Raw genomic sequence first — 72,089 nt, forward strand, 5'->3', positions numbered from 1 at the left:
GGTAGATGAGGTTGTTGGTAGGTGATAAAAGATGGGTTGGACCATGAGATAAAAGGATAAAGAGATAAACTTGTTTTAGATCTAGGTGTATGGGTCAGATCAAGAGGTAAATTTTAGATCCGATAATATGGATCAGATCAAGAGGTTAGTTTTAGATCCGAGAGTATGGATCAGATCAAGATGTTAGTTTTAGATCTGGGAGTACGGATTATGTATTTTTGAACTACGTGTTCATTCAATAAGGTATCATGTGTATAGTCCCTTTTAGGAACGTGATTTTAATACGAGTATTGATTAAAGTATGAAATATAAACATGTATGTGAAGTATTTGTTATTGTCCGAAATACGTGTTAGATATATTTGATGATATACAACGTTCAAATCAGATATGGTTCAATTATATATGTTAAGATGTGTATATATGATATTATTACTTAAAACCTTGTGTTAAGTATACACTAGTTAGCATTACCTAAACGGAGATAGTATCAAAAAATTGATTATAGGCATTGTAGGCTTGTCTAGTGATGGGTTAAGACTTAAATAGGGATGTTTAGTTCAATTAAGATTGGACTTTGGGTAGTCTCTTATTAAGAGTACGTGTAGGGTGAGATTGATGATCGGTGGAGTACGTCCTACGTACAGAAGTACATTTTATGTACGAAGTCCTTTTCAAAGCTTTGTGTCTTGGGTGCTGCTTGTGCCAGGGTACTATTATGTTCTCGGGTACGAGTCTTTCGCATACCAGAGTACTATAATGTGCCAGAAGTACTAGCATGTACAAAGTCTTTTTGACAATTTTGTGTGTCGGTTATGGGAGCGTACGGGAGTACCCTAATAGTATTTCCCCATACTTATATTTTGAGAGAGCCTTGGAGTTAGCGTTTCTTTTATGAAGTGATCGACCGAGCTTCATATGTCAGCGTTTTCTTTCACGGAGTAACTAAGGGAACTTTGTAGACTGCCTAATAAAGTGTGTCGGTAATAGACCACTACAAGGTATGTCTAGTGTTATATTGTTGGATAGGGTGCGTCTGCGGGCGAAATACCTCATGTATTCAGGCCACTTCTAGGCAAAGTTCGATGCTGGGATAGGTAGAGTCGGACCACACCTAGGCATTGTTATCTAGATAACTACCCCTGATTTAATTGTCTTGTGGTTCTTTCTTTTATGAATGAAGGTTCGTGGTGAAACTTATTCCATTCCCCTCAATTGATGTCTTTATTGATCCTCGTTTGTCGTCAGGGAATTTCCGAAGCAGATTCGTCGGTTGTTGTTCATATTGATTCCTTAGGCTAGATCTCGTAAGATCATTGTATAGGGTAAGTATGTGGGGATCGACGGGATGTGATAGATTGTTATAGAGATATGATTTATATGTGTTAATAATATTAGTGGTTTTGCAGGATCGAGATATACATTATTATCACCTTGTTTGAACTAAGAGCTTTCGTACTTTGTGTTCCTTAGGTGATTGATTTCACCAGGGATATTTGAACTAAGTGTTCACTAGATGTTTCGAACTATGTGTTCGCCAGGGATATTTGAACTAAGTGTTCATTAGGTGTTTTTGAACTAAAGGTTCATTAGGTGTTTTTGAACTAGGTTATTCATTAGGTATTATTGAACGGAGTGTGTTCAATGGGTGTTCTTGAACTAGGCGTTCATTAATAATTTTGAATTGCGTGTTCACTAGAGGTAATCTAAGAACCATGGCAGCACTAGACTTTGTGCCAATTCATTAGGGCAATTCTTAGGAATGAATGGGAGAAGGGTAATCGATTCTTAGGGTAAATCTTTATTAAATAAAGGAAGATAATGGGGGTGGGTAATTGAATTGATTGTTCGATAATTAAAATTAATAAATATATTATTGTTGGTTGAAAACCTTATATGCTCACCAGGCTCCCAAGCCTGACCCTCTCAGTTTTCTTTATATTACAGGTTATGGCATGAGAACATAAGTTGGATGACATAATGAGGGATTTTGGATTATAGGCCAGTAGTTATGAATAACTGTTGTAAGGTCTATTTTGTTCTGTTTATGCTTTTGGTCTGTATTGAAAATGACATCCCGAGATTTTTTTATATAATGAAAATACATTTCTTTAAAGAAATGCTTTGATAAATTCTTATCATATTTTGTTTTGAGAACAAATTCCGCAACTGTTTTCTGTAAAGCATAAACAAATCGGTCTTTTTTGGCCGTGAAATTGGGGATGTCACACTCTTTCACTAGACTTCCAGTTTCATGAAGTTTGCATTAGTTGTTTCTATGTGTTTTCTCTGTTATTTGGTGGTGTGTGGGTACTTATATAGTCTTTTTCTGCCTCTGTAAAATCACTCCCAAGTTTTACAAATGTGTTTATCTGCATAAATTTAATAAAAAGTTGTTGGATTTCTCAAAAAATCTCATTACAATGAGTCTTTTACTGCCTCTAAAAAAGATTAATTTAAGCAAGTAACTATAAGCATTACTGCATTACAACCTGTACATAGAAGATCACAGAATACCCTATTATACATATTCATGAGTACTCTTGGGTGGTGTGCCTCATTATAAACTGTTATGTTAAGTCTCATTCTTATCCACCTTCCTTACACCACCATATATTGTTTGATTTAGCTGATATGATTGGTTTAAGCATAACATTATTTCATATTTCATTTTCTTGGGGATTTTGAAAGAATGACTGGTTTATACATTTGGGCTTGAAATAACAATATAAGTGCAACAAACTACCATCCGCTAGGGAACTGAACAAGCTGTTCATATTTCATTTTCTTGGGGATTTGGATAGTATGACTATATGAAAATAACTTGTAACACCGTAAAATTTGAACAATTTTTCATTTTTGAAAAACCATAAAATATCATTCACAGTCATTTTAAAAACATTGTATCAACATTGTATCAGCACAAAATCCCAAGATCAAAATATATATAAACTCCAATGTGCGTGTGTACAAATCATGTCGGCGCCTTCCCGCGCACATCACTGGTACCTGAAACACATAACACAACAACTGTAAGCATAAATTAAATGCTTAGTGAGTTCCCCAAAATAATGCATACAACACATACGCCACTCGGGGCTATAATACGACCCTCCGGTCGATGTGTCTAAGTGGGACCCTCCAGTCCCGTAGCTCGTTGGACCCTCTGGTCCGGTCATAGCTCGTTGGGCCCTCCGGCCCGGTCTGTATCGTTGGACTCTTCGGTCCGGTCTATAACATCATACAACATACATATAACACATAGCACATAATCTCATTCATAACACATAAGACCCTCTGGTCCACACATAATACCACTCTAGGTAACGTATAGTGAGAATACTCACCTCAGGTGTCTCGGTAAGTCTCTGACTCGGTAGAAATGTGATCTATCCTCCGCCTAATCACACAAAGTAAATTGTGACAACCCAAAATTTCCATTCTGTACAAACTATATCACTTCAATAGAAGTTATAGCAGTCACAGTTAAGTTTCAAACTTTTTAGTGTAAGTTTGAGTAATTCAGGGTTTACACTTCAGGAAATATCAGGAGGGTGGGTGCACTAGGGTTTTGTGCAACACTGTTATTCCAACACTCTATTATATTAGAGATCATTTCGGGAATAAAAATATTTTCTGCCAAAAGTATCTCAGGACTATAAATAGAATTCTAAACCAAATTCATTCATTATTTGCATTTCCAACTAGAGAAAAGCCATTTTCTCTCTCACGGATCTTCGGGTTTTTATACCAAAACGTGAGTACCTCTTTCTAGTAGTGTTAGAAAGCTTTATATGTGTTAATAACATGATTTAGAAGGCTAAATCACTAGATTTAGGAGTTTACTCCCCAAGGTGTTCTTGGGCGGTAAACTCCCGAAACAAAGCCGAGACCGACCCTTGTGTTATGCTACTGCCTTAGACTCATTTATATGTGTATTAGGGACATGAAATCAAGCAAAGATCACCCAAGTTTGGGAGTTTACGGCCCAAGAATATCTTAGGCCGTGAACTCCAAATTCAAGCTCAAAATGGTGCTTTTAAGGCACCTAAAGCCTTAGACTTCTAACTAGGCTTGTTCCCATCTAATCTAAGGCCTTAATCACATCAATATCACATTTAAAGATGAGTTTACGGCCATGACATGGTTCATGGGCCGTAAACATGAAAGAAGGGCACCAAAGTGTGCCTAATGCCTTCATATGCTTTAGGTAAAAGTCTAGAACCTATCCTACATATGCAAAAGACTTGAAAGCAACAAAAACACCATTCCAAGGGAGTTTACGGCTGTAAACTCCAAAGGAAATGGCCCTGGGGCCGTAAACTCCTCTAAGGAGTGTTTCTAGGCCTTAAACCCTTCCAAGAATTTAACCACCAAGTTGGAATAATTCTAGGAATCATTTGGAACTTCAAAACACACAAAACACCCATGGTTGGGAGTTTACGGTCGTAAACTCAAGAGTTTACAACCGTAAACTCCATGTGTCTTGGTATATGAGGAGTAAACTCATATATGGGGTCCTTTGGTACCCTAAACACAAGTGCCTTGTCCCACAATAGCTTAGATGCAATCCTTAGGGCTTAAAACACTTATATAAAGTGTTTATCATGTCTAGGATGTCTTAACATTAGCAATTAGTAATTTGAGACTAATTGAATCCATATATGTGTGATTATATGTTCATTAGGATCGTAGTGTGTGTACAAGTCCTCGCTTGACACCTAGCAATCCTACACCGTCTAGTTCATCCGAACCACCAACTACAGGTGAGCTCATACCCCTTAATCAATGTTTTAAATGATTTTAAATGCTTTAATGGGGGGGAATACAAGTAGAAAATAGTATGTTATTAAATCAATCTTATGTATTTTATAACTGTGTTTTCACTCAGTAGAACATATTTAGTTATAAAATTCATGCATTATCTTAATACTTTATGTTGTTTCTGTCTCATTTAATGAACAAAAGGTGCTTAATTAGCTTAAATATTTCATTTTCAGTAACAAAGACATGCTCGGGTGGAAAAGGAAGCGGAACTAGCGATTGGAGGCTTGGATCTTGGATTTTGAAGAAAGAAGGATGTTGCTGGACAGCTTGACCCATCGTCAGTGTTTTGGCCATATGTCATGAACCGTAACTCCGATTGATGAGATTCAAAATATTCTGAAAACTAGAAACAATTTCAGACGACTTTCGTGTTTTTATAAAATGCTGATTCCAAACGGAATCGACGAGTAGGCCATAAACTCGACGAGTCACTTCGAACTTTCGCGATTCTAGATGCGCTGACTTGCTGTACACGGGTTTTCAGTGACGGACTCGCCGAGTAGGTCACTGGACTCGTCGAGTAGCCCCTGTTTTGTGAAAATCTATATAAAGGGAATTTCAGATCGATACCCTAGCATATAGATGAACCCTTGGAGGCCAATTGTCGACTAAAGGTGCTGCTGGAGCGTGGGAAGCAAGGGAATCAACCCTACATTCAATTTTAAGGAGAATCAAGGCAAAATCAAGTTTACTCTTACCTAATCTCTTGTTTGAACTATGTTTTTACCAATTGATTTTGTTTTCGAGCTTGTTTTTGTTGTAATCATGAGCTAAAACTCATAACTTCTGTTTAGGTAGATGAATTTGTGAACATGGATTGATTATTTGATTAGGATTAATTTTAATTGGTGATTATGTTTTATTAAGCTTGTTAAAGAACCTTATGTGTTAACAATAACTATTCTTCCGTTAATAAATCAGTAATTAAGTTGTATGAACATCTCTTAGTTATTAATTTCATATGATTTATTGTGACCACATAGTTGTATGTCTAGGAATAGCGAATGTGAAACTAGAATTAACTAGAAGATAGGTAAGTTAATGTGTGAGCTTGTTTGATGAACATCAGCAAGAGGTTAATTGAAGGGCCAATTTAATTAACCATTACAAGTCTTATTTAACTCGAATCAATAACTAGGAAATCCGTTAATTTAGACAATTGGCCACTGCTTGAGTTAATTTGTTTCCTAAGGATTAGTAATAGCGAACGTGAAACTAATCATCTTAGTCGGTAGCCAATGAAGAATTAATCTGATACATTGAAATCATCCATGGGAACAAATGATTCGAACCTAAACAGAAGTCCTCTTTATTATTGAATTTAGTTGATTTTTATTTGCTTAGCTCTTAGTTTCTTAATTTAAGTTTTAGTTAATTGTTTAAGTTTCTAGTCTTGCAAAACTAGAGAAACCCCCTTTCTATTACTTGTTTTATTTAGATAACATTAGCATTTCTTTTAATTGTTTACCGCTCCCTGTGTTCGATACCCTACTTACCTGAACTAAACTGCTAATCGATAGGTACACTGTCTTTCGTGTGTTCGTCTTTGTGTTTAAGTTAGTAGGATTAAAACTAGTTCGTTTCACACACATCATCCCCAAACATCTCAGGAATCTCAGCCCGGATGGCAGCAGCCACCTCCTCGTGAATCAATCGACGGATCTCCTCGTCGCTGACACCACTGCTCTCAGGTGTGTGTCGAGTCCCAACCATGATGCCTCTGAAATATAATAAAATTATCAGAGACTCGACCGAGCATACTCATACTTGATGATTCAACCCTACTCGTCCTCCTTTGTCCAAAAGATTCTTACTTGGAATGCCCACTGATCCGCTGTCTTCAGTAGTACGGGCCCAATACTACTGACCACACCGCATCAGCATTCACTCCAAGTCCTCCTCCTTGGATCTTGGATTACAACTACTCTATTCTCGTGAGCTCCTAACTGCTATCTACTCGCTCTCAAAGCATCTCCACAACAGAAATCTCCTAGGCTAAGGCATCACAAATCAGGCCACTATAGTCCTAATATGTATAGCTAGCATACTCTAGCATGCATAATGTAACATAACATATCTCATAACATATAATGTAAGGGTACTTTTGGGGATTCACCGTTCGGGCGCTGACTGATCGTACACACGACTCTGCTCTGTTTATCTCAAAACTCTTTTTTACTCTTTTCAAAAAATTTTAGTTCATTATCAAAAATTTCCTCAAATCCTCAGTTTGAGTTCAGATACGCCCGAAGATGCATCTGAATCCCTCAAACCAAGGCTATGATACCAACTTGTAACACCGTAAAATTTGAACAATTTTTCACTTTTGAAAAACCATAAAATATCATTCACAATCATTTTAAATACATTGTATCAGTACAACATCCCAAGATCAGAATATATATAAACTCCAATGTGCGTGTGTATGAATCATGTCGGCGCCTTCCCGCACTCATCACTGGTACCTGAAACACATAACACAACAACTGTAAGCATAAATGCTTAGTGAGTTCCCCAAAATACCGCATACAACACATACGCCACTCGGGGCTATAATACGACCCTCCGGTCGATGTGTCTTAGTGGGACCCTCCAGTCCCGTAGCTCGTTGGACCCTCTGGTCCGGTCATAGCTCGTTGGGCCCTCCGGCCCGGTCTGTATCGTTGGACTCTTCGGTCCGGTTTATAACATCATACAACATACATATAACACATAGCACATAATCTCATTCATAACACATAAGACCCTCTGGTCCACACATAATACCACTCTAGGTAACGTATAGTGAGAAGACTCACCTCAGGTGTCTCGGTAAGTCTCTGACTCAGTAGAAATGTGATCTATCCTCCGCCTAATCACACAAAGTAAATACTCTCATAAATACCAGTATACTCAACCCTAAAAGTCAACAAAAGTCAACGGTCAAACTTTGACCCGACTCGTCGAGTGCACTTGGGCGACTCGCGAGTCTACACGTGTCCACTAACTCTCTTAGTCCCTCTCTTGGCACGTCGAGTACTTCCCCTGACTCGACGAGTCACACCTGGCATGAATCGCAGGGCCACCCCGACTCAACTCGCCGAGTCTCAAGAACAACTCGGCAAGTTTGGCCTTGAACTCCAGTCCCCCTAACTCTCCCCGAATCACCGAGTTATTCCCCAACTCGGCAAGTCTACTCACTGAGTGATTTACGGGAAACCCTAATCCTACTCGCCGAGTCTGTTCTTCGGACTCGGCGAATTCATGCCATGCACAAACTCCATAGGCCTCCTGAGGTCAGATCTGTTCCATACATTCATAGATCTAGCCTTCCCAAGCATGATAATCACGTAAAGTTCAGACCTTGATACTCATATAACATCTAAATGGTCTAACTTGGCGATTTAGCCCCAAAAAAGGACATCCCAAGCTCATGGATCCCAAAATGACACATAAAGCTCCAAGGTTTAAGGTCTTTGGACCTCTTTGGGTCCAGATCCAAGACATAGACTCGAGAAGGGACTAAATGCTCCACTTATCCAACCTCTAAAAGGGTTAAAAAAACCCTAACACTAAGAATCAACACCAAAACTAAAGAAGGTCCGAGAAAAATACCTCAATATGGTCTCTAAGAACTCAGAAATCACCAAAATCGCACCTCCTTCAGCCTCCTCTTGCATTTGTCGCCTCCCTCTCGCAAAAACACCAACAAAAGGATCAAGAATGGCCTCTCCTTCCTCACAAACGCTCTAGATCTCTTAGGGTTTCTCTATGGGGTTTGGTGGCCGCAAATGACGGTCCTAAGGGCCTTTAAATAGGTCTCAAACCATGGAAATTAGGGTTTCATTAAACAGCGTGGACTCGCCGAGTCCACTCATGAACTTGCCGAGTCCAACTGTGAACTCGGATGCGAATCCGCGACCATACTCGGCGAGTTTAAACACCAACTCGCCGAGTCTCCTCACAACTTCCAAAAATAAAGAATAAAATATAATACCTAAAATTCTGGATGTTACAAAGTCTGATCACAAAACTAACTATGAGCAAAACAAACAATGAGCAACAATAGCATTGCTACTAAAAAATATGAGGTTTTATCGAATTACAATTTACATATTTTTTTTAGTATAATCTTATTTGGGTTTTAAAAATCCTTCATTAGATGTACATCAATTTTATCACTAAAGATTTTCATAAGTAAAATCAATCTATTTTTCCTTTTCCTTTTCCTTTTTCAAATTCTAGTTTCCATCCTTATAACGTTTAATCTATTTTTCCTTTTCATTTTTCCGATTCTAGTTTCCATCCTTATAACGTTTAATAATTACAAAAATTCAAAAAAAATAAGACAAAATAGTATGTGGGTTGACCTACATGAACACAAACCTTATTAGAAGTTTATTTTCATTTATGATTATTTATTTGATTCTTTAGTTGGTTTAGTTTGAAGAAGTAAGTATATTTGTTTTGGGAATTATAATGATACTTTACAGCTTCAATGCAACCACACCTAATATGAAATGGATATTCATGTTACCCAAATTGTTAACAAATGATGTGACCACAAATCCACATATAACACAAGTATTACAGTTTAATAATTTTCATAAAATAGGTAACAATTTTGATGGATAGTGAGCTACAAACACCCGCTCAATTTCTTAGAGTCGGGCAAAGGCAAGCAGTTCATATGCTTTTCTTGTTGATGGCCATTCTGACACATCGTGCCCTTGCCAACACAAACCGTCCCAAATTACCTTCTAGGAAACTTATTTTAAAACGGCAACGTATACGTGAACAGTTGCTACACGACCTTTCAAATGATGGTTAATGACGTGAACTTATTTGTATGAGTAAGCAGCCTTTTAAGAAATTGTGCGCTATCTTACAACAAGTTGGTGGTCTTCAAGCTACTCAACGCATGTCCGTTGAAGAGCATGTTGCAAGATTTGCACATTGTCGGCAATGATTTTAGAAATCGATTTGTCTCTTGGCTATACCGTCGATCTATATCTACTACAAGTAGGTGCTTCCATAGAGCTCTTCGGGCAATTATATCACTGGAGAGTTATTATATTTAACAACCAATAAGTGATGTTGTCCAAAAAGAAATTCAAGAGAAAAACGATTTTATCCTTACTTCAAGAATTGTATAGGTGCAATTGACGGGACACGTGTTCGTGTCAAAGTACCTAACAAAGATGCCCCTAGATATCGTGGTCGCAAGGGATACCCTACGATAAATGTCTTAGCTGCTTGTACATTTGATTTAAAGTTTACGTACATTTTAAGTGGCTGGGAGGGTACAACATCAGACTCGAGGATACTAAAGAATGCACTCAATAGAGAAGATAAACTAGTAATTACAAAGGGTATATTTTAAATGCCAAAAGTACTCTTATGTGTAATCCAATTATTAATACATAACTAATTACAACTTATTTGTAGGTCAATACTATTTGATAGATGCTGGTTTGCCTCATACAACTACACTAATGACACCATATCACGGTGTCAGATATCATTTGAAAGAGTATTCTGCTCAGGCCCCTGAGAATGCAAAAGAGTTGTTTAATCTCTGTCATGCTTCATTACGTAACGCTATAGAACGGGCATTTGGTGTTCTAAAGAGAAGGTTTCCTATCATTAGAAGAACACAAGAACCTTTTTATTCTTGTGAAACGCAATCAGACATTTTCTTGGCATGTTGTATTTTACATAACTTTTTGTTAGAAGAAGATCGAGACAAAAATCTTGAAAATGAGGTCCTACAGGAGAAGTTAAATGAACCAAGAGAGGAAATGCGCAATAATATAAGGAAGACAAGTTAGGGTAATGCTGTGGCAGAGCAAATGAGGAACTTAATTGCAAATCAAATGTGGACTGATTACTTGCCAAATCGAAACCAAGAGATAGATATGTCAATGGAGCTACTAGTTTTTATTATAGCATTCAATTTGATTTTGTATGGATCTTTTGTGTTTGACTTGATTTTGTATGAATCGTTACTATTTTGACTTTATTTGTGTTATTTATCTTTTGGACATGTTATTTACTCATTATTTGTACATCCTCTAAGTATGTATTTTTTATGTTATCAATGCTTGGTTTGTTTATTTATGATGTTATGCAGGTCAAAATGATGAAGGAAGAAAAAGTTACTAAGAAAAAACATATAAAATGGAAAGATTGGATGGATTATTGTTTTATTCAATCTATGATGACCCAAGATGAGAAAGGATTAAGGATTAGTGGGAGTTTCATCCCACAAGCGTACTCTAACATGGTGGAGGAGCTTAATCAAAAGTTTGGGAAGAGTTTAACAAAAAGTCATTTAAAAAATCGTTTGAAACCTTTAAAATCAGGTTTCTCGCAATGGTATGACATGTTCCGCGGAACTTCATTGAGTGGGTTCGGTTGGAATTCTGAAACACAACTAATTGAAGCGGACGAGGAAGTGTGGGCCAACCTAATTAATGTAAGTTTCTTTTATTGCATGTTACTTAGTTTGTATATATTTATGTTATTTTTCTTAACAATAATTATATTTGGGATTGTGTGTTACAATCAAAGCCAAATTAAACAAGACTGAGGATATCAAAGTAGAAACAATTGAAGAAGTGGATCAGTTACTAGCAAGCAATGACATAACACTTGAGAAACAAAAAAAAAATAATGATCATGATGATGATGGTCTTGATGATATTTAAGTGTTATTTCCTACATGCTTTTCACCGATGCAAAATTCAAGTTCTAAGAAGTACAAAACTAAAAAAAGGAAACATGAAATTGAAGATGAAGATGAACCTGAAGTTGAACCTGATGAAGGAATAGGCTTTGGAATCGTGTGCTTTGATTTCATTATGCTCTGAATAAATACAATTACAGAGTGCCTTTATATTAGGCAATATAATCTACAATATCTTTACAATATATAAAATATTCTACAAGATATACATGTTGAAATACAACGATATCTAATACGCCCCCGCAGTCATAGCCGGAGGAGATCGAAGGTTAAGACTGGATCTAAAATCCTCGAACAGAACACGTGGCAGCCCCTTCGTAAAGATATCAACGATTTGGAACAGAGAGGGAACGTGAAGAACTCGAACTTGGCCTTGGCAGACTTTCTCCCGAACAAAATGAATGTCAATTTCAACATGTTTGGTCCGATGGTGTTGAATTGGGTTGCTGGACAAATAAATAGCGCTAACGGTGTCACAGTAAACAATAGAGGCTTTAAGCGGAGGGTGATGGAGTTCGAGAAGTAGATTACGAACCCAACACAACTCGGAGACAATGTTAGCTACCCCCCAGTACTCGGCTTCCGCACTAGACCTGGAAATGGTGGTTTGCCTTTTGGATGACCAAGATATGAGGTTATCTCCAAAGTATAGACAATAGCCTGATGTGGATCTTCGTGTGTCTGGACAACCAGCCCAATCGGCGTCCGTGTAGCCAATGAGAGACAGGTTGCTAGGTTTTGTCATGTAAAGACCAAAGGAGATGGTGCCTTGGATGTAGCGAAGGATTCTCTTCAATGCATTGAAGTGGGGAATGTGAGGTGCATGCATGAACATGCAAACCTGTTGAACAGCATAGGTTATGTCTGGCCGGGTAAAGGTTAAGTATTGGAGGGCCCCTGCCAGGCTACGATATAATGTAGGGTTGTCCATGAGTTCTCCATCGTTTTCACTCAGTTTACCATTAACATCAACAGGAGTGAGAGTTGGCTTGCATGACAAAAGGACGGCTCGTTCAAGGATATCTGAAGCGTATTTTTGTTGAGAGAGAAATAGGCCGGTTGGAGTGTGAGTGACGGAGATGCTGAGAAAATGACTCAAGCGACCAAGATCTTTCATTGCAAATTCATCGGATAGTTGTTGCATGATGGTTGAACGAAGAATCTCGGATGATGTGATGAGGAGGATGTCATCAACGTATAGAAGAATGAAAGCCATGTCATCGCCTTTGCGGTAAATAAATAATGAGTGATCACATTGGCTATGATTGAAACCCATCGAAGACACAAAGTCAGTAAAGCGTTGATACCATGCCCGAGGGGATTGTTTCAGACCATATAGAGACTTTCGTAGGCGACACACATGAGTCGGATAGGACGGATCCCGAAAACCATAAGGTTGATGCATGTAAACGGTTTCTGCGAGTGTGCCATGAAGAAAGGCGTTTTGGACGTCTAGTTGATGGATAGACCAAGAATGAGCCAAGGCTAAAGTGAGTACAATCCGTATAGTAGCCGGTTTAACGACCGGACTAAAAGTGTCGCCACAGTCAATGCCAACCTGTTGAGACCTGCCATCACAAACAAGACGGGCCTTGTACCGCTCAAGGTGACCGTCAGAAGTTAATTTGTGCTTAAAAACCCACATACATCTGATCACATTCATATTAGGCTGACGAGGTACAAGTTCCCAAGTCTCGTTAGCAATAATTGCATTAAATTCATCACGCATGGCTTTGTTCCAGGATGGGCTAGAGAGGGCAGCAACAGGAGTTTTTGGAATGGGTTCGGGATAAGTGTTGGTGTGAAGGTTGAGTGGATGGCTCGGTTTAGTGATGTCGGACATGGAACGGGTATGAATGGTTCGAGTAGGAGGTGGGGGAGGTGGGTTGGGGGCTGTTTCAGTGAAGGGAGGAATATACGAGACAGGAGGCCGTTGATCAGCAGTTTGAGGGGCTTGAGTGGTGAGTTTTGGGCGACGAGAGTAAGTATGAAGCAAGGGAGGAAGAGAGGTGGCAACCTGATCTGTTTTGGCTGATGGAGGGGTGGTATTAGGGGTTGTTGGGGCAGCGGAGGACCATAAAAATGGGTGTGGGTCGGTTTGAAGAAAAGAGTAGGACGGGGTGGGAGTAAAGGATAATTTAAAAGGAAAAACAGTTTCGTCAAACACAACGTGTCGGGAAATTATCATTTTATGAGTGGCGAGATTGTAGCATTTGTACCCCCGGTGGTTTGAAGGGTAACCAAGGAATACACATGGGGAGGACCGATTTTCGAGTTTATGAATGGACGAAGATGGGTTGAGCGGGAAACAAAGACATCCAAAAGTACGTAAGTGGGTGTAGGATGGGTGTTTAGCATATAAGATGGAGGTAGGAGTTAAGTATTGTTTGGTTTTGGTGGGAAGTATGTTAAGAAGATAGGTAGCCATTTGTATGGCATGATGCCAAAACGAGGGAGGGACGGACGAGTGGGATAGTAGGGTTCGAATGATGTTGTTAATAGATCGAATTTTTCTTTCCGCTTTCCCGTTTTGAGGAGATATATGAGGACAAGAAAAACGAAACATCATTCCATTTTGTTTGAAAAAATTGTGAAACTGAACGTTGTTGTATTCGGTTCCATTATCACATTGAAAAGTTTTGATTTTGCATTCAAATTGAGTTGAGATATAAGTGGAAAATTGGGTAAAGATGTTGTATACATCAGACTTGCGGATTAGGGGGTAAGTCCACAAAAAATTAGTGTAATCATCTAATAATAGCATGTAATATTTATGTCCTCCACTAGATGATATGGGTGATGTCCATAAATCACTGTGAATGATGTCAAATGGTAAATTAGTAGATGACATAGAATCATAAAAGGGCATTTTTATTTGTTTGCCAAAAATACATGAGTGACAACGAGGAATTTTAGAAGTAGTTTGACAATGGATAACATTATTTCTGTTTAAACGACGAAGTAAATCTGGTCCCGGGTGCCCAAGGCGTTGGTGCCATACTTGTTGAGAGATGGCTGAAAAAGCAAAAGGAGTGACAGCTTGAATTGAAGAGGGAAGAAGCGGGTACAGATCTCCGGTGCTATTACATCGAAGGATAGGTGTCCGCGTCCGGTAATCCTTCACAAGAAAACCAAAAGCATCAAATTCAATGGAAACTTGGTTGTCGGTTATGAATCGACGAACTGATAATAAATTTTTGATGAGATGAGGAGAGTAAAGAATGTTGTTAAGTTTAAGAGGTGGAAAAGGGGATTTTAAGATGGTATGATCAGATCCGTGTATGGGTATTCTGGAACCGTCACCAACCGTGATATCATTTAATGTATTATTGTTAAAATGAGACGAGATAGTACCTGAGTTGTTTGTCATGTGGGATGTGGCACCGGTATCCATGTACCAATTGTTGTCCGGAGGGTTGAGGGACATGGTGTATAGAGCTTGCTCGATATCCGTAGGAGTGTGACCAGCACCGTAGTTGTCATAAGAAGAAGAAGAAGGACGAGGACCAAGAATACCAGCGTATGCTTGAGGGGCTGATGTCCTTGGTGGTGCAGCTGGTGGCATCGTCGGGTGAGGGCAAGGTGGGACAGCCCATTGAGGGCGTTGTCCATATGGTGGCTGTGAGGATGGGACCGACCAAGAATTGCCTTGGAAATATTGTTGTTGCTGCCAGGTGTTCCAAGAAGAAGAAGGTCCACGAATTTGAGAAAACGATCCCTGATGTTGGTATTGATGTTGCGAGCCACGACCTCGCCCATTGTTGCCTCGTCCTTTACCACGTCTACGTCCCCGGTTGTGGAAGTTGCCACGGCCCCTGCCACTATCAGGTCGAGGTTGAGGAGAAGGTAGGGTTCCCGGGTTAGTAGTGGAGATCAAAGCCGTGTGGGATGCTTGGTTGGACTTTCGGGTTTCCTCCATAATAAGCTTGGATCGGACATCATAGAAATCTGGAAGAGGATCAGATTGTTGAATCAGCATGGCAATCCCATCGTATTGTTCGGAGAGACCTGCAATGATTTGTAAGACAAGGCGTTTATTAGAGACTGGAGCTCCCGCATTAGCAAGTTGATCCGCAAGTAATTTCATGGCTTGGCAATAGGATGTAACATCAGAAAAACTGTCAAGGCGGGTGGTGGTTAGCTTCTATTCCAAATAAACAGCCCGATAATTTTTGTTGTCTTGGTAGATGTTTGCAAGGGCTGCCCAGGCTTTGGCAGCAGTGGAGTCAGGAGTAAGAATGGTGTGAAGAAGGTCGTGGGAGATGGTGTCGTAGATCTACTGAAGTACTAGGGCATCGAGGCGGGAATGAAGTTGAAGATCAGCTGGTGCTTTTGCTTTATCTTTTTCAGAAGATGAGGTAGCAGATGTAGGGGGGATGATGAAGTCGATGACTTCAAAGGCCCTGCAATGAATCTTAAAGAGCTCGGACCAGGTGGTGTAGGAGCTGTTTTCCATCTCGAGTTTGATGGGAATGAAGTTGTGAATGTTGGTAACAGTGAGAGCAGGGTGGAGAGCCATTGAGAGAAGACGTGAATGGTAGAGATCAGAAGAGAGAGGCTGCCAGCAATGAAAAGAAAAAAAAATAGGGTTAGGAGAGGATCGATTGGAGCTCTGATACCATGAAGGAATAGGCTTTGGAATCGTGTGCTTTGATTTCATTATGCTCTGAATAAATACAATTATAGAGTGCCTTTATATTAGGCAATATAATCTACAATATATAAAATATTCTACAAGATATACATGCTGAAATACAGCGATATCTAATACGTGAATCGTTTGAAAAGGTTATTATGAGTGTAGTTAAAGATGTGGCTTCTGCTATGAGGGAGGGTAACAAAATCTTTGAAAACTCTCATCATCGGGTTTATACTGGTGATGAAATTTATAAAGAGTTAGAGCCATTGGATTTGGAACAAGATGAATTAGCAGAAGCTCTCATGTTTTTGTCGCGAAATCAATCTGATGCGGGGACATTATTTAAAGTTTCATTTAAAATACGAAAAAGTTTGCTGAAAAAAATGATGGGGGCAAGTAAATAACTTACTTAGGATGATAGTTTTTTGGTTTTTTATCAGTTTGACTTCATACTTTTTGGGTTTTGGTTTGAGTTCATACATTGGAATTTGTTTGATTATTGTTGCATTGACTTTAAATTGGTTTCTTATGAATTTGTTTGATTATTCATATATTTATGTTATTTTTGGTTTGGGTTTATTTACTTCTTTTACCCTTTATATTGATTTTGTTTGAAAAAATATTATAAATGAAGAATATACTAGAATTGTGATTAATAATGAATTATGCATTAATGATTTTTATATAAATAATCATGTGAAAAAAATAATTAAAGAAAAATAATTTAGGCATAATTTTGTTTTCAAGAGAATCGTGTGGTACATAGTTGAAATTATGGAAAAAATGTGATAAGGGTATAGTTGTCCACTTTTAGTTTTCATTTCTTTTCCTTCCAACTCGGGAACACAAAAAAAAAAATTTCCCTTCCTTTCTCTCGAACTCGAGAACGGAAAAATACACTTTCCTTTCATTTCCATTCTTTTCTTTTCTCTCTACATTTCTCTTCTTTTCTTTTCTTTCTTTAAATGAAACTCGGAACGTGTAAGAAGTAAAAATTAGTTTTAATTTAATTTTCGTTTCTTTTCCTCCTACTTCTACTAAACTTTCAAATTTGCCTTTTACGTTTTCAATATTCATACCATCTTTTGTATTGTCATATTAGAATAAAAAAAATATAATAATAATAATAATAATATTAATAATATAATACATTATGATTGTTACAAAGATGACCTCAATGATATTAGCATCGTACAAATATATATATTTTTAATGAAATTAAAATCATTTAATAATCAATGAGTTACCGATTTAAGATTATTTTGATTTATTTTACTATTTAATGGTTTTAGTCCTGAACTTATATGCTATTTTTGGTGGTTATGTTTAATTTTTAACTGAATCACAATGAATTAGTAGATATACTATATAATTATAATAAAATAATCATTTTATCTGTTATTAAAAAAATAACAAATGAATTTTGGTATTTATGATCAATTATCTAATAAAAAAAGTTAAAAAAAAACAAAATAATAAAATTAGTAAGTTTTAATTAAAGGGTTGGCTAAAAAGACACCACATATTACAATATGAACACCCTAATTAATTTTTTAAATATTTTTATTGGCTAAAATTGCATTATTTTTCGAAAAAATTGATTATAAGAAGTCAAATAATAATCAAGTTTAAAAAAAATTAAATAATCATTATAATAATTAAATAACAAAGTTAGTGTAATGATTAAATAATGAAGTTAAATAAAAAGTTAGGAAATGAGAATATCCTATAGACTAGAGTTAATTAGGTTAGAATGGAGTGTCTATATCACCACCCTTACAATATATCTAATTTGTTCTCTCATTATATATTAACAGAGTCGTTCTAGAGATAATGTAGGTGCGGTTCAAAAAGAAAAAAGAACCCTCATAAATAGATATATATCATAAGATTAAGGAAATGTAAATTGAATTAAACAAAAACTATTGAAAATAATGAGACTATAATTGAAAGATTAAAAGTAAATATACAAATTGAATAAACTACAACAATCTTTGAGTTATAAACGCACTAAACTAAATTAAAAATAAAAATAAAAAAACAAAAGAAAAAAATACAATGCTAAAATGGAATCGAAAATGGATCCGTGATAAAGAATTGAGCTTCCACCAACTAATCTAGTGTATGATTATAGGGGTGTTCATAATTTAATATCCAATGTTTTTCTATAGAAGATCAAATCCAATTAATCTTGGTCAACCGAACCGAATCAATTAAACATTAGACTGGTTTGTTTTATCCATTGGATAATTACTTTTGAAAATTCAATAAAAACCAATATATGATAACAATCAGTACTAAAATAATAGTATCAAAAGGTGTATCCAATGTATACTAATACATCGATCGATTTAAACTGGATTGTTTTTTATACACAATATACACCTTATATGGCAATTAAAAATAAACATTAATACATAGACTAGTAGTAATAGATAATATAACATACGGATAATAACAATCGACACTTATATGTAGTTCGATCATAATTGGGTTATAATTTCATAATAACATAGACTAGTAGTAATAGATAATATAACATACGGATAATAACAATCGACACTTATATGTAGTTCGATCATAATTGGGTTATAATTTCATAATAATTGTATATCAAATGGGTGATAATTCGAATATGAAAATTTGTCAGAAAAAAATCAATATTTTGGGAAATGACATTATGGTCATTTTTTTCTTTTAACAGGAAGTGACATTATCGTCTAAAATCAATTAATCGGTACTTTTCTATTTAATTTTTTTTTGTCACTAAAGTGCAACTTTTTCTAAAATATTGGATTTTCTGACAATTCTCCTTGGAATATAGTAGGAGGATATATCCAAGTGGATAATAATTAGATATTCCCTTGGATGATAACGGGATAAAACTAAATTAAATCAGTTGGGATTGGATCTGAATGGTCATAAACCGACTGAAGCAATTTGGATTTTGAAAATTATAAACCGATTCAATCCAATTACAACTGGATATCCAATGTATATCGTTTGGTTTAAATTGTATTGTTTTTATACACACTATACAGCTTATATGATTCTATTAAAAATAAACTTCTAGATATAGACTAATAGATAATCCGGAGAAGTTAAAAAATTATAAACCAAGGTGGGAATCGAAGTGGATTGATAGGATTAAAGGATGCAACTCTATCCAAATCAACTACACAAAAATTATACAGTAGTATTTTCTGCAAGAGAAATTATATATAAAAATAATTTCACGGGCTCTGTGGGTCAGGCAAGCTTGCAGGGACTATTTGAATATAGGGTAAATGGCACAAAAAACACTCTTTTTACACAGAAATTCGATTTTGACACCGTGTTTTTTTTTGTGTCAATTTTCACACTGTGTTTCCAATTTGTTACAATTCTGACCACTTGACCGGTTAAACAGGTTGCATGCTGATGTGGCATGATAAAATGTCAGTTTTGATGACGTGGCATACTGACATGATATGTTGACGTGTCAAAATTAAATTTTTTTCTCACAAAAAACACTAAGTTTTCATTTGTTTTTCGATTTTGACACTAAGTTTAATTTTTTCTTTAACTTCGACACTATATTTTTTTGTTTCAAATTGAATATCATTTTTTCCAATTTTGTTCAATGTTGACAATTTTTTATTTGAAACCGTATAAATATTTTCTTAGTACATTTAAACCGTATAAATATGTTTTTTTTGATTTAAAAACCATAGTTTGGTATAAATACATTTTTTTTACACTCAAACCATATTTTTATTTATAAATATGTATTAGTTATATAAAAATTGTATTTTATATTAAATATGCAACTTTAAAATGTGGTTTTTAAACGAAAAAAATATGTTTATACGGTTTAAAATGTAATAAAAAAATATATTTATACGGTTTCAAATGGAAAATAAACAAAGTTGAACAAAATTTTATAAATGATGTTCGATTAACAAGAAAACATAGTGTCAAAATTGAAATAAAAAAATAAACTTAGTGTCAAAATCGAAAAAAAGTTAGTGTTTTTTGTGGAAAAAAAAATCAATTTTGACACGTCAGCATATCATGTCTGCATGCCACGTCATCAAAACTGACACGTCATTATTTAACCTGGTTAACCGGTCAAGTGGTCAGAATTGTATAAATTGGAAAACACAGTGTCAAAATTGACACAGAAAAAAACACGGTATCAAAATCGAATTTCTGTGTAAAAAGAGTGTTTTTTATGTCATTTACCCTTGAATATATTACATGCACATGTTACATCTTTCAAAACATCAATGCAAAGTATAATACCAGTTTGAACATGTGACTACATTTGGAAGCATATCTAATAGCATAACACAAGCATGCCTCGTAAACTTACCAAACCCAATTACATACAAATGTTTTACTTGTATACAAATACTAATTCATGATTATCTCCATATCAACATTCAAGATCACTTAATTTTCATATACATTACAGATAATTTCCTTTTCAAATTTCTATACATGATTAGACCCATAGTTGTCAACTCGTAACTCGTGTCTCGAAATCCAAAATTTTAACTCGTGATTCGAATCTTAACTCGTGATTCGAATCGTAACTCGACTCGTAAGAGTCTATATATATATATATATATATATATATATATATATATATATATATATATATATATATATATATATATATATATATATATATATTCTACATGATATCATCTTTTTTGATTATTACTTATTTTAAAATAACAGTTGAAAATCTTTAAATATTATTAAAAAAGAAACTTTGTGACATCACTTTCAACAATCATAGTCATTGATTGTGTTTCATTCATATCTTTTCCACCTTTAGATCGTTATGCTGACATCATCATTTGGTCAACCTTTTTTTTGTCCACCAATTTTATGAAATCTATTTATGACAATTACTTTTAACATCAGGAAATCTATTAATGATAATTAAATCTAACCAAAAATAAAATTATTTCTAAAATTATGAAATCTATTAATGACAATTAAATCTCACCAAAAATAAAATTACTTTTAACATTAGGAAATCTATTAATGACAATTAAATCTCAACAAAAATAAAATTATTTTTAAAATTAGGAAATTTATTAATGACATCATCATTTGGTCAACCCCACCCCTCATTACCCGTTTCTTTTGTTATGGTTTGAAAATCACTAAAACAGACATTATTTTATTTTCAATTTATTGCACGGAAGAAAATATGAAGATCAATGGTGTTGAAAGATACATAAGAAAGATTATTCCACTAATTTCAATGATGCATACGTCTTCTTTCACAACGATTCAATCGATTCTCCCTTCTACGACCTCGAATCCAGATACAATTTCTCTTCCCATGTCTCTATGCGTAGACAATCCATAATCTTATCTCTTTGATTCCTCCTTATGTAACCTCGAATCCCTTTCATCTTATCATCACAACCGCAAGCACTCATTTATTTCGTCTCCTTCCCTTTCTTCATATTTCTTGCGTTTCACCTTAAGACTCTCCTTCCAGTCAGTTATTTGTTTCTCCGCACAACAACTTATAATTGATTTGTTATGTTTCGATTTCTGTGTTTATTTCTCGATTTTGATAAAAAAAAACCTAATTTCTACACTTGCTTTCAGGAATTAAGGGAATCGTCGCTCTTTCTTCGCCTCCCTTTTTTTATTTGTTGCAGAAACTAGAAAGACGACATACACACACAGTTAACGCGTTCTTCTTTTTGATTTATTCATAGGTTTGTTTTCTACACCACTTCAACCTCTTGCTTTGCATTTTATACGATTTTTGTTACTGTTTTCTTCTTTTCCCTCATTTTTTCTCCATTTTTTGTTTATATATATATATATATATATATATATATATATATATATATATATGTTCTTGATGTCAACTGACATTCAGGGCTATCTTGATGTTGATTTTGGGTTTTTGTTGAACACAATTATGATATGTGTTCTTGATGTCAACTGACATTCAGTACCTCAAGAACATAAAACACCATCTTACAAATACCATTTTTGTTATGGTATCAACAGATGAAGATAAACAAAAAAGGGAATAAAAAAGGATTCGATTTGCATCAGGTAGCAATTCAATCTTCAAATATGTTTCTTGCTAGATTTTTTTTGTTGTTAGTGATGGAACAAGTAATATTATAGTTAACTATATCTCTTTTTTGTATTTGCTTTTAGTTGTAGAAAACGATAGAATAGACAAAGAAGTTGTCGTCAACAGATATTAGGTGAATTATTAGTTCCAGAATTCAGTTTGATTGAGTAGTTGGTAAAATAATATAAAACATGGTCAACATTTATCTGTATGATCATAAAACATAGAAGTGGTCAAATAATTTTATAATTTGTCTCTAAAATAAAATGAAACTTTTCTTTTGGACAAAAAAAGAGTATCAAAAAACTCCCAAAATAAGACGCCCAACACTCAGATGAACACGCTCATTAAAAAAAATAAAAAATGCTTTTATTTTTTATTGAATTTTTAATATATTTTTCTTATTTTATGTAGATACCAACCGGTTTCTTTCATGTTGATCCTCATCCTAGAAACCTTTCAATTGGCTCGGATGAATCATGAATAATAAATCATTAATATACTATGTTTTGGTATGATGAGGGAGATTAAATCTTTGACCACAAAAAGATTGATAGATCTTTTCATGTAATTTATGAAAAAGTTGCAAAAAAATGTATGAATTTTTTTATTTATTTTTCTAATATTGTAAAGCATGGACACCATAATGTAGTTTTTAGGTACTCAAATACAATTTATGTTTGGATTAAGATTAAAAAGTATTATGTTATCATTAAAGATTATAAACAGTTTCATAAGTCTTGAAGCGCTTCAACCCATTGGAGACATGTCGTCAATATGTAAAAAGTTGAGAGAAAAATATTTGAAGTTCTGGAGCATTTGAGGTTATCAGGTATGTATTTTATGTAGTTATTTAGTTTATATTCATATCCTTAAGCCGTTATTAGATGCTTAAGCTATTGAGACAAAAAAAAATTGTAATGACCGTGTACTATCAAAGTTTATCATCGGGAAGATTTGGGATTTTTATGTATAGAATGTTGATTATCAAAACAAAATATATCTACTTCCAAGAATTTATAAAATTTATATATTTTTTAGTATAACCAACGAAAGAATGGTGTTTTCCCATCAAGTTCCATTTGGCCTTAATTCTTACCTTCTTAGAAAATATACCATCGAGGTAATTGATACAATCAATTTCTAAGGAATAAAAAACCAACCGTGGGACACTATACTTGGAAATCTTTGTAGTTAGGTCATTTCTAAGATTCTTACATTTGAAGATCAAACATTTTCTAATCTTATTCCATAATATGCATGCTTTCTAAAAGTGCAATTCTTATTTGATTTATATGGTTGTATAACTTTGTATTTTTTTAACAGAAGCACGAATAGCACACGATGAGAGCCGAAGTATGTGTAAAAGGGATATGAAAATGGATGTTACCAAAAAATAGATGTTTGAAAATCAATTCCATATCCTTCACATTCATTAACCAATACATGTGCTTTCCCATATCCAATCCAATATAGTAAATTTGGATGCATATGTTGTCAAAAAGGATCTGGTTTGGCTTATATATTTATTTTTAATTTCCTAAAGGTAAATTGACAAAGGGCGTTTCTTTTTTGCAATCATCAGTTTGGTAAATGACCATTTTACACTTCTTTTTTAAAACGTTTTATTTTCATTTTTTGTAAAATCTTTTAAATTATGGACATACGAATTGTTATAACTTCACCCTCATAAGAATTCGACATACAAAAAGCGTTAACTTGCAACCAAAGGAATTTCTTATCAATGAAGCACGAATAGCACATCTACACGACCTGTTTACTTATTATAATAGTTTCAAATTTCATTTTTGAAGAGTCCTCTTGCTATATATTCATAGAACGTTGAATTTTATGCCAACTAATGGTACACAAAACAAGGTTTGCAACTGCTTTTTTATACTTTTATTCAAGAACTGTTGAATTTTATGCCAACTAATTGATACCCAAAATAAGGTTTGCAACTGCTTTTTTATTCTTTTATTTAGATGAGTTAGTTGGCAGTTCTTTCCAATCAAAATTCTTTATTCTTTTAGTGTATGATACAAAATTAGATGAGATAGTTGGCAGTTCTTTTAGTGTATGATACCAAATAGTCAATTCCAAATTATAATAATTTGGTTTTATCCAAATATTGAACAGACCTAATTACATGATCTGAACAGTCCTAATTACATGATCTGGCAAGAAAACAATTGATTGACGGAATTTGTTAGAGGAAGGACGCACTTGTGGGATTTGGAGACCAATGAAGAATTTGAGTAATTTGTTAATGAGAAATTAAATATGTAATTTCTTCCTACCGTCCTCTACCATGTCAAAAAATATGTGTCATACTTAAGTTTTCTTAATGATAATTTAATCAACTTTCCAAATTCTGTGGGTGACTTATATCGATACAAGATGGTTTGTTGCGTGATTCATGAGTCACGTCTGGCTACAGTTTTAACTCAGACACTAGTTCAAGCTGACAGAACTCGTGTCATTTACAACAGAACAACAAAGACTGTTTAAGTTCTACAAGAAATAATTGCCATGAGCCATTTTATGTTACGAGATAATGCGATTAAAAAAAGCTTTTTTGCAAATACGAAAATGAAAATTGTCATTTGTAATGAAGATTGTCATTTGTATACTCACGAGACACTGAATATGAGAATCCCGCTTACTTTAAATAGTAAGCTATAATTAGACAACTACAATACGTGTTCCTCTGGAACCTCATTTTCTAACCTTAGAACACTCCTCCAAACAAACCAAGTGCAAAAACCCTGCGAATCATCTAAAACGGTACGACAGGGGTACGACAGGGCTTCAAGCAAGAAGCCTAAAACCAACAAATACAGAAATACACTACAAAAACATAAAATAAATAATCACCAAACATATATTTGATAGAAATCTAGTGCTGTTATTTAACTCCAATCTCGTTAATGTTACGAAAGAAGAAGCTGATGACAACACGATGCTCTATGAGTTTTTTCAGACTCCAAACCGTTGAGTATTTCAAGGCAAAGAATATAGTTTAAACTCAATAAATTTTATATTAATTGAATAGAAACAATTTCAACTAATAGTGAATAAGCTTGATCGATTATATCGACAAAACCTCAGTTAAATCCAGTAATATCATTTGAAATACAGCTTCACCAAGTGGTTCTCCCTGTAAAACAGGGTCTCGGATCCATTGCACCTCATAAATGTGGATTATATCATCACCGGCTTACTTAAAATCAATAGATATTCTTTAAAATCAGTTTAATTAAAACTCGAAAAGAAATTTGCTCAGAGTAAAAAACAGCTCTATCAATCACGAATTTTCAGAAGCAGAACTGGCTTAAAGCTGTATATTTAATCATCACTGCAATAGTTTACAAAAATCTTCTAGAAAAACATAATCAAACATCAAAAATCATTTTAAGAGTATAAAAAATTTGCATAATCGGCTCAGATTAAGAAATTCAACCATTTTATATCCTTTACTTCATTGATCAATCTCAGAAGCGCGGATAAATCGTCAAGTCATTGCCGAAAAACAGATTAATCAACATAACGTGCAAGAAATTTATAGATATAGCGGAAATTTTTAGAGGAAAAAACAGTAAAAAAATTTAAACCTCCACGTTAACGCCGCCTAGGGTTGACTATATGCCTCCATGACTAGACCTCTTTCCAATAGAAATTAAAGAGAAAGGCTTAAGGTGTGGTGAGGCAGAATATATAAAATAGATAAACAAAAACATAGATTTGATGATCTGTAGCGGTCGATTTGACACAGAAACGGCCATGGAAAAAGGTACAAAAAGGCTGAACTGCAACACTTGACGGCTGTATATCTAATTTAGCACGAGCATTGGGGCTTTCTTCTTCATCCAATTTGATTTTTCAGAGAAGCCCGGGGTGCTACATGCAGATTAATCTCTAAAATCAAACAAAAACTCTAATAAGAAAAACTTACGATCTATTATTTGGTGTCGAGATGTATGCGAGGCTGTGATACCTTAGAGTCGAGCAGATGTTTGATTATATAGGCAAATCTGGTGTATTTTGAAACCCTAGAAGCATAACGTTCTTTTTTTGCTCGGACCTGGTTGCTATGTTGGGCCGGCCCATTTCCTAACAAAGACGCTTATCGCTTTAAGTTTAGAGAATGACGATTTCCGTTCCACCGATTATTGTTACTTACGGAATTTAGCATCTTTTGTTAATGTTCATATGATTGAAAGGGTATATCTTCGCGGCTAATTGTTGGCGGGAATATGATTCATTAAGGTAATTAATTTTTTGGTATGTTCACATTTAATTAAATATCTTTTTTTTGTATATATTTGGATAACAAACGTATTAGAAGTGTTCACATTTGACCATTATGACCTGCTATAGCACGTTAAATCCTAAATGTGAACGCTTTAAACAAGTTCGTTACCTAGATGTGTATAAGAAAAATAGTTACCCAAATATGAGCAAAACGAAAAATAAAAATTAAATTACACGAATGGTCCTTGTGGTTTGGGGGAATTTGTGTCTTTGGTCTCTGTTTAACTAAAAAAACTATTGTGCCTTTGTTAATTTATTTTTTAATTAATTTTTTTATTTATGTATTTATCTTTTACATATTTAAAAAAATTAATAAACCACACATATTTGTATATCCTCGAATTATCCCTATTGTTTATTTTTAATTAATTTATTTTTTTTAACTCGGATGATCTCTACTGTTTATTTTCGTTACACGTTTGGTCTCTGTCTTACCTAAAAATACTATTTTTCCCTTATTAATTTTTTTAAATTAATTTTCTTATTTATGTTTGTATTTTTTATAAAAAAAAATTAATATATCCCACATATATGTATCTCCTTACCGTAAACCTGAAACCACATTTGAGAAATTTTATTTGGGTCTTACCGATCACCATCTCATTTCTTATCCTTCCCATCTTTTATTTCTTTTCCATCTTTAGTAACATCGACGTCTTCATTATCCTTTTTTTTTTGTACTTCAACTCTGGCGAACCAACACCATAACCTACTGTCTCTTCATCTTTAGTGGGTTGTGGTGTTGATTCGACGGAGTTGAATGACCGAAAAAAAAAGTGATGATGAAGACGTCGATATCACTAAAGATTGAAAATAAATAGAAGTTGAGAATGATGAAAGATGGGATGGCGAAGAGATACAAATATGTGGGGTCTACTAACTTTTATTAAATATATAAAGCATAAGTACAAAAACAAGAAAATTAATTAAAAAAAATAATAAGGGCATAATAGTCTTTTTAGGTAAGACAGAGACCAGGTTCGTAACAAAATTAAACAGTAGGGACCATCCGAGTTAAAAAATTAAATTAATTAAAAAATAAACAGCAGGGATCATTCGAGGAGATACAAATATGTGTGGTCTATTAATTTTTTTAAATATGTAAAAAATAAATACATAAATAAGAAAATTAATTCAAAAATAATTTAATAAGGGCACAATTGTCTTTTTAGGTAAGACAGAGACCAAACGCGCAACAAAAATAACAGTAGGGACCATCCAACTTAAAAAAACAAGTTAGAAACCAAAAACACAAATTCCCCCAAACCACAGGGACCATTCGTTTAATTTAATTTTTACTTTTCGTTTTGTTTATATTTGGGTAACTATTTTTTTGTACACATCTAGGTAACGAATTTGTTGAAAGCGTTCACATCTAGGATTTAACCTGATATAACATGTCATATGGTCATACCGAAAAGTTAATTACCTTAATAAGTCATATTCTCAATGGTTTGCAGTTGGTTAAAGTTAGACATGTATAAAGATTGAGCTTTCAGTTTTTTCTACATATAAAAACAAAGTTTTTTTTGGAGAAAACTATATATATATATATATATATATATATATATATATATATATATATATATATATATATATATATATATATATATATATATATATATATATATATTAAAGCACATGGATACTTTTAACAATAACTTTTCCCAATTCATACTTTTGACACTTAACTTTTATTTTTTTTTACATTTTTGCTTTAACCTTTTCCAATTCATACTTTTGCCACTTTTAACTTTTCCCAATTCATACTTTTGCCACTTTAGTTTTATTTCCTTACACTTTTGCCTTAACCTTTTCCAATTCATACTTTTACCACTTTAGTTTTATTTCTTTACACTTTTACCTTAACAGAAACCTTTTCCAAATCATATTTTTGCCACTTTACTTTTATTTCTTTACATTTTTGCCACGAAACTTTCACTTTTACTTATTTACACTCTTGGCACTAAAGTTTGATGATTTTTTACACTAACGCCACTAAACTTTGACAATTGTCAATTTTGTGCCAAATTTTTTTTACACTAACGCCACTAAACTTTAACAAGCTAACTACCCAACACTAACTAACTAACATAACTTAAGTAAAACTGAAGCTAACACCCAGGCTGGTCCATAGGTTTTCCATGCCCAGGGCAAAAAGACTAATAATACCCCTTTTTGTACCACACAATGCATGTTGTACTAAACTATATACAACTTAATCTTTTGAAAGCAAACTTAAACTCATTTTTTCTTTAAAATAATTCATAATGATACATATGCAAACTTGCAAACTTCATCTAAAACATTATCCCCATACATTCTTTGAAGCAAAAACATTATTTACTTATTATTGGAACGACAACAAATATTATTAAAAAAAGCTGGCGGGGAGCTAGCGTAATTATAACAAGCATTGAAAAAGAAGCAAAATAGATGATTGACATAAAGAACACAATTTAAGAAAAAACAATAGCAATAAACTTTAAGAAGGAGACACAAAATGGTAACCAACTTTAAGCAAGAGAATCCACTATAGGTAAAAAGTAAGAGAAAAAATCAATATATAAAGTGAGTTGGCGGTGTTCACTTATCACAAAAGATCATCAATTTTCACAAAAGAAAGATAAAATCCTATGTACTTGTATCTAAGCATATCTTTAACTTCATGAACTTCTTAATACCTCTTTCACTTTAGTTTCAATAACCTGACAAAAAAAAAATCACAAAACTAAATACATAAATGAAAGCCTAAATTAATTGCCAAAAAATAGATATTCTCACTAGAGAATAATTCCCATTCGATAAAAAGCAACAGTAGTCAAAGTGCATCCAAATATATTTCACTACAATGAATTTAAAACAAACTTTAAGTGTTCCACACTTGTTTAAACGAATACAATTTAAGTTATAATTTTAGATAAGTGTCACGGACCTTGATTAAAAGTGTGTTCACATTATCCCCTCGCGCAATTCTTCTGAATTTCTAATAGTATTCAAGATTCTCTGTTTTCGATTATCTAATAAATCACTTAATGAAAGTAGATTATTTTCTAGTAAAGATTAAGCTAATTTTCTACATTTTCATTTTGATTTAGTTTAGGGCTTATGGACAAATGACAATCAAAATTAATTTAACAACTTGCTTTTCTCAACAAGAATTACAGTTTGGAGAAAAAAAATATTTTGGTAATAGTTATAAGGGAAATGTAAGATATTTTTCGTATCTTTACGGATTTAATAGGTCTTTTATCGACTCTGATCACAGTTAGATATGAAAAGAACATTTTATTTCTTATCTTTAGGTTTTTAAATCATAAAATTAAACAATCAGTAACACATTTAATATACAGAAAGGCATAGAGAACTTGTGGTACTTAGGGAGAAATTCTAACACTAAAACAAATTTCTGAAATGTAGGTACAAAGGGGAAACTCGGATTTCATAAATCACTAACCAGAAAATATTTCAGAAATCAGGAATTATCAGTGGCTCTAGCCCTTCTTAAAACCGGAATCAATTACGTACGCAAGTATGATATTACTGCATCTCCTGTCTTCTCCATGGCTCCACGAAAATAGGCGAGCAATTGCATTTACCAAGAAGAAAGATAAGGTGTCCGATTTTTAGGCGCTCTGATTGCCGCCCTTCATCTTTAAATTTTAGAATCGCTCTTGCGCCCTTATTAGGCGCGCTTAGAATAGAACTGTGGATTGGATCATATTTTCTGGACAATAAAACAGGTATACCCACAATAGATGGACGAGGCCTGATGCCCCCTGTTTCCTTGCTGCCCTGGGCCATGGCCCAGGTCGCCCTGCCATTGGGTCGGCCCTGCTAACACCCCCTCAAGCTAGTAAACTTAGATTGCAGGTAGCTTCACGAAAAATACATGGCATCTAACAAAATAAGAGCACTCTGTGTTAGACTTTGAGTTTCAATATCAATAGAATTACTTGGATAAATCAATGTATCGTATATGAAAAACACTTTTCAAAATCTGTGATTTCGACCCAGTTGTCTAGGGTATCATGAAATCTGATTTGGGATAAACCGAAATCAAATTGAATTAGAATACAGGCTTATTCCAAATTCTTAAACACATAAATACCTTGCAAGTGTATTTATTTCCCATATATAATAATCGCAAAGAGAAGAATATGTTTTTCATTATGTATTATATATTCTTTAACGTTCAAATCTTCTTAAATATATAGAAGACGGCGATTAGTGGGGGAAACGGCGCCCAAGGGAATTGACGCAATACTTATGTTATTTGGTTAGAAAATTGGGTTGGGCTCATTGTTCTGTAATAATTAGGTGCTGCCCTACACCCCACAAGGGGCCACCATGCTCTACCTTTGGACCACACTAGGGGTGATGCCCCTTGAATCCCACCAGGGGTGCTACTCTTCGAACCCTCATGTTTCCAGGTCCTCTTAATTTATATGAGTGTGCACCCCGTACATTTTGTCTCAAAATATAACCAAAATCACTTGGGCTTATAATCTTGGCTACACTAAAATAATCAATACAATAAAATTACCAACATGCATCCTCTATTTTAATGTAATCCTTGATTAACTAAATAGAAAACACAAAATCAAACTCGCACATAAATAAAAAAGTGGCTTGAAGATTCAATTGTCATATTAATATAATACATATTTCAAATGCGCGAGAATCTGAGTGTCTTAAGGTATGAACCCATAAACTCAATTGAGTAACTAAAGATATTATACACATAAGTTTTACACAAGTTCTAATATTAATGTTCTAATAAAAGAGTCAATTTTATTGCCATGTTGCATCTCCTTATTGTAAAAACTTTCAAAGTGAACTACCTAATATGTCATTTAAGCTTTAATTTTTTTAAAATTTGATTTAAAACAATTAAAATAAGTGTATGTTCATAAACAAAATTCCAATAAATCAGGGGTTATGATTTCCTTCAAAATAGGTTCTACAAAATCACATCATCTATTTTCCTCAATTTCGCTTCTTTATTTTGGAAAACTTCTATTTTGTATTATAATAAAAGAGTCAATTTATTACCACTATGCCCTTCAAGCTTTAAAATTTCTGAAATTTGAATTTCAAACAATTATAATAAGTATATGCTCATAAAAAATCCCAATAAATCAGGGATTATGATTTCCTTCAAAATTGCATCTACAAAATCACGTCGTCTATCTCCCCCCAATTTTGCTTCTTTATTTTGGATATGGAGCATCCCAATTTTTTGCTTCAAAATATGTAGGTATTTAATATAACTAAAACACATGTGTAACTTGGTTCACACATTAGAAAGCATTTCAAATAAAACATTTATCAGAGTTCATTCCCAAAAATCACATATTGCGGAAAACATAGGTGTATGTGTTGCGATCGTCCTGAGCTCCTTTATTTGAAAACTGGAGGTACCTGAAACCAAAACTGAAAATCGTAAGCACGAAGTTTAGTGAGTTCCCCAAATACCACATACCATACATATCAATTGACCCGTACATGTCATACATAACCATGATCCATACACATATCATAATCAATAAAAGGTATTATGTGTCATACATAGTATTGTCATTATGCCACGAGCCACCACGTGGTCTTTCTTGCCAAGTCGGGGGCCACCCCTAGGTCTTATAGACAAGTGCCAAGAACCACCTCCTGGTCTTCAATGCAAACATCATAAAGACAACTAGCATACATACTACTATACTTAGCTAATTAGCATACAGTGTTCAAGGAGCCACCTCCTGGTCTTTCATACATAATACCTAGGGTTGACCCCCGTATCTTCCTATCATACATAATAGCATACAATGCGTCAGGAGCCACTCCTTGTCTTTCATACATAATGCCTAGGGCTAACCCTTGGGTCTTCCTACGTCACATAAACCAAATGGCACGACATTGGTACCTTCGACCCATATAGACAGTGAGGAGAGACTCACCTTGAATACAAAAGCTCCCCAGAAGAAATCCTTAGCTGCTGCCCCACCGACTTTACGAGCTATCAATACCAAAACTATATAAAATCTTAGTTAATAGGCCAAAACCCTCAAGTTTGGCCCAAGGTCAAACTTCGTCAAAAGTCAACGATCAACGAAAGTCAAAGTCAACAAATCAAACTTCAGGTTGAGTACGCCCAACGTACTCAGCTCGTACACATGGCGTACTTACCAACCAGAATCAGGACCCCATATGAGTACGCGTAGTGTACTCGAAGGTACGTCCAACGTACCCGGCCAAATGACACTTTTCCATTAAGTGCTTAATCTCTTAAGTCCTTTCATCCAACAATCAGATCTAGTCCTACAAAATCATTCTAAGTCATAAAGTTTCCACCTTTATGACTTTCCATGTCTAGAAAAAGGTCTGAAAGCTAGAACCTTAACTTATTAATCCATTAAGACATCATGATACTCTAATGGAAGGTATAGAAGGATCAAGATTACATTTTTATGGATCCTAAAAGCTCCCTAATGGATAAAGTTTCCAACTTTATCTATTAGAATGGTCCAAACCATCAAGATCTAGCCTTTAAGCATCAAATGGGACCAAAAGTGCATATTTTTCAACTTAATCCATTAAGTTTAAGTCTCTAACATTTAGATCTAAATCACAATGATGTTTAGATAGATAAAGTTTCAAACTTTATCCATAACATGATAGTAGAAGATAAAGGGCGAAATATTGCACACTATATCCCAACGGAGCCCAGACACGTTCACTTTTAACCAGGAACAACATATTATTTGCATCGCGTTGTTGACATTCAGGAAGCAAATAAACACAGACAACTTCGAAAAGACTTGGCGGATTATATCTTATATGGTAACAATAACGATAATGAATATCGTTGTATTTTTTTTTTTTTGTAATTTGGATGTTATTTCTTTTTTTGTTTTTGGATGTTTTGTGTAATTTAATCTCTATGTTAATTTTAATCTTTAAAAATTATTATATGTTATTTATAATTTTTAAACATTATGTTTGATTTATTATGTTATATTTAAAAAATATTTGTCTAAATTAAAAAAATAAAAAATAAATTATAAAATGGAAAAAAAATTGATGTCATAACAAGATACAATATGATGATCGTTTCCTCACTTGGTGTTATAACATTAATGATGTGGTATGTGATGTGACACCTGGTGTTATATTTAATTGCACACGTAGTGCTCTTAAACGTTGATCAAGTCATACCTAATCCTCTTAGAATCCTGATATATCGGCTAAAATCAATAGATTCTGTCCCATCTTGAATCCCAAATATTTCGGCTCCCGTCTCCTTCACAAACTCTCTCATTTTATTCTCTCAAAAAACGAAAGCTGCCGACCCTATCATCTCCCTCATCAGTTAATGTAACCACCACCAGCACTCTCCTCATTCTTGGCGCATGGATTTATGTTAAATAACTTGGCTTGCCCTGATTTCATTATCTGCCCCCTCTTCACATCGCCCCTGCTTCCGACAATTGCATCTCTGGTTCTATCCTCCTCTTTTAATGCTTTGCTGAAGGCAGGGCGAGTGGCTATTTTTGGCATATCATTATGTGACTGCAAACCACAATGTTGTTTATCACGATGCTCTGTATCTCAAACCCTAAGCCGCAATTTATCGTCGGCACTATCACCCCCTTACCACTTCTCTCTAACATAGACATTCGTCGATCATTCACCACTATCTTTACAACACCGTATCGACTGCACCATCAGGGTCTCTTTCCCTCTTACAGCCGCCTTCAATAACATGCAAAAGCCTTCTCATACCATTCGCCATTTCGGATTCCTAACGTCACCACCACCGTATCCATCACTTCTATTCCTCTCTGCCATCAACGTCTTCGCCTCTGATTTTCTTCACAACCACCGCTCACACTGCGCCATCAACACAATAAGTTGGGTTCAACATGATCCGGACGCATTTCAAGAAATGGCGACGGTTTGAATCCATTCAATACCTACTATATGAATGGGTTTCAAATTTTGCCATTTATGGTATGCTCTTCTATTTAGATCTATTAATAGGCATCGTATATGTTTGTTGGAATGTCTCAAAGAATCTTTAACACAAGTTCACTCCTCTCACCTCTTAACCTGGTCTCAAGTTTGCTTTTCTTTTCTTTAAATCTTTTGAATCAAATGTGTTTTTGTTGTTTCTTGGTAGTGTTATTGAATTTTTGCTATCATATTTTCTTTTTATTTGTCATTTTAAAAAATAAAATTCAGACCCTAAATGATTTATTTTTGTAGATTTGTAATGTTGGAACATAATCGACATTTATGTGTGTATTAAATATTAGGGAAAGCTACCTGTCATCAGTGTTAGATAAGTGATTAGAAGGAATTTCTTGCAGGTTATACCATTTATTAATGCTTTACTTTATGCACCATTTTTTCTGCACTTACATTTTAAATGAAATTCTTGCAGGCTATGGAGGAACTTGGATTGATATTTGATAGGGTTACATATTCAAGGTTAAGCACTTAAGCCAAGTGAATATGATTGCTTAAGGTCAAAATTTTTGTTGCTTACAATCAAATTTTATATAATTAAATTTTTAGGAAAAATATGTTTAGTTTTATTTATTTTACTTTGTATGCAGGGCTATGACACTTGGTGTTATTGATTTGGGGATATGATGATGATTCAGGTAGGGATTCAACAATGACATTAGTACAAAATGGAGACACCATCTGGGTTACTATGAAGATCAAGCTTGAGTTAAGCCATGCTGCCAACTATAACATTAACATGGTTGTCAAGTTACTTGAGCCTATTAAGGAACAGTACCACACCATCTCTTATGATGATTTCTATCAGGTAAGGCTTTCTTTCATCTCCTTTTTTGCAATTAATTTTTTTTTGTGTTTGACATAATCTTGTGATTTAGTTGGCTTTTGTTGTTGCTGTAGAATTTATTGTATGACCTGATGTCCCCTTCAATCCATTAAGAGAGTTTACTCTTATTTACATGAATCTAGTAACAGATATTGATTTATTTCAATTCATCTTCTATACGTAACATTATATTGGTCCAAGATGATCCTAATCTGAGCAGGGCTAACCATTTGGAGCAAAATGAAAAAATAACAACTTTGAGCAACCTAAAATAAAGAGCCTTATCCTTTAAGGCCCCCGCTTCTTGAATTCACTAATATAATGCAGAAAGTAAGGTAATCAATTCAAGCATGTGAAATTACTAATATACCCCCTGCATCAAACGGTTGTTAAAATATACTATTTTTATATTCTATTGAACGTAAGAAAATATTTATTTCGCTTGATGGAATGAAATTGACCCTTCTTGAAGGAATGATATTCTTTCCATTCTATTAATTTTCATTTCTTATGCAAGTAAAAGTGTGATGTGCTTACATGAAACCCCCTCAGGACTAATTGGCTTTCTACTTTTTTGTCATTGGTCGATGATACTTTATCCTTTTTGTATAATTTGGTAACATTTTGTCATGACAGTAGTAGATACAAATAAAAAAGTATGCTATAACTTAGTAGATTTTATGAATATGGTATGAATTTGTTTTTTTTTTTTTTTTTTAAATTGTAGAAAGAAGAGATAAAATGCTCTAAGATAACATGTAAAGTACGTGGTTGTGATGAATCAACTAAAGGATAAAACTTTCTTGCACTTTGCCCTTTTTTAAGCCTTTTCATAAAGAAAGTAAAGTGTGTTGCAGTTTTTTTTAAATTCATTTACGCTTATTTTTTTTCCAGTTAAATGCAAGAAATAGTTTTTCTTTATTTTTTAAATTATATTGCTATTTTTTTTATTGTAGATGCGGGATACGGATCTGAGATATTTTATTTTATTAATCGATTTGACATACTTTTGTGGGTCTGTTAAAATTTGACCTTGGTGGAGTTGACCTTGAAATATAAGGCATTTAGGATGCATCTATTGTAAGTACATGTTTCTTTGATGGCAACATTTGTCAATTTTTGGTCGTTAGATCAAAAGTTTCACTTTTTTTTTTTTTTTTTGAATTTTCACTATATTACTATTGCAAAATATAGGAATAATCTTTCCATTTTTTTTATTTAAACTGATTAAGATCAATAATTATATGCATGAGTTTTTAAAATTATATGAAATGATTTTTTAAAATCATATGAAATGAGCTTTTGAAATTATGAATTGCATGAGTTAGCAACATACTTCATTTTATTTGTTTATTATAGCATCATACTCTTATGGATTGGAATACAATTACTTCGTCATAACAAATTTGAGGCCTCTAGGTTAGCCCCGTCTTTAATTGTGAATGATGCATAAATTACAAAGTATTGTCACCTACTCACTATCGATAATGGTGCTCCTTCAAGGCATCAATCTGATCTGATGTTTTTTATGCATAATTATGTTGGTTATTAATAATTCTTTTTTTTAAATAAAATTTTGATCTATTTATATGTTTATAACAATGGTTGCTAAATTGAGAATTATTGTAACGTCCCAAAATTTAAGACTAAAAATTTCTTTTAATAAAACATTACTTTAAGCAAATTCATCATTTCAAAACATAAACAGAGTATTAGTTTCCAAAATACATGTTTGTTATCAGAGTAAACATTCCCAGACTGACTAATCTATGGTGTGTGCCATGCGATCACCCCGAGCCCTTCTCTCCGCTACCAGAAGTACCTGAAACCAAAACTGAAAACAGTAAGCACGAAGCTTAGTGAGTTACCTAGCCTACCACATACCATGCATAACCACATACTGCACATACTGGGCCACGCCCGCTATCCTGGGCCTCGCCCCCTACCTCGGGCCTCCTCCGCTACAACAACCCCGCCTCTCCAGGTCCCACCTGGCTTCGAGCCCCGCTCGGATACAGATATGTTTCACTTAGGCCTCGCTTGTCACAGGGTCTCGCCCACTAACATATAATAGTACATAAACATATCACATCACATCACATAAGCTAAACACATACTAACGGATCTTGTCCTAAGGCCTCGCCTATCTCTGGGCCCCGCCCTTGTCCTGCTACTGATGAGTTATGGAACCCCGTCCATACTCCTGCTGATAGTGAGCTACGGGCCCAGCCCACCCTCACTCCTTCCTTAACTTGGGCCTCGCCCCTGATCTGTTGCTATTGAGATGTGGAACACCATCCACACTCTGCTATTGGTGAGATACGGGACCTCGCCCACACTCACCTCCCTACCAGGCACATACAAGTATCGCACAGACAACAAGTATAAACTATCACATAAACCATTCATTGGGCACCCGCCCTCTATCATTGGACCTCGTCTCGAATATCATACTAGCATATTGTGCCTAGGGCTAACCCTCGGGTCTTCTACTCATCAATACATGGGCCGACATTGTGGCCGTGGACCCATTCATACAAAGGGAAACTCACCTGCACTGGCTGAACTGACTGATGAACCCACTAGCTGCTGCCCGACAACTCTCTGAACTCCTGCTCCACTCGCTCCCCGAGCTACCAATATCAATGCAACATTGAGTCTAACCGACTCCCGAAAGACAATCAAGTCAACTCTGGTCAAAGTCAAAGTCCTGGTCAAAGTCAACCTTCCAGGTCAACCTTACTCGCCGAGTCACCCTATTGACTCGCCGAGTCACCCTATTGACTCGCCGAGTTCATATGTTCAGAGTCATTCTATTCGCGACTCGACTCGTCGAGTCAGTCCATGACTCGCCGAGTCTACCGATTACCGAGTCCTGACCTGTCCAACTCACCGAGTCTCCATTCGACTCACTGATTCGAGTCTCAACTTGAAGGGTTTGGGGTTTCGCGACCTGACTCGCCGAGTCCAAGAACAGACTTGCCGAGTCCAAGACAACCTTCAACAGACTCGCAGATTTGTTCATCCAACTCGCCGAGTTTCTGCCCAACTTCATCTGACTCGACGAGCTGTTCATCCCACTCGTCGAGTTCCTCCTCATCTTCTTGTTACTCGCCGAGTCCACTCAAAGGACTCGCCGAGTCCATTCAGATCTCTATACATGCAGAGGACTTTTGAGTCATGTATGGACTCCAAACTGTAGATCTACCCTTCTCAAGCCTATTCCTCACGTAAAGTTGCAAACTTTACGTGTAGAGAAGGAGATCTAGGCAAAATACACCATAAACTAGGGTTTAAGGCAAAGAGGCTCCATAACCAACTCAAGGGCTGAAACGTTATGCTTTCCAAGACCAAAATATACTTAGATCTGAAGTAGCAACTCCAGATCCGACTTCTAACTCAAATGGATCACTACTCATGGCTAAAAGCCCCAAAACTCACAACCAAAATAGATCTAAAGGAAGGGAAACGACTTAATACCTTCAGATGTTCAGAAATATCTTCCCAATCCCAGATCTATAGCCCCCTCCTTGCACCTTCAAGATCCTTCTTCCTTCTCCAAGCTTTAATGCACTCCTCAAGACAACAATTGGCTCAATCAATGGATATGACGGCTAGAGTTTGGCATTTTGGGTTAAAGAGGCAGTAAAGGAACCCTAGGGAAGAGAATGAGGCGCTTAAATAGGCCCCAAGTCCCGAATTTAGGGTTTTCCTCGAACGGACCTGACTCGCCGAGTCTCCTTGGCCAACTCGCCGAGTCGGTCACTTACTCCTCGACCCGGATCCCGCTTGGACTCGCCGAGTTCCTCCTTGGACTCGCCGAGTCCCCCCCTTAAAGTTAGGGTTTTCTTTCCTTTCTTGGCCTTCAAAACTTTGGGCGTTACAATTATTTGCCAGGATATTACACAAGAAAACAAATAAACGATCATTGTTTCAACAAGTTGCAAAGGATTAATACTTTTAAGAACAACATGGTTATACAATTTTTTCAGTGTATACTTCGTAATATGTAATTAAAAAATAATGGCCTTTTTTTGACAATTATTTGGCAGGATTTTACTCCTTTGTGATCTCATATGTTAGAGTTCTAACGAGTTTTATTCCAAAGAGGTGGTTTCAAGTTCTCACAGGTTTGAGTTCTTACTGGTTTGTTTTTTTAGTTATTGCATTTCTTTCTTGCTGTTCCAGTGAGTTTGCTATAGATTTTTGATTTATTTTTCTTGAAAATATGATTTTTATACAAGTTGAGATGTTGATGTTGATTTGCAAATATATCTAGATTCTGGTGAAGGCTATAAATCACATAGGATTAACAAGGTTCGTTGCTGTTTCGGGATATCTACCTTGCTACTATAAATCATCTTGGTTGGAGTTGCATACCGCCTCTTCTGATTAATTTTGTGGTGTGATGCTTCAAATGTTATTGGGTTTTGTATCTTATTCTAACAAAGTTTCTTGCCATTTATGTTTCTTACAAATTACTACTGAGAAATCATCTAGAATGGAGTTTGTTTGCTGCTTCTTTGGCAGAAAAATATGATTTTGTTATTTGTTGTATCTATGTCTAAAGTTGAAAATTTTATTTATTTATTGGTTATTTTGTTAGATAATAAAAATACGGAGTCAAAATCGTGGTTGTTTGCTTTTTTATTTGAAAATGTTAATTATATACAATAGGTTACTCATATTTTTCTTAGTGGTTCTCCTTCGGTTCAACAATTACATATTGATATTGAAATCTTAAATATATATTATTATTTTATTAGATATCATGCCGGGTAACAATATAATAAACATCTCCAAAATGTTATTCCTATTTTAAACCAATCTTGCATTTGGTTATTTTGTTTTCATAGAACATTACCTACTTTACAATTAACAAATAGGGCTTTGATAAATCCACTTCTATTTTTTTATCCGTCCACTTAATATGTTTTATACCCTTTTAAACCACCGTCACAAAACAATCAATGACTCCTTAATATAGTTTCTCTCCCCATTTTAATTTTGTAACCTATTTTTTATTTGATTTGTATACTAGGAATCCATGCCCCTATTTTTTTGACCCAACCTTTAATTTTTAATTTTTACGTATTTTTAGTTTTTGTATTATTTTAATTTTGATTATATATATATATATATATATATATATATATATATATATATATATATATATATATATATATATATATATATATATTAAAAAAAATAAATGAAAAAAAAACATGTAGACGTGATAATTAGGACTGTTCATTATTCGGAGAAAACCAAATTATCCAATTGGACAATTTGGATTGGACTATTTGGTTCGGATATTCGGATTTTTGGATTGGTTTTTAAAAAAACCGAATTATAATTTTGGATTTCGGATTGGTTTTGGTTTATAAAATAAGAACCGAATAGTCCAAAAAAACCGAATAAACATTTACTAATATTTATCTATTTATAATATATATCCATAGTTATTTATTAATTTGGTAATTTATTTTTTCAAATAGGTTCAAAACATTTCATCCGATAAAAAAAACATTAATATGTATTTTCTCTCAAAAGTTTTCTATCTATAAAATATTTAACCATAATATATCTTCTTAATAGTTGTTTATAAATTTCAAAACACAACTAAATAATTTGTTTTTGGCTCTTGTGTAAATTTGGGTAATATTATAATTATATATATCGTTTTAAAATGTTTCGTTTTTTGAAAACCGAATTATAAAAACCGATCCAACCGAATTGTAATTGGATCGGATCGGATCGGATTTGTATTTAGATTGGACTATTCGGATCCATGTTTTGAAAACCGAAATCAATTTGGATTCACTTAATTGGATCGGATCAAACCGATCCATCCAAACGAACACCCCTAGTGATAACAACACCACACCAACATATATCCGAATCATGTAAAAATCATATATATTTTATATATATCTTATCTATCCTAATAAATAAAAATAATTTTGTCACATGTCTTTCTTTTATTTAATTGGCCATATGTAATTTTGTCATAATTTTAAGATATATTTATTTTCAATTTGTCATTTATTTCATTTTTCATTTCCAATATATTATTAATTTAGCTTCTATAAATTAAACCAACCATAATGACTATGTATGTAATTTATGATGGTAATGCGGTAATAAAATAACGGTCACAGACTGTAATTTTAAATAGCATTTCTCTAATCTCTGTCCATTATTTTATTTGTGAGCATGATGCTTGCTTAGATACACTAGAACTGTAAACAAACCGGACGAACGTGAACGAGACTTCTATTTGTGTATGGTTCTTCATTTAGTTGGTAATGGTCATTTATCTTTTTTCATGTCTAGATGTTTTTTTTTCATTTTTTTATTTAAAATTTTAATTAATTTCATTATTTATTTAGATTATATATATATATATATATATATATATATATATATATATATATATATATATATATATAATACAAATCAAATTAATCTAAAAAAATAAGGTAAAAATAAAAAATTAAAGGTTGGGTCAAAAAATAAGGTCATGGATTTCGAATCAAATAAGGGATAATGACTTGAAAGGGTAACGAACTTTCGACTTTTGTCACATTTAGTCACTAAACTTTTTTTTATTATATATTTGCCATTGAACTATTGAAATTGTTCACATTTTACCCTTATGACCGGCTGTTGCCGGTCATAAAGGTAAAATGTGAACAGTTTCAATAGTTCAATGGCAAATAGATAACGAAAAAAAGTTTAGTGACTAAATATGAACAAAATCGAAAGTTAGTTTCCCTCTAAAAAGTTCAATGACTAAATGTGAACAAACCTCCTCTTATATTATGTTTTAGCAAATTATTTATTTTTGTTAAATTGTAGCAACATTTGTTGATGAAGAAATCTATGAAATTAAAAAAAAAAAAAAAAAAAACCTGAAAATATATTTAAAAAAACAAAAAACCAAAACCAAAATAAAAAACCAATGGTTTGACATTTTCCAAAAAAAAAAAATCAAAATTTCCAATCTGATTTTGGTTTTACAAAAAAATGAACCATTCTCACTGATGTGAATTATGACCATTGGTTTGGCATGCGAAATTTGTGACATCCCATGAATATGTAGTTACAACATCGTTTGAACTCGTAATTCATAGTAAGGGGTTAGAGTATCATCGCATGAATACGTAGTTACAACATCGTCTGAACTCGTAATTCATCACCTACAGGTTATGGGTCTGCTGGTGTTTCCACTGGGTTGTCTAGAATAGTCCATGGTCGCCATCTATACTCTAGTAGATAACTACATCGCCACATTGCTGGTTAAGGTTATGGTATCTCCTTTCATCCTACATCACATATTCATCGTCATCTATTTACCTAATTATCACCACCTTTCTATCATCACTTATCTCTCATCATTTTATTTCATCACACACCAACTATTTCATCTATCCATGTTTCATCCGCAATATATTTATAGATATAAAATAAATATACCGTTTAAATCTTTTAAAACATGTATAAAATCGTTCATCCAGCATAGACAACAAGTATTTAAATAATATGCACACATAGCACGTAATTTATATAAAATACTTCATATCTATGTGTAAGATGAAAGTAACTATATATACCATAAAAATCCCATAAATGCTTCCTAACTTCGAACCCCAAGGTTTACTCTACTAAAGCTTCATATTCTCAGCTCTCTGAACCTAGAAGGGTCCAGATCTATCACACCAAAAAGCTCAAGATAGCCCTTCCTCTCACTCTACACACTCAAGCTCGCTAGGGTTCTCACTTATGGGAATGGTAGTCGCAATTGAAGGCCATAAGTGGCTTTAAATATGGCTCGGGCCCAAAGATTTAGGGTTTCTGCTAACAGCGCGGACTCGTCGAGTCGCCTCACCGACTCGTCGAGTTCATTCATTAATCTGAGTCATCAGTCGCGACCTTACTCGACGAGTTGAGGCATCAACTCGTCGAGTCTCTCTTCTTAACTCAAAAGAAAAATACTTAAATGATGATACCTGGAAATCCGGATGTTATATTTTGTTTTTTTATTTCATAGATTTCTTCATCAACAAATGTTGCTACAATTAAACAAAAATAAATAATTTTGCTAAAACATAATACAATAGAAAGCTTGTTCACATTTAGTCATTGAACTTTTTAGAGGGAAACGAACTTTCGATTTTGTTCACATTTAGTCACTAAACTTTTTTTCGTTATCTATTTGCCACTAAACTATTGAAATTGTTCACATTTTACCCTTATGACCGGTAACAGCCGGTCATAAGGGTAAAATATGAACAGTTTCAATAGTTCAATGACAAATAGATAACGAAAAAAAGTTTAGTGACTGAATGTGACAAAAATCGAAAGTTCATTACCCTTTCAAGTCATTATCCCATCAAATAAAAAAATAGGTTAGAAAATTAAAATGGGGAGAGAAACCATGTTAACGTATTACTCCGTTTTTCTGTGACAAGTGGTTTAAAAAGGGTATAAAAGGAAAATTACAAACATATTAAGTGGATGGATAAAAAATGAAAGTGAATTTATCAGTGCCCTAACAAATATGATCACTTCACAATTACCAATATAATTAATATTTGAATAAAAATGTTAAAAGTTGTACGATACAATTGTTTTTTTTTTTAATATTTTGATAATTAACAACAAAATGCAAATAAATTTCTAGACGTGTGTTCTGAAACCGTCCTCGGACTGAAATAATCTATAACCGAAAGCGATGGATTTGGAGAATCAGGATACCCCTACCCGGTTCTAATTACTAACCGAAAATAAAAAGAATAATAGATTTGGGAGAATTGAGAACCACACCAAATAAAATGTTTCGGTTTCGATTCCTATTAGATTTTTTGGTATAAAAGTTCATTTGTAGACATGTATATTAAGGAATTATACACTAATGAAACATTTTCCCTACAACTACTAACATCAAAGTTGGATTCTATTGTCTTCGACATGTATTTTCTTTTGAACATAATATTTTTGTAAACGAAACATATTGCTGAAAGAAATTATGCGTCCCCGCAGCTTTGCGCGGGTCCACCACTAGTGTGTGTATATATATATATATATATATATATATATATATATATATATATATATATATATATATATATATATTAATGACTTGAAGACTAAGCAACGTGTGTCTATCGCCTAATAAATACCTTTACAAATTTCCATAGTTGTAGGCATGCGAAAGCAAAGAAAAACAATTATTGCTCTAAAATAACTTATATTCTTTTCACAAATAACAAATTAACGATGATCAACTTGCCACAAAATGTCAATGACTCCTATCTACAACAATACAATGTTTGGTGTGAATATAAACACAAAAGATAAAGAAAATCACCTTCAAGATGATGAGCTCTTCGATTATGAGGAATTGTTGCCTGCCTGTGAACTCCCATTGGAGGGTGATTCCATGAAGAAAATAATAGGCTCCGGGTTATCAACAAATAATGTGAAAGATTTGGGTATCGGAGGCATGTTCACAGCCAAAACCCCTTCAAGCATCTGTTCCACGAGGCTCATTGATGGTCTACTCTCTTCCTCATATTGGATACACCAACATGCAATTTTGCAAACTTTTGTGACTTCTTCAACACTAGCTTTTCCGTTTAACCTACTGTCTAGCAAACTAAGGATATCACCTCCCCCATTAAGAACATCGGCAACCAAACTAGGGAAGAATGTACTCCTTGAATCTTCACAAGGCACTGTATTTCGCTTGCCATAAACTAATTCAAAAAGCATCTTTCCATAGCTATAAACATCTGCTTTAGCTGTGACAGCCACCCCTGATAACCATTCTGGTGCTAGATATCCTCGTGTCCCTCTTATAGTCGTCAAAACCCTACTAAATTCTCGACCAACAAGCTTTGCCAGACCAAAATCTGCAATTTTCGGACAGAATTCAGCATCTAAAAGAATATTTTCTGGCTTTATGTCACAATGAATGATACAGTCTCTGCACTTCTCATGAAGATAAACCAAGCCTCTTGCAATTCCAAGTGCAATCTGATACCTGGTTTCCCAGTTTAGAACTTGTTTTCCATGGAAAAGATGGGTGTCCAGAGAGCTATTTGCCATGTAATCATACACTAACAGCTTATTGTTACCTTGTGCACAAAACCCACGAAGGCGTACAAGATTAACGTGTTGGATAGTACCGATTGTGCTGACTTCACTCCTGAACTGCTTCTCTCCTTGGCTGATGCTTTCAAGCTTTTTCACTGCCACAATCGACGAATCTAGCAGTACCCCTTTGAAAACGGAACCAAAACCACCTTCTCCCAATTTGTCCGAGAAATTTTTGGTGGCTATTTGCAAATCTTTGTAGACAAACGCCACCAGCAAACCCTCCATTGTCGTCTTTCCCACCGATAATGATACCCTCTTTTTTCTATAGATTAAAACCAAAACTACAACCAAGAAAAGAACCACACCTCCCACCACCCCAACAACAACAATCAGATTATTACTCTTCTTAGGACGAGGAAGATCCTTAGAAGCAACTTTAATGTAGATTGTATTCCCACTACCATCGTCTTCTGAGAGGTTCAACAGATTTCCATCCCAAACTAAACATTGAGCAGCGACAAAAGAGTAAGCATTACACAAGCAATCATTCAAACAGGTGGTACGACATTCTCCAGCACTCCCAACTGCTACAGAGTTATTTGGAGGCAGATTCTTGACTCTAATCTTGAGAAAATCTTGCTTTTCCATGTTTCTCCCACACTGCAAATCGGTTTTTCTCACACATCCACTGGAGAAATCACTCTGATTCCAATCACTCTCTGATCTAGGATTGAAGCCAGTCAAGCAATTACAAAAAGGTGATCCAGACTGCCTGCAAATCCCAAAAGACCCACATAATGCGTAGACCTCACACTGCGTTTTAGGTTCAAACCAAATTAAATTCAACTCTTTATTATTTTCCGACCATGCTAATTGCTGAATTGTACCAGAAACATCTAATATAAATAAAGATATAATGGAAGGATCATACACAGAATAAATGAAGTAACTCTCGTTAACATTTTCATGGTAGCTGTATATGTAATTGTAATCCAACCTTGTTTCCGGTACTAAATAAAATGCTTCCCCATCCCAAGCCCCACTTGTCCAATATTGTTGGAAGCCATTCCACTTGCTTACATACTCTTTACCTGGCGGATGAAGCTCCACTGAGAATAGTCCTACAGCAGGATCTTCGTTGCTTCTCCATGATCTAATAATCTGACTCTGTTTTGTTCTATTATCATAACCAAGTTTAGCACCAGGCAACCAAGTATGAGTTGGGTGGTCAAAACTTTGCCAAAAAGGTTCAATTGAATTTGAACCGGAGTCTCTCAAGACTAAGTTACCATTATCAAGAATAACAGCTGTTGCAGAGTTCAAAGTGGTGGTGGTGGTGGTTGTGACATTTGTGGACCAAATCTGGGACTTGGACTCATTCAAGAGCACCAAATTACCATCAATGGTTTTTAGTTCTGAACGAAATCTATCAGAGATGGGTGTTTCTCTGTTTGCCACCCAAACTATGGAAAGAGGATTGGATTTGAGCTTCTTATACCAAATGCCAATGTAATAGTTGGAAGTGTTACCTGCTTTAAAGAAACCCAGCTCGAATTGTTCACCTTCAGATATGATTGTATGGTCTCCAGACAGAGACTGGTTTGCAGATATGGTGTTGGCTCCAGATGAGAGAGTTATGGTCAGAGAGAAACACAGGAGGACCAGAAACCTCCCCGGATTTCTTTCTTTGAAGAAGCACATGACTTGTACAGAATTTGAGAGATGAGAGATATTAAATCATATGCACAAACATATTACCAGTATTACTTGGGGTTTATACATCTGGCATTTAAGCCCTGACTAAGGTGAAGTTCTTAGGGGTCAAAGAAGACTGGTTCCGAGTCAACAAAGTAGTACTTGCTAAACCCACTTAGAATAATAATATTACAAGTGGGTCAATTTAAATTGATATAACTCTTTCATTCCGTCACATGTTTGAAAGTCATATCTACTCCCTTCAACGGTTTAACCACAGATTTAGAAACAAAGTCAATTTCTAGATGTCGAACTTCACATCATTGTCTTCCTCGTCATAAGCTTTCCAAATATCAAATTTGCTCAATTCTTTTAACAGTTTTAAAATAATTTTTTGTTATTTTAAATCTTTCTAATGAAAAGAAAATATTAATAGACAATAATACCCTTGTAGGAATACTTTGATGTTACTACAAACACATACCCTGTCACAACTTCGCCGTAATCAACTCACGTTTTCCTCAAAACTTCATCGCCACGATATTTTACCCTAACCTTTCACTTTTTCATTAATAGGAGATGATCACCTCTCAATGTACTAATAATAGTACTGTATGAAGCATGAAAAAGAGAAAGAGGCACGGTGTATTCTTCTTGCGCAAGGGACCTAACCGCACCATCGTAGTGACACCTCACCTCACCATGGTGTTTGGTACTGGTACACCGCACAATCTTAGCAACTAAGAACCACTTGTATTTGTGCGTTTCCTTTCGTGTGTGTGTGTGTGTGTGCTCAGTTGAGTATTTCCCAATTGTATGTGAATGAAACAAATCCACATTTTGACCTGGTGGATTATCAATGTACATATAGGTAGAGGTTGGTGTGAAGGGGCATATCAATGTGTTATAAGTCGATAACCTTCAAGTTCAAACGTTAAGCAAAATATTATGATAATAATTCAAGCGAAATAAATAACTATTTGCATACCCAATAACAATGTAAAACATTAAATAATTGTTAAATGTGACTTGAGCATTAAAGCCCCGAATGCGTTGGAGCTTTTGGTAACACATTGGAGCATTTGGCCAATTGCGCTGAAGCATTACCAAATATGCTACAGAAAAATGCATCGGAGGCAGACTAACGGGCTGGAACATGGAGCTTTTCCAAATGCATTGTGCGGCATGGTCAAATGTGCTCAGAACTTGGAGGATGCACCAAAGCTATGGAGATTGCGCTCCCAGATGCGTGCCAGAACTTTCCAAATGCGTCGCCTAGGTAAATGGCAGGAGGTCATGCACATTCTCTCAAGGTTGAAGATTCTAGAAGCAATTACATGATCTTACGATTGGTTGACATTCATTTGGACCTAAAAATGGATGGGCATAACCCATTAGGATTTGATGTCTGATTCTCAGTCTATAAATAAGTGCGAATGCTAACTAAGATTTAATTGAGTGGTCTTTTGTCAGTCTCGATAGTACCACAGTACTGTTTATCTATTTTAGAATACTCGTTCCTGCCATGTGGATGTAGGTCATATTGACAGAACCACGTTAAATATAGTAGCTTTATGTGGGTGTTCAATATTTCTCGTTTATTCCTAACAAGTGGTATTAGAGCCACAATTTGATATGTTGATTATAGAGATGTCTCACAAATTCGAATGATTTCAATCAATGGAATGTGGGGATGTGGGAACTATTAAATAGGGTTGCACGACGGCTTTGGAATTTTTTGAAAAAGTAATCTTTCAGACCTTCGTCAAAGAAAATGACCACCATTCATGCAATTTACTTTAAGATAGTAGAAGATATGAAAAACATTAAACAACAATTTGCCTCGAATATTAACTCCAATAGGAGCAAATATAATCAAATCCAACAAGCTAAGTAACAATATAATCACTTTCCCATTAAACAAATCCAAAGCCTCAAGAGCATGAACTCCATACCTTTACATCTAGTATTCAAAACTGAACTAAACAGACCTCTCAAACCACCATCCATGTCAAATGCCTATATCCAGCCCACCTAGCAGCAACACGTATACCAATGGCTAATGCTGCACACAATAAAGGAACAGGAACCCTTCTGTCCCCTGTTGTCGTAGCAACACCTTCACTTTCTTCTATTTCAGGCTGATTCTTTGAGTACTGAAACACAGACAAACCCAAAAAGCCACCCATCACCACCACTCTAACCCATGGCTCTCCTACACCTGCTAACACTGCTGCAACGGGCAATACAGAGGAGACATAATCTCTCTTTTTGATAAAACGAGAATAAGAAAATAACCCAAAAAGAATAGTCCAAAAAGGAAGGTCTCCAATCATTCCTTTCACAGCAAAGTAGCCGATGAGGCCAGAAACTGTTAACAAATGCCATTGGTTGTCTACTGAAGTTGGAGATGCAACTTCACTGATGGCAAGTATGATTGAAGTCAACATGATTACTGTTGAAAGCTCGGGAATGGGAGTGTATGCTACTATTTGAGAGTAGAATGCTCGAAGGGTGTAAAAGGTAGTTTCAATGGCTCTAATTATTGAAGTGATTGGATCGCCTATGAAATGGAATATGAGAGCTAATAATAGCTTTGAAAGGTTTCCAAGAAATTGAAGTATAGATGTTGCAGCTCTTTTCCAGTTGTAAAGTTCCCATATGACTGTTCTCCACGCATAGATGAGGAAACCCAGTGCTGATTTGGTTGAATAAAACAAAAGGTAGAAATGTCAGCTTCTATCATGATTCACGAACACTATTTGAGCTTGAAATCGAGATTAAGTTCTAAACACCAAAAATGCATATTCAACTTCACTAAATAGACACGTAAAAACATCCATAGAAAGTATGTACAGATTAAGAAAATGTAAAATTACCTATAAAATAAGGCCATCTAATAGGAGGATCGGGAACTTCTTTGGTCAAGTATCTAAACCTTTCAGGCATCGTGCTCTCTCCTCGCGCTTGTATTTCGGCTTCATTATTAACATCTTTTGACGTAGAACTCTCTACCTGTTCTCCTTCTCCATCACTGGATGTTGATTTTACAACAAACCCTAGATTTTTTCTACCAAATGAAAAAATTCCCAATTTCTTCTTAGCAGGGAGCGCTGTAGAAGAATTACGTGATTGGATAGACTTTGATGTCGTTCTTGGAATTGGAATCGAATGCCGAGAAAGTTTGGGAGATGGGTATGTAGAGGTAAGTGTTGAAACCATCGCCATCGGAAGTTTTAGGGTTTAGAAAGAGGCTTTAGCCATGCTTATCCCCTGTCTGAATGAGAATTTGGAAAAAGAGAAACATTCAGCACAAGCATCCAGAATTTTGTCAAGATCCGCCTAACAGTCCGATGAGCCGACTCGGACAACTTAGTTTTTTGTTTGATTTCACCCCTCTCTAAAATTTTGTCAATTTTGGTGTCCCACATTTGAAGCTACTCACTCACAACGTCAATGTTACTAGATGGACCAAAGGTTTGAGCTTCTTTTTTGCATTATCGCCTCCAATTAGACGAGGTGACACTCCCTATGGGTTCGCGTTGTTGAGGTTAAATCCGACATGACTATCAGAAGATTGATTATGGTTTGTCTCAGACGATTTGTTTTATCTTGAAATTTGCACCTGTAAATTTGTCTGTCAATTTAAGACAAAGCCATTTTGTTTTTTTGTGCATAACTAGTCAAAAAGACTCATTTGGAAAAGGTCTGTTGTATCTTGCTTGGTAAATGGCACGAACATTTGCAATAATGTCCGTTTCATTAACACCACTTTGCGGATTGCGGACGGTATTCATGTAAATGTCATTATATTCCATGACATTTTTGCTAGCCGTCCTCTATTCAGAATAAATTTGCTCATATGAGCAATACATTTTTCTCATCGGATTAAAAAGCTTTTCCACACTCTTATCTTGAAAGTTTTGCGATCTTGGTTTTGCCTCTCGTAGAATCTTATGATATGTCAAACTATGCTTCAGCTAACACATTCTCTTATATGGCGGTCCAACTTTGTCGTGGGGCCCTTCAATTTCCTCTTTGTTGTGGCATGGGCTCCTTTTCCGATTTCGGCTTGTGAAATGGGCCCATCGTCGGAAGAATCGGTATCTTCATCAAGTAGGGGTCGTGGTTGGGTTTGGAAATTTTGTTAAAGAAGGACATTGGGTTTCGGAAACCATCTCAAACGGGTTAAATGCGGGGTTGGTTAGGGTGGTGTTTTGGGGTTGGAAAGTAGTTTGGGTTTGAAAAAGGTTTTGTTGTGAAATAGGTATGTATTGAGGATATTGATACATAATTGGAACCATTCCCACAAAATGGTAATTTACGAGAGAGTAAAGAGGTTGATCGTATGAGGGTTTATAAGGTATTGGTGATGTAGGGTTTAGTGAAGGATTTGGTGAAGACATGTTGTCGGATTTTGAGGATTTTTTTTCTTTCTTCTTAGGGTTGCATGATGAAACTGGAAGTAAAGAGATTATGAGAGAAAATGAGATTATATGTAATAAAATGTTGGTGTTGAGTGTGTATTTATAGTGGTTCTAAGAAAATTTTAAGTTTGTTTGTTTTTTTTTTAAAGACAAAATTGCAATAATGGTCCCTGTGGTATGTCGAAAATTGTCACTTTTGGCCAAACAGGTTTGGACTAGCACCAATGGTCCAAACGTTTCCATTTTATTGCGAGTTTGGTCCATTTTGGTTAAATTTTTTCTAAAATGATGATTTTGCCCTTTGTATTTATTTTTTTCATTTTTTTATTACAGAGATAAAAAAATTACCATCTCTCACTCACACACACAAATTCTCTCTCTCTCTCTCTCTCTCTCTCTCTCTCTCTCTTGTTTGTTGATTACCACCGGCCAAAGAAGAAGACACCGGTGGCTGCCACCGACCTAGGCTGCCCCTCCGTCTCCTTCTGGTCAGGTAGCACCACCCAAATACCCGCTTCGATCGTTGCTGCCCTCCCTTTGAACCACGACAGCCGGCGACGAGAGAAAGGAGATTAAGATTCGAAGTAAGGGTTTCTTGGCGGCTAGGGTTTTTAGATGGGCTGTCCTTTATCTCCGATGACGACTTCAACTCTGTAAATCCTACATGGAAGAACACGATAACAAACCCGACTCAGTCCGTCCCTCTTTCTAAGTCCGTTCTTAACAGGTCTCCCCATTTCTCAGATCTACATACACTCCAGATGTGACTGACGAAGGAGACGTTCTTAACAGGTCTCCCTCTTTCTAAGTCCGTTCTTAACAGGCCAGAGAAACCCTTTCTCTTTACGGAGGTTTGCTGGTGGCGGCGACGACTTCCTCTCCCTAGATTTTCAGATCTGTTGTGGCGTTTGTGTATGTGTGTGTGTTTAATATCGTTGGTCTTTTTCGAGTTTGTGGGTGTGTCAAATCGAACCCAGATGTCTCAGGTTTGTAGCGACGCCGGATCTGGATCTATGGATCTGTCGTCCTCCCTAGCTTTTCAGATATGTTGTGGTGATGGATTTTGCCAAAATATCGATGTTGGTGGTGGTGTTGAACCGGTGGCGATGGTTGGCGATGGCTGCCGGAAAATCTGACTGGTGTTGGTGGTTACCGGAAAATCCGACAGTTGTTGGTGTTTGCCGGAAAATATGGTTGCTGTTTGAACTCAAACGATGGAGATGGTAGAAGGGGAAGAGGTTGTAGAGAGAGAGAGAGAGAGAGCATTTTTTTTCTTTTTTTTCTTTTCTTTTTTGATTTTTGTAACAAAAAAATTGAAAAAACAAAATATAAAGGGCAAAATCGTCATTTAAAACCAAAATAGACCAAACTCGCAACAAAATGAAACTTTTTGGACCATTAGTGCTAGTCCAAACCTGTTTGGCCTAAAGTGACAATTTTCGACATACCACAGAGACCATTCTTGCAATTTTGTCTTTTTTAAATAATGAGAATCTTATTATTATTATTATTGTTATTTAAAAATGGTCAAATGCTCTTTTTTTTGGTCAAAAAGACATTTACTCATCTCTCTCTTCACGCTACACCATTGGCGAACTCATCTTGGCGCACACTAGGGTTGGTGTTGGCAAGTGTGGCACATCCGAGACGAGCTACACTTAATGCAGTCTTAGGATCCAAAGAAAATTGTAAACATTTGCGAGTAAATCTCTATTCCACACACGTATAGGGATTTTGAAGTGTCAAATTGGGTTACAATTTTATGTTTAATAATGAGAAAAAAATATTTATGCTAAATATTCTAAAATATTTTTGCCAATCAAGAATAACCACACTTACTAATAATATATGCATCTTAAAAAGCCTAACAATATCTTTTCCTTGTATGCTTTCTTCTGATATGATCATATGAAATCAAACCCTCAAACTCGACCATTAAAATTGATAACCAAAATTTACCAAAAACAAAGCCAGTTTTTAAGTCCAAATAATGCAAATCGACAACAAGCATATGACACAGTAAAGAGTTACATTACATATGAATTTGATGTGTTAATCGACAACAATCATCTGACAAAATCATCAATGAGACCTAATAATAGATTTAAGTTGCCAAATCCAAGAGTACATCATTCCTAACGCACAGTAAAATGAGATAATCATAAGGGGTAAAAACGGAAATCTATCACCAAGAATCAAAGGATGAAGAAACTGTCCCCATATCTCCACAACCACAAACCCAACCATATAACTCTTTTCTATCCATCCACTAACAACACCACCATCTTTTTTCTCGGAAAATGTAGAAGAAAACCCAAACCACATTATAGCAACATATAAAAGAAGCAAGATCACTTTTACAGGATATTCTTGAGCTTCATAGAGAAGAGGAAACAACGAGTATATAGAAACTGCAAAGAAAAACATGTCACATTAATGGCGTTCAATAATTAATATGCAAATAAAATCATGAATACCTATAGATAACATGAAGTAATGTCGTGCATCCTGAATGCTTTCTACTGCAACAACTGCAAGTGGAATCAAAAAATGAAGAGAAGCCTTTTCATGAACATGCCACCCAAACAAAAACCCACATGTGTACGCGTATGCAACCCATCTAACAATCTTTTTAGGGTCAGGATTCCTCCAAATCTTAACAACACAAGGTAAAATAGCAAGAAGAACAACACCAAATGTTACCAAAGGAGTAACTGTAGGTAATATTGCAAAAGGAGAAGAATCTCCAACTAACCCACCAGTGAACGAAGCAGTTGGTGTTTTGATATAAAACCCTAATTTTGTAAACACAAAAGCAAGAAGCTTATCTGAGAGTATATAGAACACCCAAAAATTTGGAGCCCAGTATGCATGGCATAATCCCCTACCAAAAGGAAACATACGTTTCAAAACATCTTGTATTTGTCCATGACATGCAAATGGTCCATAAGCTGTTACAAAAACAGCAATCACTACTACTCCCATTGTTATCAACTTACTGAAACCCCTCAAAAAGCCTCCGCGACAGTAGTGTCGCAAAATATACACAAAATAAACGGGCCCAGCAACTGCAAATAAATGTTTGAAACATAGCAGAATCGCGAAAATGAAACCACCAGTTAAGTCATGCCCATTTTGAAGTGCACCTAAAGAGGCCATTAAAAGCCCTAGAAGAAACCCATTGTATTGGAAATGGATGTGGTCAACAATCAATAACCCAGGTGATGAAATGACTGAAATCCAGATCAAGAAACGTTTCTTTGAGTTCAAGTTTTTGGTTAATTTGTAAATGGAATAGATTAAGATTGAATCGGAGGCGATTACTGTGAGTCTTTGGAAGATGATGACTGAAGGGGATTTGTAGTTTAGGCCATTGTAGAGGTCTGTGATTGTGGGGTCCACAAGGGACGCAAAATGGGAAAGGAGATACTCGAAGTAAGCAAAGAATGGAGGGTAATCGAGCGTCCATGGGCTTGTTTCATCTGTGTACCATTGAGATAATGGTAGGGTGTGGGTGAGGGCTAGCCAGTTACGGTGGACTTCAAAATCAGTGCTGTGATAGGCTGGGATGAGGAGAAGTTTGAAGAATGTGGAAATGAGGGAGAACCAGAGGAGATCTTTGATTATGGTATTTGTAGGTTCATGTGGATTTTGGAGATGGGTTTGTTTTTCTTTTGATTGTTGTGGTTTTTTCTGCTTTGTGGGTTTCATGGCTTCTCTATTGAGGTTTTCTGCAGTTGGGTTTAATTTAGCTGCATTGCACTCCACATCATTGATAAACTGAAGCAGACCTGGAATAAACTATACTGCAGAAAAAGGTCTCATAGTGAATTTGATCTTTCCATGTTATTGCCAAAATTCAAATTGCACAATCAACATTGAGGGCCTGTAAACCTGATCACTTCAATCAGCTGACAAAATAAAAGACCAAAAATTAACAATGAGAGCCTGATACACATATACAAATCCAGCAACAAGTAAACAAACAAAACGAATAGTGAAAACACAGAGGAATTAGAATATACAGTAATTAACAGAGTGTGTCTTGTATGAAAATCGTTGAGTAGGATAAGAAATAATAATGTTACAACATTGCGAAGAAAATCAGTTCAAATAATATGCTATTATCATGACCATTTTACATTGTAATAGCCAACAACAAAGAGAAAAACAAAATTAGGTTAAACTTACTTGACAGGGGGAGAGGTGAGCGTGATCCAATGAGTGCATGCTGCGGGGAAACCGAAGTGTTCAAGAACGAGAGTCCGACACAAAGAGTCACAGAGATCGACGACGAGAAATCTGTGCGTGTGTGTGTGTGAGAGAGAGAGAGAGAGAGAGAGAGAGAGAGAGAGAGAGAGAGAGAGAGAGAGAGAGAGAGAGAGAGAGAGAGAGAGACGGAAGAGACGATCGCAACTGGACTTCGAGTCAAGTCCAAGAGGGCCTGTTATCCTTTCTTAAAATTGGGCTAAAATCATATATAGATTTAAGATTTACGCCTTCTTCGGTTCTACTTACGGAGAAAAATGAGAGAATACGAAGAGAAAGTGAGGGGTGTTGAAGGAAAATCGTGTTCCCGAGTTTCATTAACGGAAGGAAAATGAGGGTAGGGGAAGGATTTTGGAGTCATATTTTCCTTCCAAATTTTCCTCCCAAATTGGGCGGATTTGGAAAGAAAGTGAGGGGAAGAAAAATTTTATGTTTTATTTTCTTTTTCCTCCTAACTCGGGAACACAAAAACTTAAAATTTTCCTTTCATTTCCTTTCATTTCCTTCGAACTCGGGAACACGGAATAATGAATATTTTCCTTCACCTCCCTTTCTTTCCGTCAAAATTTTCCTTCCCTTTCTTTTAATTAATTTACAAAAAAACTCGGGAACAAGGCGTTATTGAATTTTTACCGAAAAATGGTGTACCTAATTTTGTTTAGAGAAATTGTCTTTTTGTAGCAAGAATATGACTTATCTTATCAATTCGTTATAATTAACTTTTTAGTTTGTTTAAATTTGGATAATTTTTTTTACATATCTAGATAACAAACTTGTTAGAAGTGTTTATATATGACCATTATGACATATTGTAACAGGTTACATTCGGTTATAATGGTCATATGTGAACATTTTTAATAAGTTCGTTACCTAGATGTCTAAAAAAAAGTTACCCAAATATGAACAACGAAAACATAATTACCCTGATAAGTCAATTTTCATTTTTATTGAGGTAGTCGATCATAATGTTTGTAATCTTAATGAATTCAGTTAAATTTCCTTAAAACAATATTTATGATCATTTAAATTGGTCACGACATGTTGGGAGCCGTTTTTGATAACATAATTATCATATATATATATATATATATATATATATATATACACACACACACACACACACACACATAGAGAGAGAGAGAGAGAGTTAAGTTCAAATAAGAATAATAAATAAAATGAAACCATGAAAACACTAGTTTTATGTTATTATTCTGCTATGAATTTAATATGTGTAGTATAGTAGTAATTATGCTATGAATTTAATATGTGTAGTATAGTAGTAATTATAATGTGAATATTAACATATAAGTTTTCATACATTTATTTTTACATTATTATTCTACTATAAAACTCATATATGTGTAATAATTTAATAATTTTTAATGTGAATATTAATGTTTGGTTGTTTATATATGTTCTTGATGTGCACAAAAGTACCTACTTGTTTTAAATTTATAACTTAACTAACTTAACTAAATTATGCACCTATAGGCAGTGGACCTAGTCGAATAATAGAATAGCTTGGGTAATTCGGATGTCGAACACAATGAACGAAATTCAATTAATTAATATAACTACTTCTAATTAAACTAAGAGACAACTTAAAGTAAGGGGTTACTGATTTTGCAAGATCATAAGAACTTAATTCAAATTACTATTAACTAAACAATTTAACAAACAAAGAAAAAGAAGTTACTTCAAGATTTAAAAAGTACTTCTGCTTAGATCCGATTACACCTTCTCATATGATTGATTTCTAGTCGATAAAATATATTGATTACCAATTCGTTAGCTAGCTATTATCATCAAATATCTAGACTTATTAATTTATGAATTACCATGCAATGATCAAACACAAGTTAAACACCAAATCGATAATGAACACAAATTGGATTATAAATTATAGTAGTTACTTTCTTATGATCAAGTTAAATAACCAAGCACAAATTAATATTAATTATGTTCTCTAACACAGTTAAAGTTACTAGCTTTAATAACTTTATATAAGATGCGATTAATCCTAACTCTAATTATTTAATGATAAAAAACAATTAGGTGACAAATTCATGCAATTAGAATTATCAACTATCACGCAAAATCTGATTTATAAGCAATATAAGCTATAACTAAAACATGCTAGGGTTTTAATTATCAAACACAAGTAAAATCAACATAAAACATCCAATAATTGAAATCAACACAATAAGATCAAGTTCATCTTCACCAAACTAAAGTATAAGGTTTTTAGCCTCTCATAGTTGTTGGATTAGGTGTCTAAGTCCATTACTATAATTGGTATAAACTTGAATTAACAGTAGCAATGTTCTTTTGGGTTGCCTTCAAACCTGGCAAGTGAATAGGATAACTGTTAGAGAGAGAAGAATGATTTATTAATTTATTACTTGGTTAATAAATTAATTAGAAATCTAAATAAATGATTTATTAATGTATTATAGAAATAATATATAAATTATAAATCATAATGTTAGTTAATATTTAATCAGAAATTAATTTAGAATTAATTTTGGGATTAAAAGAATTAATTGAAACTGTAGGGACTAAATGTGACAATGTTCAATAGTTGAGCATTGATCATTTTAGAACCTCCCTAAAAAGGGGGGAGGGGGGAACGAATTCTAGGGTGTTCTTAGGGTTTCCTTGGGTTCTAAGGGTGCATTGGATGCTTTAGGGAAGAAGTTAAGGGATTAGAGTTATCTTGGATATACCTGCCTAATCCAATACCTTCCTAACACCTATATAAACCCTACACCATATGGAATTTTGGCTATGCACTCTTAGAAAAGGCTTAGAGCTGAAATTCTTCTTCCCTTCTCTCTCTTTCTCTCTATATATATAGTAATCCTTGGTTGCTTGAGTTTGTTTGTGAGCCATTAGAGGCACGATACTTGTGGCGCTTGCTACCGAAGGTCTTTCAAGCAAGGTTTTTAGATTGTTATTACAATATAACAATCAAGGTATGTATTTTAATCTTTATCATGAATTTCAATTATAATACATAGAACCTAGGGTTTCTTCTTTTGTGTTCAAGTTTGCATGTTCAATTAGAGAAAACTTAGATTCAATCAATTTAGGGTTACATGCACACATAGGAATATATGTTTTGCTCAAAATTCATCAATAGTAGCAGAAAAACACAGACAATCCATGAAAATTAGACTAAAAATGAGTATATTTAACAAAACGAATGGATCTAGGTAGAATTCTTTTAAATCTTCTTCATCTCTTGAGCTCCAACTGATTCTCGATCTTCTTTTGAGTTTCCAGAGGTTTTTAGTCACAATTCTCTTTGAGGAACAACGGACTTAAGGAAGCCGACTCTCGTTTAGAAAATCGACCTGATATTCCCCTATTCGACCTAATGTTCGAATATGTATAGTTTTCCATATAACTAGTCACCACGTCGTGGTCTTCATGTATATCTCATATTCTCCAAGTAAGCTTATTGGTAGATAATCTTTTGTTTACCACGTCGTGGTCCTCTGTCTTTTAGTCTATTTTTTTCTTCTTTTGGTCCTACTTGTCGTTTTCCTGCTTCTAGCTCCTTTTTTTCTTCCTTTTTGTCCCGACCATGTCTTTGCTACTACAAAACATATTTCAAACATGATAAGTACATTTTGTTCAAAACTAAGCATAATTGTAGCTAAAAGTATTAGAAATATGCATGAAAAACATGATTAAATATGCATATATATCAGTTATTCTTCATGTTATTGGTCTCCATCTCTAATATTTTTAGTCTCTAGTAAATTTTAATTTTTATATTTAATATCATAAACAATAAATTTCTATAAAATGACGATGTGTGTTTTCTCTGTTAAATCTAGAGTTTTTTTTTTTTTTTTTTTTTTTTTTTTTTTTTTTTAAACAAAGTGGTGTATTTTAATAAGATATTTACCAGAATGATGTGGTTTTTAAAATATTTATCATTTAGGTTAAATTTTAATATTTTATACCAAATCAAAATTAAAAGGTAAAACAAAAAAATTTGACTTACAGGGTAATTACCTTTTTGTTTTGTTCATACGTGGGTAACTACTTTTTTTGTACACATCTAGGTAACGAACTTGATGAAAGTGTTCACATATGACCATTATAACATGATATAACCTACTAGAACAGGTCATAATGGTCATATGTGAACACTTCCAACAAATTTGTTACCTAGATGTGTACAAAAAAATAGTTACTCAGATGTGAACAAAACGAAAAGTTAATTACTTTAATAAGTCATATTCCCTTTGTAGTGTAATAATTACTATTGAACATATTCTGCGACTCTTATTTTTTATATAATTTAATTATTTATGGTAAAATCTGACATGCTAAGTTAATTCGATAAGAAATAAGTGAGTTTTGATAAGGTATACCATATTGTTAAATTAATTTGGTTGATACGACACGATACAAAAACTAAATGAGTAAAGCTAGGGTTGAGGGTTTCAACTCGAAGTTGACTTGGAAATGATCCGTTTATCTATATTTAGTGTATTTTAAGTGTTTAGAACTTTGGATAAATTATACATACCCACTCCTTTAATAAAAAAAACTTTATCTTCATGTTTTTTCTTTTTCTCTTATAGTCTACAGTCTCGACCACTCACTCAACTCATGACCTCGTCCTTCTGCCTCCCAAACTCATACTCTTTTTTAGTTTTATTTATTTATCTACTTTTTTTTTACAATTCATGTAACACCCGTTTATTTATTAGTTAAATAAATAAATTTATGAATGAATAGTAACCCTAAAATAAATAATTGAAAGTTTAGAGGGTTAAATGGTAAATTTCGGACTCAATTCGTAAAGAGAGTTGAAGGACGGGGTCAAAAGGGTAATATATGGACTTTAATTGAGAATAATTTGTAAATGAGGGGTTGGATGGTATCTGTTGGACTTATAATGAAAGGAATTATTGGAGCAGGGGTGTAATGGGTAATTATGGGAGCTATTTCGAAATTATTCAGGAAGGAGGGGCCATAGTTGCCATTATGGAAGTGAGTTTGGTTGGACCCGGGTATAAAACACTCCCGTAACCCTAACCCTAGAGCCATGATAGCCGCCACCTTCTCCATCTTCAATCACCAGCCGCCAACCACAGCCTCTCTAGTCTGTCGTCGTCGCCGCTGCTTAGTCGAGTTCAACACCATCCGCCACATCGTAACCGAGACGCCTTCACTACTGCCGGAATCCTCAGCCGACGGCGAGTCTCGTGTGGGAGTCGCGTCCGATAGGGAGGTCGGGGGTAGATGATGAAGCTGCCACCCCGCCGTTGAGGTCGTTGGCCACCGGCTGTCGCCACCTTGCACCACCGAAGTTGCCATCGCGAATCAGTGCATCGACCATCGTGGTTAGCTGTTGCTGTCGTCATCATTTCCTCTCCGCCACCAGCTACGTTCCTGTTTCGCCATGAAGGAGAGTTGTTGCTAAATGCGAAGGCCGCCGCTGATGTCGTCGGCATTCACGATGTCGTTTCCGCTCCTGTCGCCGTTGACGCCGATCCAAGCACCGCTGTTGTCGGCTATTTCTCTATCGCCGTTGTCACCCACCACAGGTGGGTGTTGGAATCGTTTTCCGAGCAATAGGTTGCGAGTGTGGGTGGCTGCCGATGTGAAATCGTTCTGCTACCGACATTTGTCTTCGCCGGCCACCTCGGGTGGCTGTATGTGCGTGTTACCGTGAAATTAGGTGTGTGTGTGTGTTATGTAATTGGGAATTTATGAAAAACTCACCACCACCACCACAAGGTGGTGGCTGCCACCATGCACCGCCGTGGATGTGTGTGTTTAGTAGGTGTGTGCGTTTTTATTTGAGTTTTAAGCATTATAAAGTGTATTGCAAAATGTAATAATGAAAGGAAATTGAAAACCACCACCTTAGGGTGGTGGCTGCCGCCACCGGCCGCTGTGTCGGGTGGCGGTGTGCTTAGTTGTGTTGGGATTGCTAGTTTGGGGATGTTTGGTCAAGGGACTAAAACCCTAATGGGCCTTGAAACCCTAATGGGCCCAATGAGGCTTAATGGGCTTAATGGACTCTAATGGATCCAAGGACTTAACTAATGGGCCTATTGGGCTAAGATGGGTTGGAAACCCTAATTAGGGTTTAGAAAACCCTAATATTGGATTTATGGGCTTGGACTTATTGAGACCCACTTGTGGGCCATTGGAAAACCCTAATGCCATCAAAACCCTAATATTGGGGAATTAATTGAGACACACGGGACTTATTAATAACTTGGAGTATTAAATAATAATCATTGGCAAAGATTAATCTAAGCGATATTAGACTTAATGGATTAAGTCCTTAGAAGATTAAGTCCTTAATGGGTTAAGTAGGAAACCTAACCCTAATTGTCATTTTATGTGAAACCCTAATCTGAGTTGGGTTTATTATTGGGCCTCTTTATTGGGCCTTGATGATCGGGTTATTAATGGGCCATCCAAAGTCAAGCAATTAGACTAGAATAATTTAATGGGCCTAGGGTAAGGCCCATGTAAGGGGCTTGGGCCCAATTTGGAAAATTGGGCGATAGTTGGGCCTTAATGATTATATGATGTTGGGCCTTAGAATGAGACCATGTATAGGCCTAGGCCCAAATTGGAAAATTAAGCCATGTGTTGGGCTTTGATTCCTAATTGACTTTGGGCCTATAGATTGGGCCTTGGGCTTGAATAAGCCAAGCTTGGGGTAATGTAGTAATTATCCAAAGAATGTACTATTGGTTATGTATTAGAACCCAATTATTAATTGGGTGATGTTTTGATATTGACAGTTCGGGAAGCTGTCATCCAACAGCTGGGGTTGAGTCTGCGGGACTTCAACAGTGTGGGATTGTGTCTACGGGACTTTAGTAGTGTGAGGTGAGTTACCTTCCAGTAGAGGTGGGTCTACGGCCACAATGCCGGCCCACCAGTAGGAGTTGTTGTTAGATGATTGTCTTTGTGATAATTGTCTATGTTTGCTACTACCTGTTATGTTTATGTGCTAGCATTATATGATGTTATGTGATAGTGGTAGTAGGGGTGAAATAGTCCCCGGTTACCGGTCGATAGGGCCGAATGGGTAGGATTAGTACCCAACTATGCTAGACAGATTATGATATACGTGATATGATATTATGTGGTAGTAGTAGGGGGTGAAATAGCCCCCACTTACCGGTCGACATGACCGAAGGGGCAGGCCAACACCCAGATATGCTAGGCAGTATATGACTTATGTGTTTATGTTATGCTTTTATGTGGTAGTGTTAGGGGGTGAAATAGTCCTCGGTTACCGGTTGAAAGATACCGAAGGGGAGGCCAGCACCCAGGTATGCTAGGTAGTATCCGGTCGAGAGGACTGAAGGGGAGGCTAGCACCCAGATATGCTAGGTAGTATCCGGTCGAGAGGACCGAAGGGGTAGGTCGGGCACCCAGATATGCCTGACAGTATATGTATGTTATATGATCGTATAGTATGTGGTATGATGGAGGAACTCACTAAGCTTTGTGTTTACAGTTTTCAGTTTTGGTTTCAAGTACTTCATTTTCAAAGGAAAGGAGCCGGCTTGATCGCAACGCATCACACTATGGTTTTCCACACACGAGATCTTTGGGATTACACTCTGATATTGTTTTTTGATAACATGTTTGATTATTTCTACTTTGGTTTTGACATGACATGATATTACAAATGCTTTATTACACTGTTGGTTTTATAATTACGTATTTAAAAATGAAATTTTTGGCCTTGAAAATTGGGATGTTACAAGTTGGTATCAGAGCCTTGGTTTGAGGGATTCGAACATACTCTCGGGTGTGTCTGAACTCAAACTAAGGGATTGGTATGAAAATTTTCAAAAGTAAAACCATTTTATAAAAAGGAGTTTGAAAAGAATCTGAAAAGAGAAAGGTACTTTGAGAAGAACAAAGTGTGTGATGCGTGCAATCAGCCGAGCTCACCCAAGATACCCATACATGTTATGTTATGGTATGATATGATATGATTATGAGAATTGCATGCTAGATTAGGGCTAAGGACCTAGGAGGATGCCTTATATGCCTATTGTATGTGCTTGTAGACTTGCATGTTAGTACTAATCAGTCAGTAATAGAATTGCCTGTTTAGGTTATGCCTGATTGTATGAGCCTTTAAATTGCATGTACAGATTCCTGATTAGAGGATATAATGATTTGATTGGAATATGATGGTTAGATTTTCCATTGTATGAATTTTGCTTGCTTTGTGCTTTGTGGGACTCTTCGTAATGTGAGTTAACTATTAAGTGAATATGCTAAGTCACATGTGGCACAGGCTGGATAACCTCAGAGTGATAGATTTGACCCTATTGCGTAGCTCTCGTTTGAGTCTAACCGTTATAGGGATGAGTCTGCTACTTGAAGGATTATCTGATCTCTGTTGTATGTGGCTATATTCATGAGGTAGCTAGTTGACATTACCGGGAATCTTTCAGCAGCTGAGGACTGGGTCGGTACGGGAACCTAGGAAAGCCTAGGATATGTTTCAGTGAGTTAATAGTGAGGCTCAGTTAGACTTGGGTGTACCAGTTGAGGAAGTCACTTGGAGGATCCGGGAGGATTGCTAAGGAAAGTATGGATAGGTGTGGAAGGTAGTATTGGGCCCGTACTACTGAAAACACAGGATCCATACTCGAAACAGTGAGAGTCTTGGAGAATCTAAGAAGCTTCAGGGAAGAGTTTGTGACCCAGTTTGGGGACAAAGGATGTTCCCGTTGTTGCAGCTTAGCCACTGGCAAGCAAGCTAGTGCGCGTGACAGGGTGTCAGTGTAACATCCGGATTCCCAGGTATATGATTTATTCATTTAATTTTTGGAGTTTGTGGAGGAACTCGGCGAGTTGGCGCAAAGACTCGCCGAGTAGGGACGCGGATGTTCATTCTAGTTCATGTCTGGACTCGGCGAGTCCACGCTGTTTTGTGAAGCCCTAATTTCCAAGGCTTGGGACCTATTTAAAGGCCCTTATGGCCGTCCATTGCGGCTACCACACCACAGAGAGAGTCCTAGATCGCTTGTGAGGAGAAGAGAGCCCCTTTGTTGATCATTGTTGGTGAAATTTGAAGGAGAAGGTGTCCAAGGCAAAAGAAGGCTGAAGGAAGTGCAAATCTAGTGTCTTCAGAGATCAAAGGCTTCATATTAAGGTATTCCTTCGGACCTTCTCCAGTATTGGGTGTTGATTCATAGAGTTAGGGTTTTTAACCCTTTAGAAGAAGAGTATGTAGAGTATTTAGTCTCCTTTTTCGAGTATGTGCTTTGGATCTGGACTCAAAGAGGTCCAGAGACCTTAACCCTTGGAGCTTTATGAGCCATTTTGGAAGTCATGAACTTAGAATGTCATTTTTGGGGCTAAATCACCATTTTGGACCATTTCTATGTTATATGTGTGTCAAGGTCCAAACTTTACGTGATTATCATGCTTGGGGAGGCTAGATCTATGATTGTATGGGACGGATCTGACCTCAGAAGTTGTTTTGAGAGTGTGCATGGCATGAACTCGCCGAGTCCCAAGAACAGACTTGGCGAGTAGTATGAAGGTTTCCCATTAATCATTCAGTGAGTGGACTGCCGAGTTGGGGGATGACTCGGTGAGTCAGAAGGGATTAGAGGACTGAAGTTCAAGGCTGTACTCGCCGAGTTGTTCTTGAAACTCGGCGAGTTGAGTCGGGGTGGCCCCGCGATTCATGCCTGATGTGACTCGTCGAGTTTAGGGAGGGACTCGACGTGCCAAGCGGGACAAAGAGTTAGGAGTCATGTGTGTACTCGCCGAGTCACCGGAGTGCACTCGGCGAGTTGGGTCAAAGTTTGACCGTTGACTTTGGTTGACTTTTAGGGTTTGGTCAACAATGGAGTCCTTGAGTCAAGAGGGGGGGGGGGGGGGGGAGGGGGGTAAAATAGTCTTTTACCCTTCTGAGGGTGACAATAGAGGGTCGAGTCTAGCCTCGAGTGTTATATTTATGAGGATATTTACTTTGTGTGAATAGGCGGAGGCTAGGCAATACTTCTACCGAGTCAGGGATTTACGAGAGTCTGAGGTGAGTCTTCTCACTATACTTTACCTTGAGTAGGTAATCAGAGTTATGTGATACAATGTTTGTATGCTATATATATGTTTTATGTGCTGCACTGCATTATTCTATGTGATTTATGCTATGCATGTTTACAGAGTTAGAACCTGAAGGTTCACAGAGATAAAACCTGAGGGTTCACAAAGTTTGGGTGCACGGACCCACAGAGTTATAGCCTCGAGTGGCTAATACGTGTTATATATGGTATTTTAGGGAACTCACTAAGCTTTGTGCTTACAGTGTTATGTGTTATGTGTTTCAGGTACTAGTGAGGATCGCGGGAAGGCGCCGGCCTGATCAGTACACACACGGGATTTTTATGTCATGAGATCTTGGGATTGATATATGTTATGAATTGAGTTTTAAATAATGATGTTTTTATGAGTAATGAATGAATTATGTTTTTATAAAATGCGAAAAATTGTTTTGAAATTTACGGTGTTACAGTCAGACCCTGAAGGATATGATTTCCGAGAGTTGCAGATGCGGGATCGATTTGGGGGCACCTTGGAAAGAGAGGTGCGTGCCAGGTGCGTATAGTAGAGGGTCCCGAGAAGAGACCCATGACTTCTGATCATTGGGTGAAAGGCCAGCATGGCCTGAGTCAGTACAGCGCGTACGAGAAAGTACACGAGGGAGTTTGTCACTCCAAGGGTTTAGGCTGCCACAGGGTAGCAGGATTGGTCATATCAGCAGAAGGGGGGGGGGGGGTCAGTATTCCTCCGGATGTTGCAGGTATGTCATCTTCTATGATATTAGGTGGATGTTTGGAATATGTACCGCTCTAGAATTATGAGTGGGTTTGGATAAGTTAGACCTCGGGTCGGTTTTTCTGCTAGTGTTGGGTTACCAAGGATTATATATGTTGCCCTGCATGCCGAAAGGTCCTTGATGAACCCAAAGAGGGACGCATCTTGCGGAGTGGGTTCCGCGCATACCGTTATCATTTCGGATCTTTGTCGGGATCTATGCAAGAGTATTATTTAGAGGATACTCGATCAGGGTTGGAGTGATAGCTCTCTAGTGAGGTCAACGTTCAGGGATTCTACCATTGTTTAGGTATGGTCGGTAATTGTCTATGAATGAACTTTGGAGTTTAAGGCACTACCGTTGCTAGGACATGACTGGTAGCATGAAGAGGGTAGTGTCAGTCACGGGCGTTAGATGCATAAGTGGTTGGTCATCGCATGTTCAGGATAATTGTGTTTTCGCATGGGCTGTGTTCGGTTAGAGTTCAGTGGTACTTCAAGATTGGAAACGAGAACGAGGATTCGTCAGCTAGAGTGAAGATTGAGATCTTCAGTTGACAGCATGTTAGATGGATTAAGGTGTCAGACTGGATCAGATTTCAATAGTACTCATCAAGATTCCCGAGGAATGGAGATCTCTAGGTTTAATCGGCGATTAAGCGCTAGCATTGGTAGGCACATGTTGTCATCAGTGGGATATCAGAAAGCGAGAAGGAATGGGAATCCTTCAATTCTTATGTAATGTGAAGACTTAGTCGAATATAAGTGGGGGAGAGCCTTTTTATAAAGTTCTCCAACTGTGAGTTCTGTTTGCACAAGGTGCAATCTCTTGGCCACCTTGTCAACCAGAAGGGTATTCTAGTTGATTCAGCCAAGATAGAGGTCGTGATGCAGTGGGAGATTCCGAGGTCTCCATATGAGATTCGGAATTCCCTGGGTATAACGGGTTATTTCCTAAGATTTATGCAGGACTTCTTCGAGATTGTGGTTCCTTTGACCCGAATGTCCAAGAAGTCGATGGCCTTTAGTTGGGGGCCGAGCAGCAGGCAGCCTTCGAGGCTCTCAGACAGCGGTTGTGCGAGGCACCGATTCTCACCATGCTAGAGGGTGTAGATGATTTCGTGGTTTACTGTGACGCTTAATCACGGGCATGGGTGCGGTATTGATACAATGGGGTCACGTGATAGCAGGTTTCGGGAACCAGGTTAAAGTTCTGGTTAGGACTCGAGTTCAGTTGAGGGTTAGGTCGAGTGCGTGTTCGACCCGGTTTGGAAAGTGTTGTAAGACTACGGGGGTAGCTGTAGCATTCACTAGCGGTCAAATAGTATGGAAAGTATTGTAAGACTACGGGGCTAGCCGTAACATTCACTAGCATCATATAATGTGAGGGGTGTTGTAAGTCTGTGGGTGTAGCCGTAGCATTCACCAGGCAGCCAGATAGTGTCAGAGTGTTGTAAGTATGCAGGTGTAGCATTAGCATTCACTAGGTTGATAGATGGCATGAGCATATTGTTAGAACGCGGAAGGAACAGTAGTACCCACCAGTTCGGGTGCAGCAGTGAGGATATGGAAATCCAGGTATTGGATTTCGGTATTACCCATATGGATTAGATCTGGTTGAGCCGGTGATAAGACTATAGAAACACCACTACAGTTATGATACCAGGGAAGTAATGGACTGCATAAGGGCATTTGTGATGTAAGGATACCCTTGGTTAGGTAGCAATCACTTTTAGTCTTGGATGTGATGATGACAGGATTCGATGCATGGACCCGATCGGTTAGACTAGAAGGTTGTTAGAGCCTCAATGGCATGATAACTAGTGACAACTAGTTCCAGAGAAGGATTTCGTTCAGAAGTCGTGTGAGGCGACTAAGTAGGGAGTCCTTTGGCTCCGCAGTCGGATGGGAACCCAGTATTTCAGAGGATTGGCAAGCGAGTTGAGACCCAGGAGGTCTTGGTAGCTTTTGGTAAGCAACTATGTAACAACGCATACTGCTTCTGGCAGTTGAGTGTTCGGGCAGTTTTAGCCTTTGGGCAGTGTTAGTATTTTCATTTCAGGTTGCAAATACGGACATAATAGCTGGTTGATTGGGAAGTGGTAAGCCACTTGCAACGAGATTATCTGAGTTTTAGCCAAGTATAAGTGAATTACAGGGATAAGTGGGTCTGTGATTCTATTTTTCTAGTGGGAACCCTGAGTTAGCAGGAGATGAGTAGGCAGCAAAGAGACAAGTGGACTGGATTCAGCAATAACGATTCAGTAAGAGTGCTCTGTCAGGGATCCAGGCCATCTCGAGATAGTAGAATTCAGATGAGTAGATGTGATTTTGTTGCGAGGAATTAGCACACCTGTGAATTATAGGGCTTTACGAGGATTGGTCATGGCTACCCTGGGAAGGCAAGGGTGTGTCTAGAATGGTGACCATGATACTAGAGTGGTTGGGTGTGTAAGGAAGGATAAGGAATGATTTCGAGGACGAAATCTAATTTAAGTAGGGGAGAGTTGTAACACCCGTTTATTTATTAGTTAAATAAATAAATTTGTGAACGAATAGTAACCCTAGAATAAATAATTGAAAGTTTAGAGGGTTAAATGGTAAATTTCGGACTCAATTCGTAAAGAGAGTTGAAGGACGAGGTCAAAAGGGTAATATATGGACTTTAATTGAGAATAATTTGTAAATGGGGGGTTGGATGGTATCCGCTGGACTTATAATGAAAGGAATTATTGGAGCAGGGGTGTAATGGGTAATTATGGGAGCTATTTCGAAATTATTCAGGAAGGAGGGGCCATAGTTGCCATTATGGATGTGAGTTTGGTTGGACCCGGGTATAAAACACTCCCATAACCCTAACCCTAAAGCCATGATAGCCGCCACCTTCTCCATCTTCAATCACCAGCCGCCAACCACAGCCTCTCTAGTCTGTCGCCGTCGCCGCTGCTTAGTCGAGTTCAACACCATCCGCCACATCGCAACCAAGACGCCTTCACCACTGCCGGATTCCTCAGCCGACAGCGAGTCTCGTGTGGGAGTCGCGTCCGATAGGGAGGTCGTGGGTAGATGACGAAGCTGCCACCCCGCCGTTGAGGTCGTTGGCCACCGGCTGTCGCCACCTTGCACCACCGAAGCTGCCATCGCGAATCAGTGCATCGACAATCGTGGTTAGCTGTTGCTGTCGTCATCATTTCCTCTCCGCCACCAGCTACGTTCCTGTTTCGCCACGGAGGAGAGTTGTTGCTAAATGCGAAGGCCGCCGCTGATGTCGTCGGCATTCACGATGTCGTTTCCGCTCCTGTCGCCGTTGACGCCGATCCAAGCACCGCTGCTGTCGGCTATTTCTCTATCGTCGTTGTCACCCACCACAGGTGGGTGTTGGAATCGTTTTCCGAGCAATAGGTTGCGAGTGTGGGTGGCTGCCGACGTGAAATCGTTCTGCTGCCGACATTTGTCATCGCCGTCCACCTCGGGTGGCTGTATGTGCGTGTTACCATGAAATTAGGTGTGTGTGTTATGTAATCGGGAATTTATGAAAAACTCACCACCACCACCACAAGGTGGTGGCTGCCACCATGCACCGCCGTGGATGTGTGTGTTTAGTAGGTGTGTGCGTTTTTATTTGAGTTTTAAGCATTATAAAGTGTATTGCAAAATGTAATAATGAAAGGAAATTGAAAACCACCACCTTAGGGTGGTGGCTACCGCCACCGGCCGCTGTGTCGGGTGGCGGTGTGCTTAGTTGTGTTGGGATTGTTAGTTTGGGGATGTTTGGTAAAGGGACTAAAACCCTAATGGGCCTTGAAACCCTAATGGGCCCAATGAGGCTTAATGGGCTTAATGGACTCTAATGGTTTAGAAAACCCTAATATTGGATTTATGGGCTTGGACTTATTGAGACCCACTTGTGGGCCATTGGAAAACCCTAATGCCATCAAAACCCTAATTTTGGGGAATTAATCGAGACACACGGGACTTATTAATAACTTGGAGTATTAAATAATAATCATTGGCAAAGATTAATCTAAGCGATATTAGACTTAATGGATTAAGTCCTTAGAAGATTAAGTCCTTAATGGGTTAAGTAGAAACCTAACCCTAATTGTCATTTTATGTGAAACCCTAATCTGAGTTGGGTTTACTATTGGGCCTCTTTATTGGGCCTTGATGATCGGGTTATTAATGGTCCATCCAAAGTCAAGCAATTAGACTAGAATAATTTAATGGGCCTAGGTTTAATGGGCCTAGGGTAAGGCCCATGTAAGGGGCTTGGGCCCAATTTGGAAAATTAGGCCATAGTTGGGCCTTAATGATTATATGATGTTGGGCCTTAGAATGAGACCATGTATAGGCCTAGGCCCAAATTGGAAAATTAAGCCATGTGTTGGGCTTTGATTCCTAATTGACTTTGGGCCTATGGATTGGGCCTTGGGCTTGAATAAGCCAAGCTTGGGGTAATGTAGTAATTATCCAAAGAATGTACTATTGGTTATGTATTAGAACCCAATTATTAATTGGGTGATGTTTTGATATTGACAGTTCGGGAAGCTGTCATCCAGCAACTGGGGTTGAGTCTGCGGGACTTCAACAGTGTGGGATTGTGTCTACGGGACTTCAGCAGTGTGAGGTGAGTTACCTTCCAGTAGAGGTGGGGTCTACGGCCACAATGCCGACCCACCAATAGGAGTTATTGTTAGATGATTGTCTTTGTGATAATTGTCTATGTTTGCTACTACCTGTTATGTTTATGTGCTAGCATTATATGATGTTATGTGATAGTGGTAGTAGGGGTGAAATAGTCCCCGGTTATCGATCGATAGGGCCGAATGGGTAGATTAGTACCCAATTATGCTAGACAGATTATGATATACGTGATATGATATTATGTGGTAGTAGTAGGGGGTGAAATAGTCCCCACTTACCGGTCGACATGACCGAAGGGGCATGCCAACACCCAGATATGCTAGGCAGTATATGACTTATGTGTTTATGTTATGCTTTTATGTTGTAATGTTAGGGGGTGAAATAGTCCTCGGTTACCGGTTGAAAGATACCGAAGGGGAGGCCAGCACCCAGGTATGCTAGGCAGTATCCGGTCGAGAGGACCGAAGGGGAGGCTAGCACCCAGATATGCTAGGTAGTATCTGGTCGAGAGGACCGAAGGGGTAGGTCGGGCACCCAGATATGCCTGACAGTATATGTATGTTATATGATCGTATGGTATGTGGTATGATGGGGGAACTCACTAAGCTTCGTGTTTACGGTTTTCAGTTTTGGTTTCAGGTACTT

At 36.3% G+C, this 72,089-nt stretch overlaps 3 protein-coding genes, 1 long non-coding RNA gene and 5 other non-coding genes across 10 annotated transcripts; 1 reads left to right on the top strand and 8 right to left on the bottom strand.

Annotated features, from left to right (window-relative positions):
• Positions 1-25,190: 25,190 nt before the first annotated feature.
• On the bottom strand, positions 25,191-25,299 carry LOC111914536 (small nucleolar RNA snoR97). Its single transcript, XR_002857842.1, has one exon. It is a non-coding gene; the product is annotated as a small nucleolar RNA snoR97 (small nucleolar RNA).
• Positions 25,300-25,399: 100 nt separating this feature from the next.
• Positions 25,400-25,515, bottom strand: LOC111914528 (small nucleolar RNA Z278). Its single transcript, XR_002857834.1, has one exon. It is a non-coding gene; the product is annotated as a small nucleolar RNA Z278 (small nucleolar RNA).
• A 55-nt stretch (positions 25,516-25,570) lies between these two features.
• On the bottom strand, positions 25,571-25,661 carry LOC111914550 (small nucleolar RNA Z223). The gene has a single exon (XR_002857855.1). It is a non-coding gene; the product is annotated as a small nucleolar RNA Z223 (small nucleolar RNA).
• Positions 25,662-25,735: 74 nt separating this feature from the next.
• On the bottom strand, positions 25,736-25,823 carry LOC111914542 (small nucleolar RNA U36a). The gene has a single exon (XR_002857847.1). It is a non-coding gene; the product is annotated as a small nucleolar RNA U36a (small nucleolar RNA).
• A 222-nt stretch (positions 25,824-26,045) lies between these two features.
• On the bottom strand, positions 26,046-26,205 carry LOC111914547 (small nucleolar RNA snoR134). The gene has a single exon (XR_002857852.1). It is a non-coding gene; the product is annotated as a small nucleolar RNA snoR134 (small nucleolar RNA).
• Positions 26,206-33,804: 7,599 nt separating this feature from the next.
• On the top strand, positions 33,805-40,050 carry LOC111914499 (uncharacterized). Of its 2 annotated transcripts, XR_002857824.3 has the most exons (6): positions 33,805-34,616; positions 34,922-34,975; positions 35,050-35,133; positions 35,225-35,442; positions 39,513-39,590; positions 39,740-40,050. It is a non-coding gene; the product is annotated as an uncharacterized LOC111914499 (long non-coding RNA). The 2 variants fall into 2 exon arrangements; XR_002857823.3 differs by lacking the exon at positions 34,922-34,975 and having other exon boundaries at positions 33,809-34,616.
• A 4,586-nt stretch (positions 40,051-44,636) lies between these two features.
• LOC111914500 (G-type lectin S-receptor-like serine/threonine-protein kinase At2g19130) lies at positions 44,637-48,925 on the bottom strand. Its single transcript, XM_023910235.3, has one exon. The coding sequence runs from the start codon at positions 47,263-47,265 to the stop codon at positions 44,857-44,859; it is 2,409 nt and encodes an 802-aa protein (XP_023766003.1). The 5' UTR covers positions 47,266-48,925; the 3' UTR covers positions 44,637-44,856.
• A 151-nt stretch (positions 48,926-49,076) lies between these two features.
• LOC111914501 (uncharacterized) lies at positions 49,077-50,615 on the bottom strand. The gene is made up of 2 exons (XM_023910236.3): positions 50,139-50,615; positions 49,077-49,957 (listed from the first exon to the last, which is right to left on the bottom strand). Exons 1-2 carry the CDS (start codon positions 50,485-50,487, stop codon positions 49,254-49,256), a joined length of 1,053 nt encoding a protein of 350 aa, XP_023766004.2. The 5' UTR covers positions 50,488-50,615; the 3' UTR covers positions 49,077-49,253.
• Positions 50,616-53,698: 3,083 nt separating this feature from the next.
• On the bottom strand, positions 53,699-56,092 carry LOC111914502 (probable dolichyl pyrophosphate Glc1Man9GlcNAc2 alpha-1,3-glucosyltransferase). The gene is made up of 3 exons (XM_023910238.3): positions 55,878-56,092; positions 54,164-55,597; positions 53,699-54,097 (listed from the first exon to the last, which is right to left on the bottom strand). The coding sequence occupies exons 2-3, from the start codon at positions 55,395-55,397 to the stop codon at positions 53,769-53,771; spliced, it is 1,563 nt and encodes a 520-aa protein (XP_023766006.1). The 5' UTR covers positions 55,398-55,597; positions 55,878-56,092; the 3' UTR covers positions 53,699-53,768.
• Between the last annotated feature and the right edge of the window lie 15,997 nt (positions 56,093-72,089).

This window comes from Lactuca sativa, chromosome 3, assembly GCF_002870075.4.
Source record: "Lactuca sativa cultivar Salinas chromosome 3, Lsat_Salinas_v11, whole genome shotgun sequence".
NCBI lineage: Eukaryota > Viridiplantae > Streptophyta > Magnoliopsida > Asterales > Asteraceae > Lactuca > Lactuca sativa.

Coding starts and splice junctions, on each gene's coding strand:
- LOC111914501 (XM_023910236.3), bottom strand. CDS start 50,487: ATGGCGATGGTTTCAACACTTACCTCTACATACCCATCTCCCAAACTT. Junction 49,958..50,138: donor TAGATGGCCTTATTTTATAG/GTAATTTTACAT, acceptor CAACCAAATCAG/CACTGGGTTTCCTCATCTAT.
- LOC111914502 (XM_023910238.3), bottom strand. CDS start 55,397: ATGAAACCCACAAAGCAGAAAAAACCACAACAATCAAAAGAAAAACAA. Junction 54,098..54,163: donor TTACTTCATGTTATCTATAG/GTATTCATGATT, acceptor TTTTCTTTGCAG/TTTCTATATACTCGTTGTTT.
- LOC111914500 (XM_023910235.3), bottom strand. CDS start 47,265: ATGTGCTTCTTCAAAGAAAGAAATCCGGGGAGGTTTCTGGTCCTCCTG.